General features: G+C 40.9%; 1 non-coding gene across 1 annotated transcript; it reads left to right on the top strand.

The window, feature by feature from the left end:
- The first annotated feature begins 38,236 nt into the window (after positions 1–38,236).
- TRNAE-CUC (transfer RNA glutamic acid (anticodon CUC)) lies at positions 38,237–38,309 on the top strand. Its single transcript has one exon. It is a non-coding gene; the product is annotated as a tRNA-Glu (tRNA).
- The last annotated feature ends 33,780 nt before the right edge of the window (positions 38,310–72,089 follow it).

The raw sequence follows: 72,089 nt of genomic DNA, 5'->3' as shown, positions 1-72,089 counted from the left end.
ACCTGTAGACCAATTATCACCACCCGAAGTGCCATTGGCTTTACTAGCACCACCACCAATGCAACCCAATGTGGCTACAGGGTATCCAAATGCATCCTATTTACCAAGAGGAATGTTCATGGTGCAAGATATGACACCATTGCCACCACAGCCACCACAGGCCAAGATCAACCAGGTTTTGATTGAAGAACCCTTGGAAGATGGTGAAGTTATGCATGAAGTAGAAGTGAACAATGACTACTACGAGGAACCACTTGAGATCCTACTTGCGTATTATGTCCTGCAAAAAATCATGAAGTAGAAGTGAACAATGACTACTACGAGGAACCACTTGAGATCCTACTTGAGTATTATGTCCTACAAAAAATCATGCCATTACCAGTGTTTCAAACCACAGTACAGTGGAAGGGAAAAGACATGAATTTGACTATGAGAAGGGGACCCATGCAGTGTTTCCATTGTGATGGACCTCATCGACTAGCGGAGTGTCCCTTGAAAAATGTGGCTAATGCCTCAGTCGATAGTAGCGACACAAACTCACACCATGCCAACTCCTTCCTATGTCAAGTGTGGTATGATCATTTGATCAAGGACTATGCCTATCACGCTAATGGTAATGCTTCTACATCTAACCATGCCACCATTAGGACTATAAGTGTGTAGCCCAGAAATATCATGCCAGTGAATGTACACATGCACGCATAGGCCAAGTAGGTGGACAAAGGGAAAAATCTAAGAGGTATTACAACCTCAAAAGCTGGGATAAGAAGAAGAGCAAAAAAGGTGGGCAAGGGTGACACCTTGGTTGTAATTCAAGATGGATATGAGGAAGATACCATTGACACCGGCTCCACCTAGTCAAAGGAAGGAAATGATCTATTGCCAAAACCAGATGAGCAGGCACAAGGAACCACAAAAGAGAGACCAGCAACCCTTAAAGGTGTTGGTGGGGAATATCTGAATGCGAAGGAAGAAATAAGGAAGTTTGAAGGAGCTAAGTGTTAACCACTCTGGTTAACATCATTTTTCAAGCGTGATCATGATTCTTGTAACTTATCCTTTTGTGACTGCACAAAGCACTTATTGATAAAAGATATATGGCATGACCGAGATTACGACTTGTGTAATTCTAGTCGTAGGAATGAGCTAGATGTACATAGAGATAGAAAGCCAATTTTGGGCCCCCAATTGTAAATGGGCAACCAGCCATTGTAAAAAGTAAGCTCATGTATATAAGTCATTTTATGGAATATGAAAGGGGACAATCCCATTTGTCTCAATTGATTCTTGCTCTCTCTCTCTCTCTCTCACTCACTATCTTGAGCTTATGGTTACATGCTTGTGTTGTAGATGCTTGCTTTCTTGATTGTTGTATGCATGAAAGGGATGATGTTAATCTAGCTTCTCTTCTCCTCTCCCTTCTATTGTCTTTCTACCAAGATCCCTCTTGCATGCATATTGGCATTGAATGAAGGTAGAGCTTTCCATAGCTCCCTTCTCCTTTTCTCTTCACCTAGCTTATGAATCTCCACTTGGGTGACACAGGTGGTGGTGGAGTGAGCCCCTAGCGACCTCACATAGGGGAGTTAACCCTCATTAGGGTTGGCGAAATGCTATTCTCCAAATTTACCCTTGCATGGTTTCATCCTCTTCTTCTCTCCCTCTTGTGCAAGGTAGTATTTTTAGGTTAACATCTTTAGCGTCGTTTTGCTGGGGAGAAGCATTTAGCTTAGGGTCCTCCATACATTTCATTTGCTAGAGTCTTCACATTGCCCGATTGGAGTGCAAATCCACCAGTTGTTGCATGTTATATGAGCTTATTGTTTGTTTGTTGATTTTGTTTACAAAGCTATGGAGATCAATGGAGCATTGGAGCATCTAAGTCTTCATCAAATGTGGGAGAAGTAGGTGCTTGATTTTACTCTTGAGATTCATGCAATTTCTGATTTTTGTTCAACATTTGTTAAGTTTGCATAAAGAGCTTAATCATTTAATTAATCTCAATTAATTAAGTTTCCTTAGGCATTCTAGGTATCATTAGGTAGCTAGGGACTATCTCTAGCCCCCCATAAAAATAAAAACTAAAAAAAAACATTTGGGAAACACCTGAATCAGCAGAAATCTGAGTAGTAGGCAAAATTTGCACTTTGGAAGGGGTTTCTGAGAAGCGTACGCTTGTAATATTCTTAGTGCCATGGCCATGGCAAATTTGCCACACCCATTCCCTTCTCCTGAATAGATCTTTTGATATCTCCAACATTCAATTTGGCAAAGGGCATTTAAAAGGGAATAAGTTACATTAATTGAGCATAAAGTGCATTAAACAAGGGGTGTAGCTGCACTGTCAGGGAATCTCCTTTAGGTGGCTATCAGCACCATTAAAAATCTTTGCAAACTAGAAGCGTACAACCATAGCATTCAAAGCGTACACCCGTACCATATGAAGCGCACGACCGTTCCTTTTAAAGCGTACACCCGTTTGGCAACCTCACCACGCCCATTTCCTCATCTTTGTCATGCCTGTTCCTTCTCTTTTGCCAACCCACAGAAAGCATACGCCCGTGGAAACTTTGCCATGCCCGTATCATTTGGAGCGTACACCCAGTCCTTCATCTTTCACAAGTGCAAGTCAGTTCCTTCCTATAGCCATGTTTATGTCTTTCGAAGTGTACGCCCTATCATCTCGCATTCCTTCCGAAGCGTACGCATGTGTCCTCAATGAAGCATATGTTTGTACCACCTTAAAAGCATATGGCCGTACCATTCCCAAAAAAACACACAGAAAAATAGACTATTCACAGGGGGGTCCAACACTGCAATTCCACACATTCATGCACCTACGCTTGGGAAAATTGGTGGGAAACAATCCTCTTTTTTATGATATAAACTCTCCTACCGCTCCCTCTCTCATAAGTTCATACCCATCGATCAACACATCTTGGAGCCAAACTGTGCTAGTCTTTGACAGCACCAGTGAGAGTGAAGATCATCCCAGCATAGGACGAGTTAATCCTGACTGAGAGACAGGAGGACTAGAGGCTCAGTGTATGGACAAACCACCTGTCCTAGAGCAAGACCCTTCCTCCCCTACCCATTCACAAAGAATCCTTACTTCGAAGCTCCAAAATTGTATCTTGGAAAATTCACAGTCAGATGAGCCACATCCTAGGGAGAGAGGTATGGAAAATCAACAGGAAAGAGAGCCCACACTGCCTTTATTAAACCCAAACTTCTCCACCAGTCTGGAAAGCCATGCCCACCTCAAGGGTGGCCAATTCATACCAAGCCCAGAGACCAATACTAAACCCAAGACCAGAACTAGCTCTCCAAAGACTCGAGACGTCCTATTAGAGAAAGGGCCTACCCAGTCTTGTCATATCAGCCTAGGGCACCAATATACCAACAATACCCACCTTGAGGAGCATATCCAAGGTACCATATGGGCCACATGATGCACATCCCAATACTCCCATGAGAAAAGGACTCTTGATGGTCTACTATCCACCTGGCCCATCTCCTCCACCTATTGTTCCCCAACAACCAGCACCCGCTCCAGCCATGGGCTAACCCCTGAAATGTTAAGGATAGCCATGTAAATAGGGAGGGGATAGCTTCTGGTATCACGCCACTAGCACCAACTTGTACAAGGACCCAGACAGATGGTGAAACCATCCGAGATTACATTAATAGTTTAAGAGTTACACAAAAGGATGGTGAAACCATCTGAGACTACATTAATAGGGTAAGATATCTCCACTCCCGTTGTAGTGCCAGAGACAAGTTCTCTGATGAAAGGCTAATTGGGAGATTTTTGGAAGGCCTAGATGATGTGCCCCTGCACAATTCTCTGTATGCCTTGGCCCGTGCCTTTTTTGAGCAATGATGTAGGAGTGCTATGGACTTCAAGGATGACTTCAAGGGAACGCGTTTTTGAGAACTCCACGATCTGAAGCCTCATTCAAAACCAATTCTGAAGAAAAAAGCAAGGAGTCTGTAAGATTCCTCCCCCCAGCTTTTGAGATGTACAGGTGTAAGAACCTCCCCTTCAGTCTCTTGTAGTCATCCCCTCCTCAGAAATGGAAAAAGATATTGTTTTACCCTGTTTTGGCCTAGAAAGAGAAAATGTCTAGAGAGAGGTAATTTAAAATTGAGATATCTTTGAATATAAAAATTCTCCTAATGTCTAAAATGGATTTCCCTAAAACATAAGTTCAAAATGAACTTCCAATGTGCATTAGGAATTAATTGAATACGTGTATAAGGGACCTTAGCCTAAGGGTCTACATTTTCAGAAATTTTTGGATTATGGTCCAATTAAGGTTCCAATGGGCCAATGGGATTAATCCAAGTGTTGAGATGAGATAAATACAATGAATAAAAGAAAATAGCCCAAAAATGAGTAAATGCTCACTTAAGATGAAGAGTTGGCTGAGTACAAGGTTTATTAGTTAAAAACTAAGGTATATTACTAAAAAAATGAGATATTTTAGAGAAATGATGTATTTTTGACACCTTGGTAAGGAGAGGGAGAATCTTGAGGTATGCGCCTTTTTCACATGTGTGCTTGGGTTTTTTAATTCAAAAAAATGTGATATTTTTATCTCTCCTCTCTCCTAGAACAAACTAGATCAAAAAGGGAGCCAAACTGATCCAAATCTTGTCCAAATTAGGTCAAACTAAAGCTGGAAAATTCTAGAACCCAATTGGACTTGGTTAGTGGCCTCCCTCACCTATAAATAGACCCTCATTCCTTTGTATTCTCATCTTTGAGCTATACCATGCCAGTATTATCTAAAATTAAGCATATTTTCTATTATCGCTTAATTTTCCTCTTCTCTGGAGCTTGGAGCTTCTCTCTCTCTCCAACAACTCTTGAAGTTTGCTCTTCTCCTCTTGGTGACCAACTGATTGGTTGGGGGCTTCACTGCTAATCAAGAATCAAGCCAAACTTAGAGGTAAGATTAATTTTATGGTTTTTTTCAATTATCTCAATGACTTTCTTCTTCTCAAGCCCTCTCAAGCTTGAGAAGCTTTCAAAATACTGGTTTTTATTCAAATCAAGGTTTCCCAAAGATTCTTAATGTCTAATTAGAATTAAGTTAATCTATGATTAATTGTAATGCTTTCCTTAAGAAAATCTCTCTCTTAAAAAGAGTAGTCATCTTTATGGCTAAATCTTTAGAAAAAGGATGCTGATAGTCTCTTATTTCAAATCTAAACTCTAGGATTGATGAGCTAGAGAATAACAATTGATATTTTCATGATTTTGAGTTAGTAAAAATATGGTCATTGGTTAATCCTTTTTAGATTGTTTATGAGTAGAAAAGAATTACTTTAACTCATTCAAAAAAGGAAGTGGATTATACTAGCAATTTTGGAAAGGAGGAATGTTTAATTTAGCTTAATCAAGGAGAATAATCATAATTATGCTTATAATTATGGTTAAAATTATGATATGTATACATGTGTCAACGTGCCATAAAACGATAGATGAGGAAAAGGATAGTGAGGAATGTGCACCTCTTCCAAAGCTAGAAGACTCTGAGAATTGGATGCATATTCTTGCTAGCTTAGACATACTTCCAAGGTGCACGGGAACCAGGTGTGTGACAGCCGACGAGAAGGAGATTACATCTCTCTGCATGCTTAGCACTGCATACTTGCCTGATGTCACCATTCATGAACCTAAAAAGGCCGATAAGGCAGAACTATCACGGGGAACATGCTCACATAGAACTTGCAAACTGGATGGATTCCCTAGCTAAGAACGTTATGTCTTCCCTACCGATTCAAACTCCAACTAGCTAAAATATGTATGGGTGGTTGAAGCACATGAACACTTCAACCAAATATGGCAAAAGGAGTTCACAAATAACTCCCTCCTGGTCCACACGACCACCCCCAAGCTGATAGAACCTATTGACCGCCCCACCCCCCAACCCGAACCCAAAAGCGTTACAGCTCTACGCACAAAGCACACAAAACAAGAAGTTAATGTTGGTGGAAAAAGAAGCCAAAAATTTGATAGAAGAGGAAAGTGCTAGGGCAAAAGAGACTAAACAAGTGCCCAAACACTTCAAAACCTTCTAGGAACCTCATATGATGGTCCAGCCAAGGTGAAGGAAATTAACCTGACAGGCCTGGGTGAAGACCCAAGGCCAATATACATTGGGGATGACTACTTGACTGAGGAAGAGACCAAACTCATTTCTCTACTCATTGAATTCTAGGATTACTTCACCTAGAAGTACATGGATATGAAGGGTGTACCTCCCGAAGTAGTCAAACACACCATTCCTATGGTCAATGGAGCGAGACTGGTCAAGCAAAGAGCTTACCCTATGAATCCAAAGTACTCCAAGATGGTATGGGAAGAAATCGATCAACTCATTAATGCCGGATTTATCTATGAAATTGAGCACATGGAATGGGTATCACCCATAGTGATAGTACCCAAAAAGAATGGAAAAGTACACGTACGTGTGCGTCAACCTCAAAAAGGTTAATGCCGGCACTATATGGGATCACTACCCCTTACCCTTCACAGAGCACGTGTTTGAACGAGTCACTGGAAAAAGCCGATAGCTTCCTAGATGGATTCTCTGGCTACAATCATGTATTAATTGACCCCAAGGATCAACACAAAATGGCCTTTGCTCTATAGAATAGGAAACTTATGCATACCACGTCATGCCTTTTGGGATGACCAATGCCCTCGACACCTTCTTCTAGCGTTTGATGTGCACGACCTACAATGAGTATCTTTGAAAATTCTTTTGAGGTCTTTATGGATGACCTTTGTGTCAATTCCACGTGGAAAGCACACCTTGAACGTTTATGGAAGATGCTAGAAAGATGCATGTTATACCGTATTTCATTAAACCCTCTCAAATGCAAATTTTGGGTTAAGGATGGAGTTATCTTGGGACACATTGTCTCCAAATAAGGAATCTCCACTGATGATAGAAAAGTGCGGCTCATTCTTGAGCTACCCCCACCAACCAACTTTAAGGGAGTTCGGCGCTTCATGGGACATGTTGGTCAGCGTTTCATTTTCATGTATGTTGATATAGCTTGCCTTCTTTAAGGAAACTTGAACCTCTTTGAGTGGATAGAGGAATGCCAACAAAAGAAATCCTTGGCAAGTGCTCCTATTCTGAGGTCCCCCAACTGGGACATCATCTTTCATGTTCACATCGACGCCTCCCTTTGCTGTTGGATGTGTGTTGGCCCAGCTCATTGAACACAAGATGGATTTCACCATCAGCTTTTCCAACCACCAAATAAATGAAGTAGAACAAAATTATACCACAACTTAGAGGGAAGGGTTGGCCATGCTCTACATGGTTAAGAAGTTTTGGCATTATCTTTTGATGACCAAATTTATCTTCATCATAGACCATCAAGCTCTTCTATATTTGATAAACAAGCCCTGCACAACAGGAAGAATCACCAGATGATTGCTGATCTTGCTTGAGTTTCACTTCACTGTCACAGTGCGGAAGGGCTCACAACATGTCTTGGCATATGTCACACATCCCCAACGGTGAGCCACCAGTAAGTTTTACCAAATGCCGCCCTGTTCCATTTAATTCCCAAATGGGGAGAGGAGGTTGCACACTTTCTAGCCAATGGCTTTCCAGTTGGCCCCTTCCACAACAAGGACCATGCACGATGCCTCATTAAATAGGTGCCCCTACCACTAAATTGCAGACCAACTCTAAGACAAGATTATCAGACACTGTGTCCAAGAAGATAAATATGTCTTCCTTTTAAAACAGGCTCACTTTGCCTATGCTGGACTTCGTGGCAAATATCGCTGCACACAAAGTCCTCATAGCCCGGTTATGGTGGCCCACTTTAATGGCCGATGTAGCAGCAAAATATGTCAAGCGATGCAATGAATGCCAACGAGTAGCAATTCCCCGCTTTAAGGACAGTATGCCCCTGAACCCTATTGTGTCTACAACCATTCAAAAGTGGGGCATTAATTTCATTGGACCCATTAGTCCCACGGCTAGATACACTCAAGCTCAATACATTATCGCATCCCATGGACTATTGCACAAAAAATGGGTCGAAGCAAGGGCTACTAGTAAGGCTGATGTGTAATTTACTGCAAAATTCATGTATGAATCAGTAATCACATGCTAGAGATGCCCCCCTTGAGATTGTGAGTGACAATGGAATGCACTTTATTAATGAGGTAATCCAATTCCTTCACAAGAATTCCTTGTCACTCATAGGAAATCTTCCCCATATTACCCCCAAGCGTTTTTGTAATTATGCATAATTAATTGATTATGAGAAAAGAGTAATTTTCGGTGGTAAATTTATTTTTATGCAAAAAGAGGAATTCCCATGATATTTGAGATCCAAGTAATTAAATGGAAAAAGAGAAATTTTTGGTAAATTTATTTTTATGCAAAAAGAGGAATTCCCATGATATTTGAGATCCAAGGAATTAAATAGTAAAAGAGGAATTTTTGGCATAATTCAAATTATGAGTATTTATCAAAAGTGGAATTTTGAGTATTATTATTTTTATTGGAAAATATGGGTAGAATTGATTTTTGTAAATCCCATGAATCTTTTACTCAAAAAGAAGAATATTGAATATATCCTACTTGAGAAATTTGAGAAAGAATGTGAAAATATCCATCGAGAAAACTTGGATAATTCTTATTCAGAAAAAGGGAATCTGGAATTCCTGGGAGGATCGAGGATCCAATGAGTAAACGGAAGTTTAGAATTAGTTCTCATTAATGAAGCTTAAGGAATGAAAATACAATATGTAATACTCTTTCTGAGTTTTTACTATTCAATTTTGATAAGGTTTATTTTTCCTTTTTAAACCTTCAACAACACTCTAATACGTAAATTCAATGGGATTGAGAAAAAAGTACCTTTAACTAGGCCAAGCAATTGGCAGAAACTTAGAAAAGTCCTATCAGTTATCAAAAGTAGAAAATGGTACTAAAAGTGGATGTGATAGGATGTGATGTGGATCTGAATGAATGTGATCGGATGTAAATGGATGCGATGTGATTAGATGAGATGTGAATGTGATGTGATAAGATGTGAATGTGATGTGATGAGATGTGAGTGGATGTGATGAGATTGGATGAGATGTGATGTGATGTAAATGGATGTGGATGTGAATGTGATGAGATGTGGATTAGATGTGATGTGATGTAAATGGATGTGGATGTGGATGTGGATGTGGATGTGATGAGATGTGATGATATGTGAAAGGATGTGATGTGATGTAAATGGATGTGGATGTGAATGTGATGAGATGTGAATGTGAATGTGATGTAAATGGATGTGGATGTGAATGTGATGAGATGTGATGATATGTGAAAGAATGTGATGTGATGTAAATGGATGAGAATGAGATGTGATGTAATAGACGTGCATGTGAATGAATGATTGGATGTGCATGAATGTGATGAGCTGTGAATGGATGTGGTGTGATATGGATAGATGTGAATGTGATGTAATGTGGATGGAATGAATGTGATGTGCTGTAGATGGATGTGAACAAGATGTGATAAGATGAGGATGGATGTGACGAGATGTGAATAAGTGTGGGATGCGAATGGGTGTGATGAGATGTGAATGGTTGTGATGAGATGTGAGTGGATGTGATGATATGTGAATGGATGCGATGAGATGTGAATGGATGTGAATGTGATGTGATGATATTTGAATGGATGTGGTGAGATGTGGTGAGATATGAATGTGAATTAATAAAATGTGAATGGATGTGATGTGATGTGGATCTGGTTAGATATAAATGGATGAGATATGATGTCGGTAGATGAGATGTGATGTGATGTGGACCTGGGTAGAGGTGAATGGATGTGATGTGATGTGGACCTGGTTAAAGATGAATGAATGAGATATGATGTGGATAGATGAGATGTGATGTGATGAGGATCTGGGTAGATGTGAATGGATGTGAAGTGATGTAAATAGATGTGAATGTGATGTGATGATATGTGGATGTGATGTGGATCTGAATGAATGTAGATGGATGTGATGCGATATGAATGGATGAGATGTGATGTGGATATATTGTGCGTGATGTGATGAGGATATATGTGATGAGATGTAATATGATGTGATTGGATGAGAATGGATGAAGGACGATGGGAATACATATGACTGGATGTGGAATAAGCAATGTGAATTGATGTAGAAGAATGTGGAATAACGAGAAATGATGTGGAACAATGTGGAAAGATGAGAGTTCGTTAGAAACTGTATTTATGAAACCTGTTTTTAAATGACTGTATTATGTCAAGAATGTTGGGGAAGCATTTTGACCATCTTATGAATGAGGTCGTAGAGACATGAGTGATAAAGTTGCAACAGCTGACGGAGAGTCAATGGAGGACGTCTCACGTAGCAAGGTGGTCTCGACCATCCTCGATTTAAATGGTGAGCTTTTGGTATGGTGGATGAGGGACCAAGGAAGCGGTCTATGAGTGAAGCGCTAGGTGACCTGCGAAGGGCCTAGAGGGTGTTGACCATACGGTGCTCGGGCTCTGGGTCATCGAAGATACCCACGCGTGCGTCGTGGAAGAAAAGGGAACAAGGAGTTAGAGTTGTTTTTTGAACTTGGGTATGGATCTAGTTGATTGGCCTTGCTGGTCCTCAAGAGTCCATGGCTCTTTTATATGGATCTGTTGGTTGATCTTTGTTGATCTTCAATAGAGAGTCCATCTAGATTTTTCTTATGTGATTATATTTCTGGGTACTATGAGCTAGGAACTATTGAAAAGGCCCCTGAGTGAATAGGTGGTGAGCGTTCTCGTTTATCAATGATGTCATAGGTACACCGATAAAGGAATGATTGTAAATTGGAATTCAAGCTAGATATTTTGGAGGATTATGATAAGTGATACTATGGTTTCATTAAAAGATTGTTTTAAAGACAGCTGAATCTGTGAAACAGGCAATTTCATATTGGGTGTATAAGTGGTGTGACTATCTTGAAGTTTGCTTGAAGCGCCAGCTAGGGGACCTGGGAACTCTTTTCCTCTGGTACCCGGGGCAAAACATAACCAAATTTCAAAATGAGGGAAGTTTTTTCGGGTTCCGGTTTTGGAAGAACCGAGGGATTAGTCTCTTGTCCAGATATCCATGGGCGAGGCCTCGAGTGAGAGACTCTGCCCTACGCAAGAAGTGCTACTTTCGTTGCTAGCACCCCGGATTTAGTTGCGCGGAGGGGGCAGGGATCTTTCACCTCCCACAGTCACAACAATGGCCTCTCAAGAAGTTCATTGTTTAGGCACAATCACAATCCTTTTCCACATTGGAAATAATCTCTTTGAAGGGAAGTTTTATGTGATGCCTGCAGTAACCATGCATGAAGAGATCCTTCACTAAAGACTTTGGATGGGACACAACTGGTGAAACATCGACTAGGATGCAAGGACGGACACCCTACAATCACAATCCTTTTCCACATTGGAAATAATCTCTTTGAAGGGAAGTTTTATGTGATGCCTGCAGTAACCATGCATGAAGAGATCCTTCTCTAAAGACTTTGGATGGGACACAACTGGTGAAACATCGACTAGGATGCAAGGACGGACACCCTACAAGTGGCCTCAGGCCCAAGTTACAGTCCTAATGAGACGGACAAAGAAACCATGTCCACTGCTCCCTCATGCTAAGAGGATACTCTTCCCCTCACCACCATTATTCCACCCTCTGATCTACACTGATCCATACCGCTCAAAAAGAGGCCGCTCCCCAATCTGGACACTCCACTACCTTGTGTATCCTCTCAATTATCCCACTTGGCCACAGCCCACCAATCCAAAATCTCAAAAGCCACCAACACTACTGCCCCCCCCACAAAACTAACAACACTAACCACCAACACACACATGGCAAGCACTCTCGATAGTGGGTACCTAAAAGGCTTCTCACAGTGTAAGGGCATTATCAAGGTACTTCCACTATGTGTGGAACCCCCGACGATCCACTTCCCATACTCATATACCCCATGACAACACAAGCTCCTCATCCCTCTCGCTCGCAGGCAACCAATTCAACAACCCCAAGCCCATAGGGTACAGGACAATCGTCGGCCCTAATGCTCCCCAAGGCCAAACCATCTTTGCCGAAACCCTAAGTCTTGCCCAATAACAAATTACCGGTTGATCCCAAAACCTCTGCAAGCTCAACGTTACTATGAGGTCAATTGCCAAATTTGGGTCCCCAAATCACCAAGGTACAAACTCCCTACTCTTGTCATTCCGTAGTTCCCAACCCTCCAATGGAAGTCCAAAGTGGCATCCACCACTAGTACTACACCGGAGAAAGGGAAGCAAAAACTTCACGAGACGACCCATTTCCCCCCCAACCGAAGCCCATGGTCCATAATAATAATATACCCTCGACTTCGGCTACTCCCCACACGTCATTATCAAGCTACCTCAGAGTATTCCCACTCAATCTCCATAACCTCTCCAATATCACCTACTCTCTCGTTCCAAGCCTCTGAACTCCCCACGGTGATACCAACCTTGCCCATCACCCAATTGGAAATGTCTCCTCCATTTGGCAAACTGGGCACAGAGTTTGTACAAAACCCACAATGGGGTATTGGCTACATAGCCCATGGGTACAAAACCTGTTTGCAGGGTGCCCCCTAAAAATAAAATATTGTCACGGCCGTACTAAAAGAAGCCACGGTCATACCATTCTTGTCCATCTAAGTCTCGACCTAGTCCGAGAAGCCCTCCACCTTCCAAGAATGGAATAGCCTTACGTGCGCCTCACCAACACCCCACGTTTGACTCGGGACACCTTCCAAGGAAGCACCACCAAGGATGTAGTAGAATGGGCCAACATAACCCAAAAGGGGCTTGTCATGCCAGCCAGGGCCCTCTCTTTTTTGCTCACAACCAGGTGGACGAATCGATTTAGCAGGTGTAGCCTCTCTGCACTGGCCAAGGTCCACCTAGGCATGCCCATTAACTGGGCGGCCGAGTAACTGCATAAGCGTTTGCACTCAATATGTACAAACCCCCAAGGAAATCTCGCAACATCATCCCTCCTCACCAAGGTACTATACCACACTATTGGATGGGAGGAGCTCCCCAGTGCAATACAGCTAATAGGGCCCGATGCCATGCAAATATCTCTCTCTCCCCATCAATACTCTCCCACCTCTCCACCCCCAAAGCACCATCATACAGAACCCAAGCAGCAAGAGAAACTTCCACCCAAATCCAAACCACAAAGGAGGTGGAAGCCCCTGAAGCCCACTGCGCCGCTGAGGAGAAGGTGCAGCGCCAGGCCTTTTATGATCAAAACTACTATGAAACCCCACAACTTGCAGGGTCTTCTCCATACCCTCCTCATCACGTAGATGTTGGCCCCTCATCTCCTGCCTCTTCACACAAAATAACTGTGGAAAACCCTCTGCTGGGCACACATTGGAAGTTTCAGATCACATGAAGCCTACTCTCAGAGCATCTGTGCATCACATGGGGAAGTGCCAAACTTCACCCAGGGCTTCTCCCACATGGCCCATGAACTTATCACTCAAGTGATGAACTGCATCTATCGCCAATAGGAGATAGCTATAGTGGCACAGCAATAGATGTTGCTTGTGAAGGCAGAGGAAATGAAAAATGCAGAGGATCTCTATATTGCCACCCTTAACAATGTAAGATCCCAGATCCCACTATGCAACGAATTTGGGGTGGCTAGCAGCGGAAGTAGCACTTCTTGCGTGGGGCAGGGTCCCACACTCGGGGCCTCGCCCACGGATATCCAGACAAAAGACTAATCCATTGGTTCTTCCAAAACCGAGCTCGGAAAAACTTCCCTTGCACAAAAAGCACAGGCGATTCCGTCAGGGTAACTTTTCTCTAACGTAGTCAAAAGCCTTAAATTGATGAGAATAACTCTTTTGAAATAAAAATAAATTCTTTATGTACCTATTTATGCATAAAATCAAAATTGATGAGAATAACTCTTTTGAAATAAAAATAAATTTCTTTATGCAGCATTCTATGCATAAAATCAAACTTGATGAGAATAACTCTTTTGAAATAAAAATAAATTCTTTATGCACCTTTCTATGCATAAAAACAAAATTGATGAGAATAACTCTTTTGAAATAAAAATAAATTTCTTTATGCATCTTTCTATGCATAAAATCAAAATTGATGAGAATAACTCTTTTGAAATAAAAATGAATTTCTTTATGCATCATTCTATGCATAAAATCAAAATAACACTTTTAGGATACACAATTGGTGGGGATTACTCTTTTTGAATAATAAAAGATAAAACTAACTTCACCAATTTTTAGAAAATTTTGCCATAACCTCCTTTGTATGGCTAACCATTTTTAAATTTTTCCTATCTTAAAATTATCCCCAATTGGTTTTAAGTACTCTAAACTAATAAAATTTCACTTTTAAAAGAGAAACAATATGAAAAGTTTAATTCCAAAAATTAGATTACTTATCTAGGATAAAGAAGGGCTGAATTTAAGAATGGGAGAGGGGGAAAGCCTTTCTAGCAAGGCATAGCATCAGATTATCATTTTAAAGATAACAAAAATTAGAAAACCATTAAAAGAATAAAGAAAAAGTAAGATTTCTAACTTACATAAATTTTTGAGAGCTTTCCTTTGGCTTGATGGTTTGAGGGATCTACTCTTGTTTGCAACAAGAGTGGCCACCAATTCTTTAGAAGAGGGAAAGGTCAAAAACTAATGAATTATTAAGAAATTCATAGTTCTTGGCTCTAGGGTGGAGTAGAGTAATAGTGTATAAAACACTATTAAGCTTCAACAAAGGGGAAGGCTTCTATTTAAAGGAAAAAGTGAGCTTCTAACCAAGCAAACCGATTCTAGAATTTTCCAGATCAGTTTGGTCAATTTTTGACCATTTTTAGGTCAGTTTAGCTTACTTTTTGGAACTAGACTTGAATTAGGAGAGAGGAGAGATAAAATATCTCAATTTTTTATAATTTTAAACTCCACCACACATGTGAAGTAGGCGCCTCCTTCATGAGGGAAGAATTCCCATTGTGAGGTGTCAAGATTCCATTTTTTTAGTAATTCCCTTGGTCCTTAGTCCACTCTTCATCTTATGTGAGTATTTACTCATTTTAGGGGGGATTTTCTTTATTTCTTCTATTTATCTTCTCGACACATTTGGATGAATCTGATTGGCCCCTCAAAACCTTAATTTAAAATTTTTCAAAAATCTGGACCCCTAGGATAAGGCCTCTTGAAGAGATTATACTTGACTTCTAATGCACCTTCTGAAAATCTTTTTAAACTTCTATTTTGGGGAAACTTTTTTTAATAAGAAGAGATATTTTTCCATCCAAAAATATTCAAAATCTGAATAACCTCTCTCTAGAATATTTTCTCTCTCTAGGCCAAAATAGGCAGAAACTTTTATATTTCTGAAGAGGGGATTGATTACAAGGGAAGATACTGGACATCCTGAGAGGTTGGGGAGGAATCTTACATTCTACCCCACTTAAAAAACGCGAGATGTTCTCATCTCGCAAAACTAGAGGAGAATTCTTTTCCTTAAGATCCAACTGATTCTAGGTTCCTTATAGTCTGGAGAACCCAACAGAATCTTGGGATAAAGATCCCTTATATAAAACTCATCATCAGATAATAATTCACTCAGATCATAACATTCAATCCTTATCACAATAATAGTCCATTAGACCAAGATTTCTATCTGAACAGTCCGCCATGGAAATTTTCAATTTTACATAGTTTTAATTTGACACCCCTTAACTTGATCCACTGGGTCAAGTGTTAACAGCAATAATCTACCAACACAATCCACTAATCTCATAGTAGTGATTTGCTAAAGTCATTACCGTCATTCCAGCTACTACGAGCATTATCACAGGGACTCGTCCCATTCATCCTTATTGTGGTTTTGCTTAGTTATTACAATTCAACCAAAATTCAGAAATCTTCATTTTTCAATCAGAATCCAAATCAACTCATCAGTTCTCAATCAGAATTTAAAATCATATCAACCACATTCGAATTCATCATCTAGATAGTATTAATGCTTACAATTTCAAGTCTTAGATTTACTCGTATATACTGCCAGTACAGAGATGCAGTTATACCCTCGATATATACGGGTAGTCTCACGGTCCTTGGAACTATAAGGTAAATACCATCATGTCTAGGCCGCCTCAAGACAATTGCGGTATTTCCATCTGAAGACCCAATTACCAATTTATAAATTTCAGTTTGAATATTAATTTATATGAATTTTATCACACAATTACAACCTTTTATTACTGCTTCTTCATAAATTTTTGACATTTTTGGCTTCTTAGTTGATCCTCATTAGCCAATTTGCTCTGATACCAGCTGTAAGATCCCAGACCCCACTACGCAACGAATTTGGGGGTGCTAGCAGCGAAAGTAGCACTTCTTGTGTGGGACAGGGTCCCACACACGAGGCCTCGCCCACGGATATCCAGACAAGAGACTAATCCATCGGTTCTTCCAAAATCGATCTCGAAAAAACTTCCCTTGCTCAGAAAGCACGGGCGATTCCTCCCCAGGGTCAGCCGACCTTGCTACGCGAGACATCCTCCGATGACTCTCCGTCAGCAGTTGCAACTTTAACAGATAGGTCTCCACGACCTCATTCACAAGACGGTCAAAATGCTTCCCCAGCATTCTTGACATAAAATAGTCATTTAAAAATAGATTTCACAAACAAATACAGTTCCAACAATATTTCCATCTTTTCTCATTACTCCGCATCCTTTCACATTAGACCCCATCTTTTTTTCATCTTACCACAATTTTATTTTCATCATCGATCCCTATCACATCACATCTTTCCTACATCAAATCACATCCAATTGCATCATCCACACATCATCCATACATCTATCCACATCAATCCACACGTTAATCCACATCATTCAAACATCCATGCACATCAATCCACATTATCCACACATCAATCCACCTCATCCATACATCCATCCACATCAATCCACATCATTCACTCATCCATGCACATCAATCCACATTATCCACACATCAATCCACCTCATCCATACATCCATCCACATCAATCCACATCATTCACTCATCATACACACACCAATCCACATCATCCACATCATTCACTCATCATACACACACCAATCCACATCATCCACATCAATCCACATTATCCACACATCCATCCATATCTTCCATACATCCATCCACATCAATCCACATCAATCCACACGTCAATCCACATCATCCAAGCATCCATGCACATCAATACACATTATCCACACATCAATCCACCTCATTTCATAAGCATTCCCATTCTCATCTAATCACATCTTTTTCTATCTCATCACTTATTTCCTCATTTATCCTCATCAGATCTCACCCACTTGCATCTACCCATATATCTCATCACTTCGCATACATTAACATCTATCTAGTTTACATCGTATCTTATCACATTCATTTCACATCATATCTCATTCATTCACATCCTGATTCACATGCTTACACATTCATTCATGTCCCTTATCATTCATTCACATCCCGATTCACATCACATCACATCCATTCACATCCCTTATCATTCATTCACATCCTGATTCACATCACGTCACATCCATTCACATCCCTTATCATTCATTCACATCCTATATCATTCATTCACATCCCTTATCATTTATTCACATCCCGATTCATATGCTATCACATTCATTCACATCCTATATCATTCATTCACATCACGATTCATATGCTATCACATTCATTCACATCCTATATCATTCATTCACATCCCTTATCATTCATTCACATCTCGATTCATATGCTATCACATTCATTCACATCCTATATCATTCATTCACATCCCTTATCATTCATATCTATCCAATTTACATCACATCTCATCGCTTCAATTCTCGTTCATATCTATCACATTTACATCCACATATATTCTCCCACATACATCCACATCCATACTTATCACATACACATCCACATCTATCCTTTCACATACATCCACATCTATCCTTTCACATACATCCACATCCATACCTATCACATACACATCCACATCTATCCTTTCACATACATCCACATCCATACTTATCACATACACATCCACATCCATTCTTTCACATACACACATTCACATCCATTCTTTCACATAAATCCACATCCATCCTTCACATACATCCACATCCATACTTATCACATACATCCACATCCATTCTTTAACATACATGCACTTCTATTCTTCAGATACATCCACATCCATCCATCCATTCACATACATCCACATCCATACTTATCACATACATCCACATCCATTCTTTAACATACATGCACTTCATTCTTCACATACATCCACATCCATCCATCCATTCATTTCCATCTATCAGATTCACATTACTTCTCATCACATCTATTCACCTCACATCTATCAGATTCACATTACTTCTCATCACATCTATTCACCTCACATCTATCATATTCACATTACTTCTCATCACATCTATTCATTCCCATCTATCAGATTCACATTACTTCTCATCACATCTATTCACCTCACATTCTCGTCACTCCTTTTCTCATCACATCCATCCATCCATTCATTCCCATCTATCAGATTCACATTACTTCTCATCACATCTATTCACCTCACATCTATCAGATTCACATTACTTCTCATCACATCTATTCATTCCCATCTCAGATTCACATTACTTCTCATCACATCTATTCACCTCACATTCTCGTCACTCCTATTCTCATCACATCCATCCATCCATTCATTCCCATCTATCTGATTCGCAAGGGGATTATCTTTAATCTTTGATTAAAGTTTTTAATTAAATAATACTTAATCACAATTAACATTAATTATGATTAATATTTAAAGAATCATTTTTAAGAGAATTTCTCACGGAAAAAAGAAGGAAAAAATCAGATTTGAGAGGCAAAGAGGACCCCACGCACACGACAGGAGAGCATTTCATGCATCAACACGCTGTCCCCTATTGAATTTCAGTAGAAAATCGATAGAAATTTGATCGCAAACCCGTGGAAAAACCCGCAAAAATGTATTAAAAATCACATTTTTAATCATAAAAATGCTCAAAAAATTCCTTAAAAATTAGGAAAAATTTCCTAAAAATTTTAAAAATTTAGGGAATCCATTCTACCAAAAATATCCACCATAAAATACGTTGTATTTCTGTAAAAAAATCCATTAATGCTTAATTAAACCATAAAAAATAGGAAAAAATAGCTTTAAACTCACGGACGACGTCGATTCATCCATTGAATTGAAGTAACACGCATTCCAATCGGCATATCAACGATCCACGTGCAATTCATCAACATAAGTCAACAAAATAATATTTTTATTAGTAAATATTAAAATTTACTTAAAAAAATCAACAACAATTAAATAGAGATTGCTCTGATACCACTGTTAAAACCCTAAGATCTCTCTAGATAATTGTTATGCATAAACATGCATAAATCAGGCATAAACTCAACCACCCAAGACCAAGGAAGTAGCCTATGAGTGAAGTTCTAGGTGACCTATGAAGGATCCTAGAGGGTGTTGACCATACGGTGCTGAGGCTCTGTGTCCCTGAAGATACCCACGCGTGCGTCGAGGAAGATAATGGAACAAGGAGTTAGAGTTGTTTTCTGAACTTGGGCATGGATCTGGTTGATTGACCTTGCTCGTCCTCGACAATGGATGAGTCCATGGCTCTTTTATATGGATCTGTTGGTTGATCTTGTTGATCTTCTATGGAGAGTCTATCTGGATTTTTATAAGTGAATATATTTCCGGGCACTATGAGCTAGGAACTATTGAAAAGGCCCCTGAGTGGATAGGTGGTGAGCGTTCTGGTTGCCAATGATGCCATAGGTACACTGATGAAGGATTGATTGGAAACTAGAATTCAACCGGATATTTTGGAGGATTATGATCAATGATACTATGATTTCATTAAAAGATTGTTTTAAAGTTAGTTGAATATGTGAAACAGGCAATTTCATATTGGGTGTGTAAGTGGTGTGACTATCTTATGAAGCGCCAGCTAGGGGGCCTGTGAGCTCTTTTCCCTGGTACCGGGACAAACATAACCAAACTCCTAAATAGATTCTATCACTACAGTGGTTGGGCGGTTGGCTAACCCATGGGACTGGGGTTATAGGCTGGATTGATGGATCCCTAAAATGAGACTTAATTCTGTTATGGTACGATAGATGAATTAAATCTCGGATAGTCTTTGTTCTATGGAAAAGAATCAACGGATGTGCCTCTCGATGAGGAAAAAAGCGTTGGTCTCTATGATCCAAGTGCAAGTCTTTTCCATGATCTGATCATGTGACTTTTTGGTTCGGTTGGATCAATTTGGTTAGTTAAGGCTCTTGACTACATTAGAATAAAAATATCTTGGAGAAATCGCCCATGCTTTTTGGGCGAGGGAAGTTTTTTCGGGTTCCTCAGTTTTGGAAGAACTGAGGGATTAGTCTCTTGTCCGGAGTGAGAGGCTCTATCCTCGCAAGAAGTGCTACTTCCACTACTAGCACCCCCAAATTTGTTGCGCAGAGGGGTAAGGGATCTTTCACCAACCACCCATTTAAAATTGGGGGCCCAAAATTGGCTTTCTAGTCTATGTACATCTAGCTCATTCCTACAACCAGCATTACACAAGCCATAAGCTTGGTCATCCCATATATCTTTTATCAATAAAGCGCTTTGCATGCTTATAAAAGGATAAGTTACAAGAAGTGTGACCACGCTTGAAAAACGATGTTAACCAGAGTGGTTAACATAACCCCCTCCCCTAATTCAGGTCCCCATCCTCGGAGAGCTAGCAAAGGATCTAACAGTAGTAGATCAAGTACGTTCGGACAAAGTTGCGGCACGAGGTAGGACTTAGGAAGGGGGGGCTCGATGGAAGACATGGTAACTCATCCATAAGGTTGTCTCCATCATATCCTCGAAGGTTTGGAGGCGTCAGGCAGGCATCCACTAGATGTGCTTGTAGCCAAATAGTTGCTTCAATGTAGGCCTCTTGTTGATGTCAAAGGCCAAGCCTTGAGTGCCTTCATGGTTGTTATGGCTCACCCTAACCCCCCTTGAAATACATCCAACAAGATATTACCTATTAGTGAACACCAACTATTATGAGAGGATCTTTCCAATGGCCAAGATCATAACCCTTGAGGTCTCCAAGCTCTACAACTTCTTGTGAGAAGCAATTCCACCACACCTCGCGAGCATTGTCACACCGCCACATTGCACTACACGTACTCGACCCTCCTCTCACCTCACACCACTCACACACACTCACTAGAATTCATTAGGGAGAGAGGTTAACAAGAGCAAGACTCAATTGCACAATGGGAGAGTATGTTGTATTATGAGAGATATTCACTTATATACATGGCCATAAGTGTTCTCACTCACTTAAACTATGGCCGGCCGGGCACTTTAGGCTCATAAGAGGCCTAATGCTATTACAATGACTAATCTCATAATATATCCATGAAGTACATCACTTAGGACTACATCCTCACTTGCTCTACAACACGCTCTTGAAGTGGGAATCGCCATAAATACTCTATCACACCATTACGAGCGCCCGTCCAAGTTGTAGCTTTGGACACCATTGCTTCATATCTTGAATGTATGACCCTTTGGTGTATCTATCGTGACTCCTTGATGTAAGATAATGGTGTTAGCTCTTGTTAACCCTAGGAATGAGTTAATAATATTAATAGCTCCAATCTAGGAAGTTCTCCAACAGTGTGATGATCAAATTGAAGATTATTGATGTAAGATAATGGTGGTAGCTCTTGTTAACCCTAGGAATGAGTTAATAATAGTAATAGCTCCAATCTAGGAAGTTCTCCAATAGTGTGATGATCAAATTGAAGATTATAATTATGGCGACCACAGTGGGATCTGATGCTTGCTCATATCTGCTAATGAACTTGTGTAGGTGCTTGAGCATGCTGGCTTTGGTGCACGGGTTCTGTGGCATTATCGGAGGAGTGAACCATAGAAAATTGTAGAGAGAAGTTTTGGGTTCTTGGCCTGCTCCTCAATGGAAAATATTCCATGCCCATCGGTGTCAATAGATACTCAGGGTTGATCTATGTTGAGATGTTAAGCTCAACATTAGTTGCTGCTGACACTCACGAGGCACCTGCGTGACCATTCGACATTTACATCACTCGCGGGTTTGGTAGCTAGCACCAACATATCTTTGCCAAAGATTTTACAACACTAGACTACACCACCTAGTTCACACCTATCCACTCCACTTAGTGTGTTCACATTATGGACTGCTTGTATATACTCTAGTATGTGTGTTAGTCAATTTTATCTCTTTGGTAGACCTCTTTTATTAAAGAAGAAGAAGAACAATTTTTAACCTCTCATCTTATGTGTTTTCTTCTAGGTTTTGTGTGAGTGTGTGTGTGCTTGCAAGAGCTCAAGCTCTCTTATCCCCTGCATCTTTTCATGGTATCAGAGCCTGGTTCATGCTAAGAGATGAGCGGCAAGCAAGAGAAGCACAAGAAGTAGTACGAGGGTAAGAGTTTCATCTACTCTTCCCCCTTTGTGTTCGCTACTACACCCTTCAAGAGCTCTTCGGGAGGCACTGGTAAACGAACTCTAATTGAGGAGCTTAAGGAAAACTATACTATACTTTGGATTACATTTTTTAGGCCGAAAATGCATTTCGAGCGCGTCTAGACCTCTGTTTTTTAGTTCGCAAAGCATTCACGGGCATAGTGGCATAAGTATCAATTCTTTGCAGAACTTTGTTTTTGAAACTACAAGAAGGGAGATTGGTTGTGTGTACTGCAAATAGGTCTTAAAGTTGACATTGGGTGTAGTTTGTGCAAGTCAAACAAGAGTGTTGTTTTTGGTGAGTTTATGTCATAAACAAGATGTCAAATGATGGAATTAACCAGATTGTTGCAGAGAATCTTGACAAGAACAACTTCCATGCTTGGAGGTTTAGATTTAAAAAAATTTGATGGGAAAAGGTTATTGGCATTACATATTGAAGGTGAACATGAGGAGGCACCAGAGATTAATCCAACTACTGTAGATTTAAAAGAATACAAGGATTGGAATCAAGGAGCAAGGAAAGTCATGTATTATCTTTTTGTTAGCATATAAGACTTCATGATTGGGCATATAGAGGGTGCCAAGTCACCTAAGGAGGAATGGGACACCTTGGTGAAGCTGTATGAAACTAACACCAAGGCACGAAAGATTCAATTGAAGAATGAGCTTCATACTGTGGAGAAGAAAAACATGTATGTGAATGATTATGCCTTGAAGATCAAGGGCATTGTGGAATCCCTTGCATCTATTGGTGTTTCTATTGATGATGATGATAAGGTGGAAGAATATACGTCTACATGGTCTCAAGCCAAAATACAAGGCATTCAAGTCGTCTATTCAGACTCGAGAGAACATTCCCAACTTTACAGATTTGGTGTTAATGCTGATCATTGAAGAGAAGAATTTGGGTGAAGATCAACAGTCTTCAAAAAAAAAACCAGTCCAGAGTAGTAGGCCTTCTACTCAAGTTCAGGTAAAGGATGAGGTAGAGGAGGTCATGGACATGGTCAAGGTAGTGGCGAACATGTAATCAGAATTATGGCCAGGAGCAGTAGCAACAGTCCTAAGATTCACAACAACAACACACAGGTGGAAGAGGCCAGTTTAGTGGCAAGGGGAGTCAAAGAGGTTGTGGTAATTGGCAAAGGCAGCATAATGATACACGAGGCTATTTTTACTATGTGGTAAGCCTGGACATGTGCAGGCAGATTGCTATAAGAAGCAGAATGACATGTAAAATGGAAAAGTGCACCAAAATAACTATGCGTCCTCTAGCAAAAATAATGAGGATAATGAGAGGTTATCTGTTATGCAACATGTAGTTAATGCTGTGTCTGGAAATGATGTAGCAGCATGCAAGGATGATGTATGGTATGTTGATTCAGGTGCTTCGAACACATGACAAGTCATGGTGAGTGGTTCAAGAAAATGAAGAGTTTTGAAAGACCAATTTTTGTTGAAACAGGGGATGACAATGCTCATCTGATTGCCCATGTTGGAGATGTGCCATGGTCTATGCATGATGGTAAGGTGAAGTACCTTGCAGATGTACTTCTTCATGTTCCAAACATTACAAAGAATTTGGTTTCTATTGGTCAGATGATTGAACGGGGTTTGTAGGTCCAATTTAACCATGATGATTGTTAAGTGGAAGACTTTAAAGATAAGTGCAGGTTGGTTCCAAAAGGGAACAAAGTGGGCTCAAGTGAGTGCTGCAATGTTTGAAAATGGTTCAAGAGTTATTGCAAATACAGACATTTGGCATAAGAGAATTGGGCATGTAAATGTGCAAAGAATGAAGTCTATGCAGACTAAGGAAATTGTGACAGGGCTGCCTATGTTTAAGGTTGAAGGTATACAGAAAGTATGTGAAGCAAGTAAATTTGGAAAGAAAACAAAGCATGTATTTCCACATGATAGAAATGTGAGATAGAAATGTACTAGATGTTGTGCATTCAGACGTATGGGGTCCTGTAATAAAGACTTTGTCTATGGGTGGCTACAGATATTATGTAACATTCATTGATTGTGGGTGTATTTCATGAAGGAGAAGAGTGAAGGTTTCACTCATTTTCTAAATTTAGAGTGATGGCTGAAAAGCAGATAGGGAAGCATGTGAAGTGCGTAAGGTTAGATGGGGGGGAGAGTACTTCTCCAATGAGCTGCTCTAATTTCTTGCAGAAGAATGGCATTGAGAGACAGCTTACATGTAAATACACTTCATAGAAAAATGTAGTTGCTGAGCAGAAAAACAGGGACATTGCAGCAGAAAGAGTTACAAACATTGATGGCAAAGTAGAATATGCCGCATAGCTATTGGGCTGAGGTTGTGTCTAGAGCAGTTTATATCATGAACAAGACTCCTACTGTAGCCATACTACATGATGTAATGCCATAAGAGAAGTATACTGGCAGGAAACCTAATTTGTCTCACTTGAAAGTTTTGGGATATATTGCATATGTGCATGTGCCAGATGAGTTGCATACTAAGCTAGATCCAAAGGCAAAAAAATTTGTGTTTATTAGATAATCCCTTGAGCAAAAGGGATATAGATGTTGTAATCTTGCTACACGTGAATTGAGGGTAAGCAAGATGTTGTATTTGATGATATGAGTAGCTAGTATGCTGCTAAAAAGGATATTATGGGCTGACGTAAGTGGAAACGTGGTTGCCTAGAATGCAAGTCAGTAATCACAGTCATTGAGTGGACCAGGAGAGTCCTCATGCAACGTTCTATTTTGATAGGCCATGGAGTGGCAGGCTTCATCATAATACCGGTCCTGCCTAGAAATGTAGTTGGTACATCACATAAAGGCAAAGAGAAAGTGGTTGAGCCCCTTAGTATGCCTAATATTTCTGTAGGTCATTCTCTTGTTTACAGAGAGTCTAGTGGCTTGGAGATGAGCCTTGATGAGGAGCTTGGGATTCCAGCAATGAGGACACCTTGTGTAAAGAAGACTTTGGAAGCCATGAATACAAAGTTACAAAGATCTGGAAGAGTCAAAAACCCTGTATAGAGGTTGACTTACGATTGTTATGTGGCACATCACTATGCTTATATGGCAAAAGTTGTGCAGGTTGAAGAGCCCACATGTTTTGATGAGGCTATTAGAAATGTGTATTGGGAGAAAGCTATGGATGAGGAGATGGATGCATTGTATGGAAATGAGACTTGGGATTTGGTGCCATTGCCTAAAGGCAAGAAATCTATTGGATGTAAGGGGGTGTATAAGGTGAAACATAATAGTCATGTTAGCATAAGCAGATACAAGGCTAGATTGGTAGCCAAAGGATATGAGCAGACACATGGGATTAATTATGAGGAGATATTTGCCCGGGTTGCAAAGATGGCAACTGTGAGAGCAATGATTGTGGTGGCTAAAGGCTAGTTTCTACATTAGATGGATGTAAAAAATGTGTTCTTACATGGTGACTTGCAAGAAGAAGTGTAAAAAGCTATGGATGGTGAGGAGATGGATGCATTGTATGGAAATGAGACTTGGGATTTTCTTGCCTAAAGGCAAGAAATTTATTGGATGTAAGTGGGTGTATAAGGCAAAACATAATAGTCATGTTAGCATAAGCAAATACAAGGCTAGATTGGTAGCCAAAGGATATGAGCAGACACATGGGATTAATTATGAGAAGATATTTGCCCGGGTTGCAAAGATGGCAACTGTGACAGCAATGATTGTGGTGGCTAAAGGCTAGTTTCTACATCAGATGGATGTAAAAAATGTGTTCTTGCATGGTGACTTGCAAGAAGAAGTGTATATGGATTAGCCACTTGGTTTTGAGGATACAGGTCACCGAGAGTATATGTATGTAAGCTTCATAAGGCCTTGTATGGGCTAAAGCAAGCTCCATGAGCATGGCATGACAAGATTGTTGAGTATCTTGTCACTATTGGTTTTCATATGGCAGATACAGATCACTCTTTGTATATGTGCACAAGTGATAAGGGTATTGTGATCATAACCATCTATGTAGATGATCTTATTGTTGGAGGTGACAACTTGGAAGAGATTGAGAATGTGAAAAGTCTTCTCTCAAAAAGAAGTTTGACATGAAGGATTTGGGAGATCTACGCTACTTTTTGGGCATTGAGATCATTCGCACACTTGATGGTATTTGGTTGTCATAGAGACAATATGTTTTAGACTTGTCTAAGTATGGGATGGCTAAGCCAATCTCGGTGCCATTAGATCAAAATGGCGAGCTTAGTGTGCGGATGCACGTTATGTGTTAGAGGACCCCACTATGTACAGGAAGATTGTGTGGGGAGCTTGATCTATGTCACAATCAGCAGGCCAGATTTCAATTACATTATTGGCTTAGAGAGCCAGTTTATGCAAGTTCCACGCTAACCACATCTTAGCAGTGTGCGACACACACTTTGGTATTTGAGGGCCACTATTGATTATGCATTATTTTATGCAGCAGATGTACCATTGGAGCTATATGCATACACAGATATGCAGATTGGGCTAGTAGCATCTCAGACAGGATATCTACCAATGGATTTATGTTTTCATTAGGGAGTGATGTTGTGACATAGAGCAGTAAGAAGTAGCCCATAGTTGCCTTGTCGAGTACAAAGGCAGAGTATAGAGGAGCTGCGGTGGCAGCATGTGAGGTAGCTTGGTTACACAAACTACTTTACTGATTTGGGATTGCATATGGAGAGAAAGGTTGTCATATATTGTGACAATCTTAGCAGCATACAGTTTTCCATGCACGAACAAAACACATTAAGGTAGTTTCCACTTCATCAAGGAGAGAGTCTTGGCAGGCGACATCGACTTGGCCTACGTCAGCACACAGGATTAGGTTGCCTAGTTTTCCATGCACGAACAAAACACATTAAGGTAGATTTCCACTTCATCAAGGAGAGAGTCTTGGCAGGAGACATCGACTTGGCCTACGTCAGCACACAGGATTAGGTTGTTGACATCTTCACGAAGGCCTTGGGAGATGAGAAGCTTTGTAGATTTCAAGATGTGCTTGGAGTTCACGAGATGGAGTTGAGCTTGAGGGGGAGTGTTGAGATGTGAAGCTCAACATGAGTTGACACTCACGAGAGGCACCTGCGTGATCATTTGACATTTACATCACTGGCAGGTTTGGTAGTTGGCACCGACATATCTTTGCTAGAGATTCTACATCTAGACTACACCGACTAGTCCACACCTATCCACTCCACTTAGTGTGTTCACATTATGGACTGCTTGTATATACTCTAGTAAATGTTTTAGTCATTTTATCTCTTTGGTAGACCTCTTTTGTTAAAGAAGAAGAAGAACAATTTTCAGCCTCTCATCTTGTGTATTCGCACATGATGGTGGTGGTGGTGGTAGGATTTCTCCTTCTTCTAAGGGTTGGGGGAGGGGATTTTGGGTGTGGAGGTGGTGATGAGGGTGGAGGGGTGGCTAATGTCAAGGCAATGGTGACAAGGCATGCGTTAAGTAATGGGGGAGGCCTTGCTAATTTGAGGGTAAATTGGTGATGGCATTGGGCAAGCCTAAGTTGAGGGTTAAAGTGGTAGGTGAGGGAGGTGGAGTGTGGATATGGGGGGGTGTAGAGGACTGTGTGAGGGGAAGAGAGTTAGTGTTGTGGTGCCAGGTGGGGGTGGGGGTGGCTACGTGCTTGTGCTAGGGTGAGAGGAGCTGGGAGGAGGAGGTTAATGTGGGGGAGATGAGGGTGGCAGCTATTGAGGGGGTTGGGCGGCTCATGTTGGAGATAGGGCCAAATGGTGTGGGTGGGGGTTGGGCGGCTCGTCCTTCAATAGGGCTTCTAGCTACGCTGCTTTGTGATGGAGAGCCTCCTCTATGACCTTGTGGTAGCGCTGGAAGTCAAGGGTGGTTTGGATGAGGGCTTCTTCAACTATTTATACTCTTTGTTGTTTGAAGTCGTGCCGCGGCTTGGGCGAGGGAGAGTTCATTGAGGGCCCGCTACTTTGCCTCTGTGTGCTACCTATAGCTAGCTTTGGATCTCAGAAAGGGAAGCTAGGGTACTTTTGAGTATTTGGTATTTTTCATCTAGGGCTTGTTGGAGTTGGATATTGTTGAGGGTGGTCGTATAGAGATCCTCCACGTTTTTCCTTTCCCATGCCTTTGCAAGCAACATCTCTTGCTGTGCCACTGTAGCTATCTCCTATCGTCTCGGCGACGACGATAGATGTAGTCCGTCATTTGAGCTATAAGTTTGCAAGACGTGGGAGAAGCCTTGGGCAAAGTTTGGCACTTCCCCGTGTGATACATGGATGCTCTCAGAGTCTTCACGTGATCTGAAACTTCTTGTGCATGACCAGCGGAGGATTTTCATAGTTTCTGTGTGAAGAGACAAGAGATGAGGGGCCAACATTTGAGTGATGAGGAGGGTATGGAGAAGATCCTATAAGAGGGGTGAAGTTTCATAGAGGTTTTGATCAAAAAAAGCTTGGCACCTTAACCTCCTCCTCAGCAGCCTTGCGGTGGGCTTTCTGTGGTTGTGGATTTGGGTGGAAGTTGCTCCTACTGCTTGGGTTCCGAGTGATGGCGCTTTTGGGGGTGGAGAGGGGGGAGAGTATTGGGGGGGAGGGAGAGATATTGGCACGGCATCGGGCCTTGTTAGTTATTTTTCCCTGGAGAGCTCCTCCCATCCAGCAGCATGGTATAGTACCTTGGTGAGGAGGGATGCTGCTGCAAGATTTCCTTAGGAGTTGGCACATACTAAGTGCAACTCCTTATGTAGGTACTTGGCCTAGTTGCCTTGGTGGACCTTGGCCAGTGTGGAGAGGTTGCACACCTGCTCAATCAATCCATCCACCTGGTTGTGAGCAAAAAGGAGAGGGTCATGCTCGGCATGACAAGCTCCTCTTGGGTTATGTTGGCCCACTCTACTCCGTCCTTGGTAGTGCGACCTTGGAAGCCGCGAGTCAAACATGGTGCATTGGTGAGGCACACGTAAGGATGTTCCATTCTTGGAAGGTGGAGGGCTTCTCAGACCAGGTTGAGACTTAGATGGATGGTGTGGACCTAGCCGTCATTATCTAGCACTTGACCTGTGGCCTCATTGTCATCATCTAGCACCTGACCTGTGGCCTCATTGTCATCATACGCCTTTGTTGTAAAGAGATAGTTGTAGAGGTCTGGGCCCCAAGGTTCCAAAGTTGGCATCCCGCCAAGCCCAAGCTGCTTTAGGCGAGCTACTATGATTGGATCTTTAGCAACAACTCGGTAGCAAGGCCCGGTGTAATAAAGGAGCTTGTGCTCCACCTTATGATTGTTCTTCACAAGGGAGTGGACTGTGTGTCCTGCTTCATCAGGTTCTCTCCGAGATGTGATAGTTGGCGGGATGGCGGCCATAATCTTTAAAGCGTCCCCCTACTGAGTGCTTCTTTCTCTATGTGGTGTGCTTGTGGACCTCTAGCGCGCGAGGAGTCAAAAATCTCTGCCATGGGGTGAAGGATAGGGGATAGGAAGTGAAAGCTCAAGAAAACATTTTTTTGCAAGAGTTTGGGTACACTAAGAGGAAAAAGTGAGGAAATGGGAGTTGTGGGCCCATATTTATAGCTTTTCAGAAGAACACGGGCATGGAAGAATTTGGTATGGGTGTGGCAACTCCAGAGTATGGGCGTACGCTTCTAAATTGGTACTCGCATACGCTTTAATTGGTATGGTCATGGCATTGGAGGTAGAGGTTGGTACAACTGTGGCTTTCTTTGGTATGAGTATGTCTTCTGTTTGGTATGGCCATGGCAGTTAAGGTAGAGGTTGGAATAGCTGTGACTTCAAGTTGGGGTTGGTACAACTGGCAAAGTTGAATGAGAATGGTTTGGACGTGGCAATTGAGGTAGAGGTTGAAACGGCATGGCAACGCTAGGGTACGGGTGTACATTTCTGTTTGGTACAGCCATGGCAAAGTTGAGGTGCAAAATAGTAAGGTCGTGGTGGCAAGTTGGATGAGAATGGTACGGCCTTGGATTCTTTTGCTATGGCCGTGTAAACTTTTTTTTGGGGGGGGTGGTCACCCTGCAAACAGGTTTTGTATCCCTGGGCTATGTAGCCAGCACCCCATTGCAGGTTTTGTACACTAACTCCGCCCAGTTCGCCAAATGGAGGCGATGGTTCCAATTGGGTGATCACGAGGTTGGTATCTCCCTAGGGAGTTTAGAGGCTTACAACGAGTGAGTAGCTGACATTGGAGAGGTTATGGGTTGAGTGGGAGTACTCTAAGGTAGCCTTATAATGACGGGTGGGGGAGTAGCCGAAGTCGAGGGTGTATCATTATTATGGACCATGGACTTTTCTTGGGGGAAGCAAGGGGTTATATTGAAGTTTTTGCTTCCCTTTCTCCTGTGCACTAGTGGCAGATGCCACTTTGGCCTTTCATTGAAGTGCTAGGAACTGCAAAGTGACAAGAGTAGGGAGTTTGTACCTCCTTTGAGCAATGTTGCAAGAGTGCTATGGACTTCGAGGACAACTTCAAGGGAATGTGTTTCTGAGAACTCAACGAGGGTACATCTGAAGCCTCATTCAAAACCACTAGCACCAGATATCTAAAGGAGAAAGCAACCTCAAGATAACAGGTTAAACAGCTAGCCACTACATTAATGCAGCAAATGGCCCATCATTAGAGAAGAGGCCAATGCCGGAATCAGAATGGTCAACCCCATCTCTATGCTAAGAGGGAGCTAGTATGGTGCCTGATTTGTCAAGTTAACCATACTAGCACAGAGTGTCCACATGCGACCCCATCCCACCCTCTACTGCACATACTACCAAAGATGGGGCAATCATGAAATCACAAACTACTATTAGCAAAGGGCTGCTCAAGCCCGACCCCTACCTCAAGCCTTGCAAGCAAACCTAAGGCATCCGGTGGCCTTGCCAGCACTTACACTTCACAATGTACCTCAGCCAGGCCAAGAAGTGGACGAAAGAGAAATCCTTAGGGCACCAAAGATGCCCTTAGATAACTCTGACAGAAATTTTTGAAAGCAGACAAGGGGGAAGTTGTTGAAGGTCCCACTTACGAGCCTCTAGAGCCAAACAGTCCACGCTCCCAGATTTTAAGCCACTACGTGATGGAGGGCAACCAAATGTTCTATGTATACTAAGCTGTACGGGGCTAAGACATGAACACTATAACTAAATGACCACCCATGCAAAGTTACCATTGTGCATGACCCCACCGAGTAGCTAAGTCTCTAATCAAAAAAGGGATGGCAAGTACCTCTGTAGGCGCTTCCGCATCGTTAACCCCTTTATGTGTTGGGTGTGGGATAGACCACATGTATAAGGATTGTCCGCTGAGATCAAGGACAATAGGAAAAGCTTGTGATGCTAATCCCAACACTAGAATTAACTTGTTGAGTGGTGTAAGAGATGGCTTCATCCATACATTCCATACAGTCCCCCTCTCAATGACATGACCACACTATAGAACAGTCAGAGGGCCGCAGAGCTCACTCTATAGAGTAAAGGCATCAACCTCACAAAACTAGGGACCCTCAAAGGTTTTATCTTCAAAGAATGTCCCAGAACAAGCGCGCGCAAGTAGATGCTCAAGAAAGAAAACCACGAAAATCGGTACAAAGGGGTTAGGTGGGTAGTTAAAAGTGGTTCGAAAGATGGCACAACCACCCCATGCATCAACGTCTTCATCAGAGGAGGAACATATACTACCTTTAGCCACCTGTGCTAGGGATCTAATTGACACTAACCAACTCCATAAAAAGCTAGTTGAATATCCTAATCCCATCGAGGAAAAGGAAAGACTCTTGGTAGCCCAAGAATTGGTCAGGGATTGCCAAGCTCAAATAGAAGATGCACCTCCAACTGCTTACCTACAGCCATGCCCCTTGGTCTCCAATATGCAACCTACCAAAGAGGCTCAAGTATATAATAGAGAGCTCCTAGAACAGTCACCCCCTAATAGTCTAACACAAGCAGCAGCACCCACTGCGACAGCTCTCCCCTACTACGAGGAAAACCGGGTAGCTGAATATCTCAAAAACTTAGGGGATGACCATCTCAAAAAAATAGACACAGAGGTCCCAATCCAAATACTCTATACAAATAAGAGCTTGAGGACAAGCCAAGGTGACCTTCCTCAAGGAATAGCCTCTGCTCCCAGAGAGATTGTAGGTCTCTCTTACTTCCTCTCTTCTCAAATCCAGATCCCTATTGGCACCTTGCTTCAAGGTAGCCCAAGCTTATGGAAGGATCTAAAAGATTGGATGGAGGGGTAGTCATGCAGGAATCCGGGGGGCTAGATAGCTCTAATGAGACTGAGGTAGATGAACTCATTGAACCCCACAAGATCACTAGCACCCCCATAGTTTGAGTCAATAAACTCAGATAATATTTTGAAGGTGATGAACTCAATGTTGCGTTGCCAATAACCTTCGATGGCCTCCAAGTCACTGCAATCCTAGATGGGAGGGCAGAAGTGAGCATTGTTACCAAACAATGCAGGGAAAAATGGGGGACACCAGCCAGCCATGGATGACATAACATTATTGGTAAAACTCACTGAGCCACTGCTAAACCCATTGGTATTTTGAGGGATTTAAAAATAAAGATCCTTGGAACCACCTTTTGCCACACCTTTGTGGTGACCGACCATATCTACATTCGGAGGAAAGATCAAACAGTTAAGATCAACCTACGCACGTGGAAGGTTCATCCCATGAGCAGCCAATCCTTTGCAAAGGACTCAGTAATAACTACCCAATCCCACTGCAATCCAACAAACGTGCCATAAAATGATAGATGAGGAAAAGGATAGTGAGGAATATGCACCTCTTTTGGAGCTAGAAGACTCTGAGAATTGGATGCATATCCTTGCTACCTTGGACATACTTCCAAGGTGTATGAGAATCAAGTTTGCAATAGACGGGAAAGAGATTACATCTCTCTACATGCTTTAGCACTGCATATTTGCCTGATGTCACCACTCATGAACCTGAAAAAGGTCGACAAGGCAGAACCATCAAGGGGAACATGCTCACATAGAACTCACAAATTGGATGGATTCCCTGGCCAAGAACGCTATCTCTTCCCTACCGATTCAGACACCCACTCGCTAAAATGCATAGGGGCGGTTGAAGAACATGAACACTTCACCCAAATATTTTAAAAGGAGTTCACAAATAACTCCCTCATGCTCCACATGACACCCCTAAGACGATAGAGCCCGTTGAGGCCCCCCCCCGGGACCCAAACTCCGAAAGCTTTGCCGCTCTACGTACAAAGCATTAAACAAGAAGTTAGCACTGGCAGAAAAAGAAGCCAAAAAACTGATAGAAGAGGAAAGTGCTAGGGCAGAAGAGACTAAACAAGTGTCCAAACACTTCAAAACGTTATAGATGGCTAAGAGATTTGTACAACATGACTTGGCCCAAAGGTGCCACAACGGAGGAGAGATAGGGACCTCATATGATGGTCCAACCAAGGTGAAGGAAATTAACCTCACAGGCCCAACCAAGGAAGAGATTGAACTCATCGATCCACTCACTGAATTTCATGATTTCTTTTCTTGGAAGTACACAAATATGAAGGGTGTACCTCCCCCGAAGTAGTCAAACACACCATTCCTACGGTCGATGGAGCGAGACCAGTCAAGAAAAGTGTGAGATTCCTCTGCCCCCTCCGCGCACCGGATTCCCGGTTGCTAGTAGCAGTGGAAGTAGCTTCATCTTGCACGGAGGCAGGGTTTCCCACTCGGGGCCTCACCCTTAAACGTCCAGACACGAGACTAATCTGGTGGTCATTTTGAAACCAAAACCGGGAAAATTTTTCTTGCCCGAAAAACGGGGACAATTCCACCTTTTTTATTTTCTTAACATATTTTTTAACGGGGTCAAGAGGCTAAACTATCCTTCACCTGATTAAACCAGATAGAAGGAAAACTATTACAGACTTAACTTGAAGAAATCAACGCTTTTTTCCTAACCAAAATCAAGCACATCCGTTGATCTAATCATTTGAGAAGTCTTCAGGTTTTTATTTAACTACTCGAGTTCTAAGCGTATTTGTAAGATTCCTCCCTAGCCCCTCAAGATGTCCAGTTTCTTCCCCTGTAATCAATCCCCTTTTCAGAGTAATAAAAGATCTTGTTTCTACTTGTTTTGACCTAGAGAGAGAAAATGTTCTAGAGAGAGATAATTCAATTTTTAGATATCTTTGGATGGAAAAATATCCCTTCTTATTAAAATAAATTCCCCCAAAACAAAAGTTTAAAAAGAAATTCCTAATAGAAATAAATTATAATGTGCACAAAAGACCTTAGCCTAAGGATCTAGATTTTTTAAAGTTTTTGGATTAAGGTACTTATGGACCAATAAGATTAATCCAAATGTAGGGAGGAGATAAATTGAAGAATAAAAGAACCCCCCCAAAAAAAAATGAGTAAATGCTCACATAAGATGAAGAGTGGACTAAGGACCAAAGAAAACAATTAAAAAACTAAATTTTGACACCTCAAAGTGGGGATCTCCCCTCATGAAGTAGGCGCCTTTTTTCTCATCATTACCCCTAATTTTAAATCAATAAAATGAGATATTTCATCTCTCCTCTCTCCTCTCTCCTATTTCAAAAATGGTCAAAATTGACCAAACTGATCTCTCCTCTCTCCTCTCTCCTCTCTCATATTTCAAAACTAGATTCAAAAAGTAAGTTGAACTGACCCAAAAATGGTCAAAATTGACCAAACTGATGTGGAAAATTCTAGAATTAGTTTGCTTGGTTAGAGGCTCACTTTTTCCTATAAATAGAAGCCTCCCTCTTCGTAAAAGCTTACATCATTTGATCTTGAACTTCTTGTGGGATGGAAGTGATGGGAGGCCAGCTAGAGCCAAGGTGGCATGGAGAGTGATCATCATTCAGCCACGTAGCAGAGGAGGGCTTGACCTCATCAATCCTGCTATACAGAGCCGTGCCCTGCTGGGCAAGTTGATTGTCAAAGGACTCCTACCCAGTGGTGAGCCTTGGAAGGATTTCCTCTTGGCCCAGATTTCAACGTGCATCCCGAGCCTTGGAGGCCCGTGGCCACAGAGTACTAGATGGATCTTCATAGAGATGCGAGCCCGTGGTTTTAGCCTTACCTTTGAGGATAGATTCACAGCCAGTCTACTTCGTGCCTGGGATCATCTCAGGCCAGTTCTCAAACAGATTGCTCTAGTGGCCTCAAAGGAGTAGCTCCGACAACCTTTGGTCTGGAACCCTCTAATCTATTTACCCAGTGGCCACATGCTAGGCGCGCCCGACTGCATATATCTTGGGGTGCCTTGAGCATGGGACGAGCCAGGTCTCTTGGAGATTGGATTGCACATAGGCAATTACCTTCGGAGGAGCAAGAGAGAGGCTTGACAAGGATCCGGGGTAGAGACATGCTCAACATTGACATTGACTTAGCTATTCCTAAGGAGTGGCTGACTCCTATTCCCGACCCGACCCCCCCCGCCCCCTGATTTGGCTAGGCGTGTTTACTAGACACGATATCCTTGTGGCGGTCCATGGAGCAAATGAGGACAATAGTCTGCTCGCTTTTTCTATTGGATCCCATGGCAGACTAGAGAGATCAAAGCACCCCTTGGAGGATTTCAGAGGCTGCACCTTGTGCAGAGGGTGAGGGTGCTTGGTTTTCGGGCACGAGAATGGCACATAGATCCAGCACCGGCCAAAGTCGCTAGGGAGAGACTATGGCGGCTATGGATTTAGGAGAGCCAACCTCTCACGCAGCTACAGTGGGACCCTGGAGAGTGGACTTCGCATGATCCTGCAGCTCGGGAGGAGACTCTGGATGCCCTCTTCTTTGCATATATAGCGCGGCTTGGCTAGATGCCTGAGATAGATGGCACATCGTTAGCAGCTGCACACTGGCAGTCTTAGGGCCTATCACAACGCTCCTTTCAAATTTCTGGAAGAGGCTTTGGGACATCTATCAGTCGAGGAAGATCACTCTCTTTCTTTGCATGATGGCACATAGAAGTTTGGCAGTCGGTACTTGGCTAGCAGTCGGAGGTCGGTCAACAGTTTGCCCGAGGCGCGGCCACCCCTAGGAGCCCCAGCGACATTGCCTTTAGGATTGCCTGAAGGCTCACCAAATTTGGCAATGGATTCTATGCATCTTCGCTATGGATAGAGCATCGACCCGGATCATCACTTGGGGTAGTGTCGCTTAGGCCACTGAGGCTAGAGTGGTAAGGACTTATGAGGAGGATGGGGGAGGACTAGCCCTTCAGGTCTCCCACCATCGTATTGCAGCAGTGCCAGTTACAGCCCCACTGACAAGTGAGTGGTGACCAGGCTCATGCCAGAGATGGGAGATTTAGCGTAACAGCATGTCACATCCGGCGTGCTAGATGCAGCGAGGCCATCGAGGGTACCCACACTCCGCCAACTAAGACCATCAGGTGCATATGGCTCAATATCATTCACACCCTCTGCAGTTAATGGGGAAAGCTGTAAGGAGTTTTTGACCGCAATGCGGAAGCGGTGGGAAGCCTTCTTGAGACTTTGGAGGCCTAGCCCTTTCCTCGCAGATAGAGGCGGTGACTCCATTTGGCATTACAGACCACTAGGATGGTTGTTCCCCCCCTTCCCCTTGTATGAGATAGCCTTCTCCTCACAGAGTGGCTAGCCGGAGGAAAAGCATCTTTTCCCCTTTGATCATTTGCTTCCCGCCCTTATATGAGGTGACATTTATAGCGGCTGGGATTGGCCCTTCCTTGATAAGATATGCCTTTGGAATACCCGCTCTGGGGGCTGAGATGAGCACTCTTGCTGTAGAGTAAATCCCAGCTGCAGCAAGGCTTGCCCATTCGAGGAAAGGTATGCACACGCGTGTGAGGGATTTCTATGGCTTTTTTGTGTATCATCTATTGTGTATGTTCCGTGATATGGACGACGGACCACCCATTTGCCTAAAATATATTTTGAGGTGATTTTGTAAAACACTCTTTACGCCTTGTCCTCTGTCATCGTGGTTAAAAAAGTTACAAAAGACTCATCTTCAAAGAAGCACCAGACCAGACCACCACTCTTCAACAACCCTAAACCAGGGTCTAAGCCAACTGGGTTAAAGAAGTCTGTGAGGCCAACATGCAGATGCTAATAGAACTGATCAACGTCTTCTGGGTTCGAGGTTATGTTGGGTGGTGGAGGACAAATGGGTGGCCCATTCAACATGTAGACCTCTACGATTGCTGCTGGTTGCTGTGAGGTTATTCCACTTCCTGGTGGCGGTTCATCCCTCACAGGTCCTTGGCGCTGGATCTGTGAGGACCCTTTCGGTGCCACAGCGCTCCGTCTGTCTAGCTACCTACTAAGCACGTGTAGCAAGGAAAGCCTAGTCAATTAGTGTGTACCCAAACAAGAACTTTTTGGTGTCTGGACTACCGATCTCTTTGCGCGCGCGGTTCAAGCCCCCCCTTTTTTTTACAAACCAGAACTAACGAAAGGCACTCGCGGAAAGCGCCAGGTATATGATAGTAGGTTCCCGCAAGATCCAGTTGGCCCGTCTAGTTTGGAATTTGTTAGAGAAAACGATCTTGGCCTTAAGTTTCCAACCCTCCGTTGTAGTCTAGTTGGTTAGGATACTCGGCTCTCACCCGAGCGACCCGGGTTCAAGTCCCGGCAACGGAAAGTTGCTCCCGAGTAACAATCTATCTACTACGGTCCCTTTTTAGTTATAGCGCAACTTGTAATCCAGTGTACGGACTGCTTGTATCTACCACTTACACTTGGTCTTGTCTATCACCTTCTCTTTCACTTTCCTCAGCATAATGCGGATAGCCAGAGAGAGAGAGAGAGAGAATTAATTTGTAAGTTATTGGAGAATTTGTTGTTGAGGGAGGGGGGGGGGGGGGAGAATTTGTAAAAGCCATTATATTGTAAAAGCCATTATATTGTAAAAGCGCCAACAAGTGTAAAGAGAGAGAGAGAGAGAGAGAGAGAAAATTTGTTGAGGGGTGTGTGGGAGTGGGAGAGAGAGAGAGAGAGAGAATTTGTTGAGGGGAAGTGCTAGACACCCATCTATGCGAGTCAGTTGTTAATCTGTGTAGTATGCTTGCATGAGTTGGCTTTTGAATATAGTATTAGATCTAGCACCTATCTATACGAGTCAGTTGTTAAACCGTGTAGTATCCTTGCATGAGTTGGCTTTTGAATATAGTATTAGATCTAGGCACTTGACTTGTCTCTGACATAGCACCATGTAGCAGCACCACTTGGAAGCTTGCGCATCCACAAGCTTCCACGTGCTACTACAAGGGTGCACCCTAGACTTTGGCACCATGTAAGCCTTCCAAGAGTGGCACCCTGGGGTCCCTTTGTTGACACAACAATGTTAAGCCTTCAAAGGATGCACTTTAAGGGTTCACTTTTGCCATTTTCCCAACTCTTAAATGAGCTAGACTTGTTGTTTTTGCATAAGATGGCTAATGTTTGTTTAATAAAATTGATATCTCATAAAATATTTTTCTTGCCACACGGTTGAGATTTTGCATGGAGAATGTCGCTTATAACGCGATTGAGATTTGGCATGACATTAGGGCTAAACTATTGCATAGGACATATGCTACATTGAATTTGTTTGAAGAAGCTCCACGTGAGGCCAAAGGGGGGCCAAAGGGTGCCACATGGAATTTGTTTGAAGAAGCTCCACATGAGGCCAAAAGGTGCCAAAGAGCACCCTTGCAGCAACCACTTGGAAGTATGCACATGCGTATGCTTCCAAATGGCTCTATAAGGATCTCTTTGGAGCACCCTTTGGCCCCCATGCCAACTAAATGAGCCAATATATGATGACCTTAGCTAGAGCATCAGAACTCTTAACAAGCTCTGAATAAATGATGGTTAAATAAACAGCTTTTTGCAAGGAGGAAAAAGTTTGAATTTTAAGTTCAAGCTCTTTTTACAATGTTCATACTTGAAGTTGGGCTCATGCTTCAGATTAGGCTCTGTTTTTACAATGTTCATACTTAAAGTTGGGACCATGCTTGTTCACACTTGAGGTGTGTTAGCATGTTTAATACAGAAAAGTGCCTACTTGATGACAGAAGAGATTTAAAAGTGAAGGCTACCCATGCATTTGCTTGGCTCTCAAGCTTGATGATGATGGAAAAGAAAAGGATATCAAAAACATTGGCAAGGTATGGTGTTCTCAGTACTCGACAAACAAGTCCTCTTGTATTGACTTCCACTGTATGTGTGACCACAAGGGGAGACCCATCTCGCTAGTGCTAGACACCCATCTGTGCAAGTATGGGTGGTGTCTCTTGGTGGCCGAATGTTGAACCGTGTAGCATGCTTGCATAAGTTAGATTTTGAATATAGTATTATTAGATCTAGGCACTCGAAATTGGGTACCATGCTCTCTCCTTGGTCTCTAACATCATCCAGATTCCATACTTTTAGAGTGGAGAGACTAGATCATGAGTGTGGGGACCCTATCAGCAGCAACACGAGCCTCCTTGGCTTACAAATATGGGCATCTCTTAGTGGCTACTAGCTATTAAGTTACTCATTAGTCTCCTTGGCTTACAGATATGGGCATGTCTTGGTGGCTATGAGCTATTAAGCTGCATAGTGCACGCCCATTGGCACGGGTTCGCTCTCTATCACATTCATTATTAAGCCTGCCAGACTCCATTTTTAAACCAAACAAATTTTATATTTATAATATTTATGAAAAAAACAATAGCACAAAAAAAATAGAGCAAGGGATGAAGATTATATGCAAAATCCTTTGATTAGAACATTCCTTGAGAGTACCTCATTGTTACATATGTGTGTGATATAGAGTAAGGGATCAAGATTATAATATTTATGAAAAAATAGTAGCACAAACAAAATAGAACAAGGGATCAAGATTATATGCAAAACTCTTTGATTAGAACATTCCTTGAGGGTACCTCATTGTTACATATGTGTGTGAACATATAAGGGCTTTGAGCTAGTGTGTTAAGATCAAAAGATCAAATTGTGTGCTTAATGACATTGAAGAAGGATGGACGATAAGAGCAAGCACGTAGGCTAGAAAATACATAGCGGTGTACCACCCCAGCCATGGCATGAGGGAGGGACATTAAGTGGAGAAATTTTCATTGGAGTTATACTTGGGCCAAGATTTGATCTTGTATACATGCATAAGATTTGGTCCAATTGTAGCATGCAATTTAGGCTAGGCATCTTCCCTTGATTGGACTCAACATTGTGCCAAAGGGGCCCTAGTGCTCCTTAGAGCACCTTGTTGCACCACTTGGAAGCATGTGTATCCACAAGCTTCCATGTTCTAGTACAAGGGTGCACCCTAGAGTCCCTTTTGGTGCACCATACTAAGACTTAAAGAGTACACCCTAGGGTGGCTCATCCTTGGTCTCTAACATAGCACCTTGTAGAACACAACACCACTTGGAAGCCTGTGCATCCACAAGAATCCACGTTCTACTACAAGGGTGCACCCTACGGACCCTTTGGCACCATGCTAAGCCTTCAAAGGGTGCTAAGCTGTCAAAGAGTGGCAGCATAGGGTCCCTTTGGCACAACAATGTTAAGCCTTCAAAGGGGTGCACTTTATGCCATTTTCCAAGCTCTTAAATGAGCTAGCCTTGTTTTTGTATAAGATGGTTAATGTTTGTTTCAGAAAATTGACATCTCATAAAATATTTTTTGCATGAAGAATTTCGCCTTAACACGATTAAGATTTGGCATGACATAGGGGCTAAACTATTGTGTGAGACATATGCTACATTGAATTTGTTTAAAGAAGCTCCACATGAAGCTAAAGGGGCCAAAGGGTACCACACTGAATTTGTTTGAAGAAGTTCCAGATGAGGCCAAAAAGGTGCCAAAGAGCACCTTTTTAGCAACCACGTGGAAGTATGCACATGCATATGCTTCCAAGTGGTGCTACAAGGATCTCTTTGGAGAACCCTTGTAGCAACCACATGGAAGCATGCACATGCATATGCTTCCAAGTGGTGATACAAGGATCTCTTCCGAAAACCCTTTGGCCCCCATGCCAACTAAATGAGCCAACATATGATGACCTTAGCTAGAACATCAAAACTCTTAACAAGCTCTAAACAAATGATGGTTAAATAAACAACTTGGGCAAGGAGGCAAAAGTTTGAATTTTAGATTCATACTTGAGATTTAGCTCTATTTACAATGTTCATACTTGAAGTATGCTTGAGATTGGGCTGTGTTTACAATGTTCATACTTAAAGTTGGGCTTATGCTTGAAATTGGGCTCTATTTACAATGTTCATACTTGAAGTTGGGACCAGATAATTGGAGCCAAAGGTTCTCTTAATATTACCCCTTAGCCTACACAAGGAAAGGTGTGCTAGCAAGTTTAATACGCAAAAGTGCCTACATGATGATAGAGATGTTGCACTACTGGCTCATGGCCACAACGCAAAGTAAGATATTTAAAAGTGAAGGTTACCCATGCATTTGTTTAGCTCTCAAGATTGATGAGATGATGGAAAAGAAAAGGATATCAAAAACATTAGTAAGTTTAGTACTTGTAGATTCTCAAACTAGTCCTCTTGTACTTACTTCCATTCAATGTGTGTACTCTACACATGGACCTTACAAAACAACTCCCTTCTCTATGTGTGGATGTTTCTTTGAGAGATTCCCTCAAGATTCACAAGGAGTGTCTAGACTTGTTGTGCTACCATCACCTACACTTGGTCTTGTCCATCACCTTCTCTTCCACTTTACATGCTTTCTCAGCTTATTTAGCATGCTCTAGCCCCTTGAGCTACAACTCCCCTGTTTTGCTTCTCCTCTAGGGCATAATGTAGATAGCCCTTATATCATAAAAGCTCTAGCATGCGCATGAATGTAGAGAGAGAGAGAGAGAGAGAGAGAGAGAGGGCCTCACTATTTCCATGAAGTTGGGCTCATGCTTTAGATTGGGCTTTGTTTACAATGTTCATACTTAAACTTGGGATTATGCTTGAAATTGGGCTCTATTTATAATGTTCACACTTGAAGTTGGGACCAGATAACTGAAGCCAAAGGTTCTCTTCATATTATCCTTTTACCTACACAAGGAAAGGTATGTTAGCATGTTTAATACACAAAAGTGCCTACTTGATGACAGAGATGTTGCACTACTAGCTCACGGCCACACCGTAAAGTAAGAGATTTAAAAGTGACTACTACCCATGCATTTGCTTGGTTCTCAAGCTTGATGATGATGGAAAAGAGAAGGATATCAAAAACATTTGTAAGGTCTGGTGTTCATTACTCGTAGTTTCTCAAACCAGTCCTCTTGTATTGACTTCCACCGTATCTGTGATCACAAGGGGGGTTGGATGATGGGGCCATGTGGGGACTCATCAACAACACTTGTCTCCCATGTATGCAGATTACATGCAACTCTAGGTCACACCAGGTGGTTGACGCTTGAGCCGTGCAATGTGCTGGCATGAGTTGGTTGTATCAGAGTTGGACACTCAAACTTGAGCCACACATTATAATAGGACCACTAGGATCATCCCCACTTTGAAATTTTAGAAGGGAGAATATGGTGAGGGGTGTGGAGACCCATTTTTCTAGTGATAGACACCCATCTATGAAAGTATGGGTGGTGTCTCTTGTTGGTGGCCCATCGCTAGTGTGCTAGACACCTGTCTCATGTTAGTATGGGTGGTGTCTCTTGGTGGCCCGATGTTGAACCATGTAACATGCTTGCATGAGTTGGCTTTTGAATATAGTATTAGATCTAGGCACTCAAAATTAGGTGCCATGCTCTCTCCTTGGTCTCTAACCATCCACTCCCCCTAATGATTCCATACTTTTAGAGTGGAGAGACTAGATCATGAGTGTGGGGACCCTCTTAACAACACTAGTCTCCCTAGCTTACATATATGCGCATCTCTTGGTGGCTACTAAATATTAAGCTGCATAGCGCACACCCATTGGCATGGGTTCACTTTCTAACACATTCATTATTAAACCTCCCACTGAAATGAGAAAATCGAGACCTCGAGAAGTGTACGCACAGAAAATATAAAAAACGAAGAGATAACACCGGCGGATTGGGTCCCAAGTGCCCCCAAGTGTGTGCCACAAAAGCATCCTCGCTTGAGTATTTTTATAGTATTTTATTCCATCAAAAATGGATTACATGGGTATTTTTAGCCCAAGCTTTCTCTACAAGCTTTCCTTTTACAAAAAATTGATAGTAAAATATTTCAAAAATCCCGCTCCTATGACAGTCCTCCCAATTTAAGAGACAACCATCCTCCGTTGTAACTATAAGCACATACGAGTGATCAAGCACATTAATCGTACTCACTTTGGATTCACTCTCATTAATTAATTGGATTCACTCCCAATGTCCTCACATGCATTGCATGTGCCTTAGAGTAGATCAGATTCACTCACAATCAAACTCACATAACCTTTACACGCGTCACACGTGTCTTGAGTTGATCGGATTCACTCACAATCAAACTTCCATAATCTTTACATGCTTCACACATGTCTTAGAGTTGATCGGATTCACTCACAATCAAACTCCTACATTGGATTCACTCACAATGTTTTCATATGCGTCACACGTATTCACAAAGTATACCACACGTCTCATACATGTCACAAAACTGGTTGGATTCACTCACACCAACTAGGGTCACCCTCTAAAGAATCAAATTCACTCTCAATTCTCATGCCACATTGGGTTATCCTCATCAAGAATTAATTCAGAAGAGTTGATTGGATTCACTCACAATTAAACTCATACATTCCTTATATGCATCACACATGTCACAGTTGATTGGATTCACCCACAATCAACACTCAATTTATGATAAGTTATCCTTCACCACAGATAAATATCACCAAGTATTCATCATAGACGTGTGAAAGAGACATTGTATCAAGGAATTCTATGTGTAATAAATTCTAGTATCCCATACCACCAAAAATTATCCCACACAAACTGATGATCTAGAGATAAGTATGCATCGGAATACTTCACACAGGATTAATCTCGTGTCCCATACCACAAGACTAATTCATAGTGAAAAAATCATAAAGTATAGTTCAAGATGGAAGGGCTAGTTCCTCCAAGAAGCTCTACTTTTGATGCATAAGAACTCTCCTTGAAATTTGCAAAAAGTCTTAAATAAATTTATTGTAAAGATAAACAAATGAATATGTTATCCTAAGAGTCGGAGTAGTTGTCATGGTAGTCTTGTTCTTCATCATCATTGAGTCCAAGTAAATTAACAAATATTAAATAAAATTTGATGACATAAAAATAAAATCCAAAAGTAAGAGAGTCTTACCTTGATGTATTGTTGGCTACAAAATCAAAAGGTTAAGAGAAATAGATAATTTAAAACAATTTGCGAATAACTAAAAACGTAATTATTGGGTAAAGATGAAGACTTATCGTGTGTAAGTCAAGATGAAAATTGTTGGAACCTCCATGGTAGAGATCATTGGTATAACGTGCATATCATGCTTACACCACACATAATAACATGCATACACTCATGCACAAATTCAAGACTATTATCTTTACGACATAAATTGCGTAAGAAATAATCACATAGCCTAGAATATCGTTGGCCTTGAGCTAGTAGGTGCATAACCAAAAAATTTACTCAAGTCTCAAATCCATGCATATATCTATTGGCACATATAAAGTCATTACGTCCAACATTTAAAGTATGAGAGTATAACATTAACGCTCGAATCGATCTTACCGTGATGCCACTAGAGCGATCCACATCTATAAATGAGGGGGGTGAAGTACGTAATCAAAGCTGATGAATCACTTTTTCTTTCTTTTATTTTATTTTCTTTAAAATAAATTTCTTTCTCTTCTTATTCGCCTTCTTTTCCTCCTCCTCCTCTTCTTCTTCTTCTTCTTTTCTTCTTTTCTTCTCTCTCCTCTTTTTCTTCTTCTTCTTCTTTTCCTTCTCTCTCCTCCTCTTCTTTTTCTTCTTTTCCTTCTCTCTCCTCCTCTTCTTCTTCTTCTCTTTCTCTTCTTCTTCTTCTTCTTCTTCATCTCTCTCCTCTTCTTCTTCTCCTTCTTCTTATTTTACAATTGAAGTTCTTTAATAAATTGTACTGATAAAACACATAAATTTCCATTTATGCTTAGATTAAATGTTTTTTAAAGCATGTCTCTCTCTCTCTCTCTCTCCCAAAGAATGGTCATTCCTATGACCTATTCTATATTCAAATGAAGCTTCTCATGAAGCAATTCTCTAATCTAAAAGTAATTTCTATGCTTGTCAAATTGAGGCCAAATAAGTGGATTTTTAATGCTTTTATGCTATTTAATTCATGGAAAAATTAGGAATCAAGTCCATAATTGGATATTGTTCTAATTAATGGTTATTCTATCATATGATATTACTAAACTTTATGTTTTCAAAATTATTGAGAATTATCAGTAATAATTGTTGATGAAGACTCCAAGGAAGATTGAAGAGAGAGAGAAACTCCAATCTCTCCAATTTGTAGAGGATTTCTAGAGGATAATAGAAAATATCATTATTTCAGTATAATACTAGCATGGTATAGTTCTCATATTTTTTTTACAAAAGAAGCTTCATTTGAATATAGAATAGGTCATAGGAATGACCATTCTTTGGGAGAGAGAGAGACATGCTTTTAAAAAAACATTTAATCTAAGCATAAATAGAAATTTATGTGTTTTATCACTACAATTTATTAAAGAACTTCAATTGTATATAAAAGCCATTCAATTGAATGCTTCTCAAGCTTGAGAGGGGTTGAGAAGAGAGAATCATTTGGAGATTTTTAAAAAAAAAGACCATAAACCACACTTTACCTCCTAGATTGCTTGATTCTTTAATCAATGTAGAGGCCCCCAACCAATCAATTGGTTTGGTATGTTGATGAAGACTCCAAGTTTCTTTTTCTCCTTCTCCTTGTCCTTGTCCTTCTACTCTTTCTTTTTCTTCTTCTTCTTCTTTTTCTTCTCCTTCTCTCTCCTCCTCTTATTCTTATTCTCCTTCTTCTTCTTTTATTTCTTTTTCTCCTTCTTCTTCTACTCTTTCTTTTTCTTCTTCTCTTCTTCTCTTCTTCTCCCCTAGCGCTTCTCATGCTGCCATGCAGTCAGCCTTCAATCCCATATAGTGTTTTTAATACTTTGCGCATGAGGTATACACGAGAAATGAGAAACTCTTTGTTATTGTCTCTTGTGGAGACATACATGACTCACTTCGGCGGCTCCAGTAGAATCGATGACGTCGGGGATTTTTGATGGTTTGGTAAGGCGCATCAGGGGTGTGGGGATGAGGGTGCTATCTGTGTGGTGGCCCTGCCACTTTGTGCCTTATCTAACTAGTGTCCAGCTCCATTGTGTGTCTTTTGGGTCACTGGCTAGTGTCTGACCCTTGGTCGAGACTTGCGCTCATGGTGGTTGATGTTTGATCGTTCATGCAGTGGATCCTCTGATGTCATGTCAACGCTGCTCTGAGTACTTGAACACATGGACCTCTTGTGGAGACATACACGACTCACTTCGGTGGCTCCACCAGTAGAATCGATGATGTCGTGGATTTTTGACGGCCTGGTAAGGTGCATCAACGGTGTGGGGATGAGGGCATCGTCTGTGTGGGGATGAGGGCATCGTCTGTGTGGTGGCCCCGCCGCCGCCGCTGTGTGCCTTAGCTAACTAGTGTCCAGCTCTGTTGTGTGCCTTTTGGGTCACTGACTAGTGTCTGACCCTTGGTCGAGACTTGCGCTCGTGGTGGGCTGATGCTTGATTGTTCACACGGTGGATCCTCTGATGTCGTGTCAACGCTGCTGTGAGTACTTGAACACATGGACCTCTGGTGGTCCCGGGCTATTTGAGTGCCCTAAACACACAACTTTTTGGCAGAGCATACGTTGGCTCTGATACCGCTGAAATGAGAAATCTGAGACCTCAAGAAGATAACGTCATAAAATACAGAAAACGAAGAGATAACACTAGATTAGGTCCCAACTACCCCCCAAGCATGTGCCAAAAGCATCCCACTTGAGTATTTTTATGGTATTTTATTAGCCCAAACTTGCTCTACAAGCTTTCCTTTTACAAAAATTTGATAATAAAATATTTCAAAAATCTTACTCTAGTGACACCCACACTCCATTTTTAACCCAAACAAATTATATATTTATGAAAAAACTAATAGAACAAATGAAATAGATCAAGGGATCAAGATTATATGCAAAAGCTCTTTCATTAGAATATTCCTTGAGGATACCACATTGTTACATATGTGTGTGAACATGAAAGAGCTTTGAGCTAGTATGTTAAGATCAAAAGACCAATTTGTCACCCACCCTTGTTGTTAAGATGAAGAAATCTATATAGAGAATAATGATCATGTACATTCATTGCTCAGTAAATACATATAAATTTGCATTTGAAAGGGCTATATAAAAAATAATCCTTTGATAGCATGCTTGTGAGGCATGTTTCATAAAGTGCCTTTTGTAACATGCAAACTTTACTTTTGGAATCCATATTTGAAAGGGCTATATAAAAAATTAATACTCACAAAATAAGCATCAATCCTTTGATAGCATGCTTGTGAGGCATGCTTCATAAAGTTCCTTTTGTAACATGCAAACTTTACTTTTGGAATCCACATATACCTCCTCCTTGAGGTTCCCCCATAATTGAGAAAATAAGATTTTACATCCATTCAGAGAACATGCCACTCCCTTACAAACTTTACTTTTGGAATCCACATATACCTCCTCCTCAAGGTTCTCATTGAGAAAAGAAGATTTTACATCCATTTGGAGAACATGCCACTCCCTTGTGCTGTTGTGAAAGACCTTTAACACACTAGCTATGCATTGTACTTTTCCAAAGTACCATTATACCTTACATTTGGGAGGACAATCTATAAGTTCCTAAGTGTGGTTTTTTGCGATGAGCCATATTTTGGTTGCATGGCTTCCATCCACTTTAAATCCCCTTGTGCTTCAACAAAGGGGATCTGAAGTGGATGGAAGCCTTCTTTTTCTCCTAAATCTTTAGTACCTCTATCATGAGAGCTAAAATCATAAGGTTGTCCTCTAGCCTTCTAGATCTACAAACATATTGAGGTGTATCCTCTATTGGCTAGAGGTTCTGCTCCATCCAAAAGTTACTTATACCACTTAAGGAATGGCTTATCCTTTTATCACACATCATGCTCTAGATCTTCAAACTCCATCTCCACATTGCGCTCCATAGTAAACACATTGCGCCCCATAGTAAACACATTGCGCTTCATCAGAATGCAAGGAAAAACAAGATGCCCCCTCCATCTCCATAGGAAACACATTGCACTCCATAGTAAACACATTGTGCTCCATGTCCAAAGGAAACACATTGCACTCCATAGTAAACACATTGTGCTCCATAGTAAACACATTGTGCTCCATCTCCATAGGAAACACATTGCACTCCATAGGAAACACATATTGCACTCCATAGTAAACACATTGTGCTCCATCTCCATAGTAAACACATTGCACTCCATAGTAAACACATTGTGCTCCATAGTAAACACATTGTGCTCCATCAAAATTCAAGGGAAAACACATTGCGCTCCATAGTAAACACATTGTGCTCCATCAGAATTCAAGGAAAAACAAGATGCCCCCTCCATCTCCATGGGAAACACATTGCCCTCCATCTTCATAGGAAACATGCTACCATCCATCTCTAGAGAAAAGATTATGCTGCCATCCATCTCCATGCTGCCGTCCATCTCCGTAGGAAACATGCTGCCTCCATCTCCCATAGGAAATAGGTTGCCCTCCATAAATAAGCTACCCTTAGGAACTACCCTCCATTTCCATAGGAAACAAGCTACTACCCTCCATCTCCATAGGAAACAGGGTACTGCCCTCCATCTCCATAGGAGACAAGATAATACCCTCCATTTCCATAGGAAGAAACAGGCTACTGCCCTCCATCTCCATAAGAGACAAACTAATACCCTCCATCTCCATAGGAAATAGGTTGTTGCCCTCCATCTAGGAAACCAGTTGCTACCCTCCATCTCCATGGGAAATAGATTGATCTTCTTCTCTCCGTAGGCTCTGCTTCTCTCCATAGGAAATAGGCTGCTCTTCTCATCTCTATAGGCTCCGCTTCTCTCCATAGGAAATAGGCTACTCTTCTTCTCTCCGAAGAAATTAGGCTGCTCTTCTTCTCTCCATAGGAAATAGGCTAGCCTCCATAGAAATACGCTGATCTTCTTCTCTCCATAGGAAATAGGCTGGCCTCCATAGGAAATACGGTGCTCTTCTTCTCTCCATATAGGAAATAGGCTGGCCTCCATAGGAAATACGGTGCTCTTCTTCTCTCCATAGGAAATAGACTGCCCTCCATAGGAAATACGGTGCTCTTCTTCTCTCCATAGGAAATAGGCTAGCCTCCATAGGAAATACGCTGCTCTTCTTCTCTCCATAGGAAATAGGCTGGCCTCCATAGGAAATACGCTGCTCTTCTTCTCTCCATAGGAAATATACTGCCCTCCATAGGAAATACGCTGCTCTTCTTCTCTCCATAGGAAATAGATTGCCTTCCATAGCAAATACACTACTCTTCTTCTCTCCATAGGAAATAGCCTACCCTCCATAGGAAAAATGCTGGTTATCCTCCAATCACTCAGTCTTCTAGCCATGATTCCTAAAAAGATTGCCTTCCATAGCAAATACACTGCTCTTCTTCTCTCCATAGGAAATAGACTACCCTCCATAGGAAAAATGTTGGTTATTCTCCAATCACTCAGTCTTCTAGCCATGATTCCTAAAAGATAACAATTTATATTCTTAACTTCATCATGCTCCTCTAAGTGGTATCATTATAACCATGGGTTTGCTCTAATACCACAAGTGAGGTCTTGGCCTGTATTCCCTTGGGTCCACAACCACTTGGCATGCATGGGTTGCCTCCACTTGGGTCCTAAAATTCTAGTACCAAGCCCATACCCAAGGGGGTAACATATAGCAAAAGAACCCTTATGGTAATATATATATCACCAAGCCTAAGGGGGGTAACATATGGCATAAGAACTTGCATGGTAACATATATGTTATATGTTACCAAGCCCAAGGGGAGTAACATATAGCATAAGATTTGAAATAGAAAACCACAATCGTTGAGAAGTGTGTAGAACAAAAACATACAGGTATGAGAGAGAAACACTAGATTGGGTACAAATTGCCTCCCAAGCATGTGCCAAAAACATATCCACTTGAGTATTTATAAATTTTATTACTTACAAAAATAGGTTCCAAGGTTATTTTTTCCCTTTCTTGCTCTAGAAGCTTTCTTTTACAAAAAATTGGATAAAATATCTGAAAAATCTCACTCCCGTGATAGTCTTCTAGGTTGAGAAGATAACCATCCTTGCTTGTAAATATTAGTGCACACAAGTTATTAAATACATTAATCGTTCCCGCATTGGATTCACTCACAATGTCTTTACACGTGTCGCGTCTTGTCATTCTCTAGCGACCTAAGTTTCCAAGCAAGTTTGGCAAAAGGGTGAGTTTTGAACGCTCTAATTTAATCAATACCATGGACGGTTACATATTGATATTTCTTTTTTAGTAGTGCAAACCGTGACTCCCATAAATAATTTTTTATTTTTTCTTTGAAAAATGTATGATCAAAATGCAAGAATCATACCACACACATCATTCTAACTAAATCCATTAAGCAAACTATCTATAAACTCATAGATAGAGCATGTCACATGTAGTACTTTATTGAATAAACAATGCTCCATGAATGTTTATCTTCTCTAAAGGCTATTATTTGTTTATACAATTTATTTCTATTATTTGTTTGTTTTTCGAACTTGCATGAGAGTAGCATACATGAAAGAGGAAATGGATTTCTCATGCATTCATTGTACAAAGCAAGAAAATCTCATGCATTCATCGATACACAATGTGTATGGACTGCCCCAATAGAGCAGCACAAACATTGTAATCATTAAGTCACCACATATGTGGACCGCCGAAGAGGATAGGCACAAACAACATGGTCATTAAGACACCACATATAATCACACAAGACAGTGTTACCCTAAATATACTATCAAGGATATGCATCTTCCACAAACCGGTCTTGCAACGTTAAATGAAAAAACTTCAAAACTAAAAAATATGGGAAAAAAACATGGAAGGCTATAGCTTAAATAAGGATTGCATGTAGTGTAGTAGCAATTCATGATGAGTCACATTTATCTCATTAACATAAAAGTTTCACATGTGATGACACTCTTTCCCTTCCATCTCGAATCATTTGTCTTCAGACACAGTCCTTGCCATTGCTTCCGCATACATGGGTAGTTGACTTTGCATGGAAGGAAAAAAAAGAACATCTTGTTAAGGGTTGAGCACTAGCTAGCACAGTTCAATCTGTGTATCATAAAACCATGCTTTCTCTTTTTAGATATTAAAACTTATATAAGCACCATAATCTTACCACCATTTTCTTCGGCTACAATTAGGTGTCCATAGCATGAGAGGACCAGCACAAGACAGCTTTCGACACAATGTGGGGGACATTTAATGATCGATGTGCACACTCTCGATGGGTAGACCATCCGTCTTGCTTAAGGAAAGTGTTCGAGCGATGTCGATTGATCGTATCACACTAAACTCCTTGAAGTGTCAGTTTTGGGTCAAGCATGGTGTGATATTGGGACACATTGTCTCTAAGAATGGTATATCTACTGACAATAGCAAGGTCAAACTGATATTGGAGCTGCCACCACCTACCAACTACAAAGGAGTGCAAAGGTTTATGGGTCATGTGGGGTATTATTGATGTTGGTTCGCCTGTGATTTGGGTTTCTCCTTGCTAATCCCCCCCCTCCCCCCCCCCTCCATCTAGGAAACCAGTTGCTACCCTCCATCTCCATGGGAAATAGATTGATCTTCTTCTCTCCGTAGGCTCTGCTTCTCTCCATAGGAAATAGGCTGCTCTTCTCATCTCTATAGGCTCCGCTTCTCTCCATAGGAAATAGGCTACTCTTCTTCTCTCCGAAGAAATTAGGCTGCTCTTCTTCTCTCCATAGGAAATAGGCTAGCCTCCATAGAAATACGCTGATCTTCTTCTCTCCATAGGAAATAAACTGGCCTCCATAGGAAATACGGTGCTCTTCTTCTCTCCATATAGGAAATAGGCTGGCCTCCATAGGAAATACGGTGCTCTTCTTCTCTCCATAGGAAATAGACTGCCCTCCATAGGAAATACGGTGCTCTTCTTCTCTCCATAGGAAATAGGCTAGCCTCCATAGGAAATACGCTGCTCTTCTTCTCTCCATAGGAAATAGGCTGGCCTCCATAGGAAATACGCTGCTCTTCTTCTCTCCATAGGAAATAGGCTGGCCTCCATAGGAAATACGCTGCTCTTCTTCTCTCCATAGGAAATATACTGCCCTCCATAGGAAATACGCTGCTCTTCTTCTCTCCATAGGAAATAGATTGCCTTCCATAGCAAATACACTACTCTTCTTCTCTCCATAGGAAATAGCCTACCCTCCATAGGAAAAATGCTGGTTATCCTCCAATCACTCAGTCTTCTAGCCATGATTCCTAAAAAGATTGCCTTCCATAGTAAATACACTGCTCTTCTTCTCTCCATAGGAAATAGACTACCCTCCATAGGAAAAATGTTGGTTATCCTCCAATCACTCAGTCTTCTAGCCATGATTCCTAAAAGATAACAATTTATATTCTTAACTTCATCATGCTCCTCTAAGTGGTATCATTATAACCATGGGTTTGCTCTAATACCACAAGTGAGGTCTTGGCCTGTATTCCCTTGGGTCCACAACCACTTGGCATGCCTGGGTTGCCTCCACTTGGGTCCTAAAATTCTAGTACCAAGCCCATACCCAAGGGGGTAACATATAGCAAAAGAACCCTTATGGTAATATATATATCACCAAGCCTAAGGGGGGTAACATATGGCATAAGAACTTGCATGGTAACATATATGTTATATGTTACCAAGCCCAAGGGGAGTAACATATAGCATAAGATTTGAAATAGAAAACCACAATCCTTGAGAAGTATGTAGAACAAAAACATACAGGTATGAGAGAGAAACACTAGATTGGGTACAAATTGCCTCCCAAGCATGTGCCAAAAACATATCCACTTGAGTATTTATAAATTTTATTACTTACAAAAATAGGTTCCAAGGTTATTTTTTCCCTTTCTTGCTCTAGAAGCTTTCTTTTACAAAAAATTGGATAAAATATCTGAAAAATCTCACTCCCGTGATAGTCTTCTAGGTTGAGAAGATAACCATCCTCGCTTGTAAATATTAGTGCACACAAGTTATTAAATACATTAATCGTTCCCGCATTGGATTCACTCACAATGTCTTTACACGTGTGGCGTCTTGTCATTCTCTAGCGACCTAAGTTTCCAAGCAAGTTTGGCAAAAGGGTGAGTTTTGAACGCTCTAATTTAATCAATACCATGGACGGTTACATATTGATATTTCTTTTTTAGTAGTGCAAACCGTGACTCCCATAAATAATTTTTTATTTTTTCTTTGAAAAATGTATGATCAAAATGCAAGAATCATACCACACACATCATTCTAACTAAATCCATTAAGCAAACTATCTATAAACTCATAGATAAAGCATGTCACATGTAGTACTTTATTGAATAAACAATGCTCCATGAATGTTTATCTTCTCTAAAGGCTATTATTTGTTTATACAATTTATTTCTATTATTTGTTTGTTTTTCGAACTTGCATGAGAGTAGCATACATGAAAGAGGAAATGGATTTCTCATGCATTCATTGTACAAAGCAAGAAAATCTCATGCATTCATCGATACACAATGTGTATGGACTGCCCCAATAGAGCAGCACAAACATTGTAATCATTAAGTCACCACATATGTGGACCGCCGAAGAGGATAGGCACAAACAACATGGTCATTAAGACACCACATATAATCACACAAGACAGTGTTACCCTAAACATACTATCAAGGATATGCATCTTCCACAAACCGGTCTTGCAACGTTAAATGAAAAAACTTCAAAACTAAAAAATATGGGAAAAAAACATGGAAGGCTATAGCTTAAATAAGGATTGCATGTAGTGTAGTAGCAATTCATGATGAGTCACATTTATCTCATTAACATAAAAGTTTCACATGTGATGACACTCTTTCCCTTCCATCTCGAATCATTTGTCTTCAGACACAGTCCTTGCCATTGCTTCCGCATACACGGGTAGTTGACTTTGCATTGAAGGAAAAAAAAGAACATCTTGTTAAGGCCTGAGCACTAGCTAGCACAGTTCAATCTGTGTATCATAAAACCATGCTTTCTCTTTTTAGATATTAAAACTTATATAAGCACCATAATCTTACCACCATTTTCTTCGGCTACAATTAGGTGTCCATAGCATGAGAGGACCAGCACAAGACAGCTTTCGACACAATGTGGGGGACATTTAATGATCGATGTGCACACTCTCGATGGGTAGACCATCCGTCTTGCTTACGGAAAGTGTTCGAGCGATGTCGATTGATCGTATCACACTAAACTCCTTGAAGTGTCAGTTTTGGGTCAAGCATGGTGTGATATTGGGACACATTGTCTCTAAGAATGGTATATCTACTGACAATAGCAAGGTCAAACTGATATTGGAGCTGCCACCACCTACCAACTACAAAGGAGTGCAAAGGTTTATGGGTCATGTACAAGCTTCTCATTGTCTTTGAGTGGACTGAGAAGTGTCAGGAAGCATATGATCGTTTGAAGCAAGCATTGGCAAGCACATCAATTCTATGACCCCCCAATTTGTATCTCATATTTCACGTGCACATTGATGCATCAAATTTTGCCATTGGTTGCATACTAGCCCAGCCTGGTGAGTTCAAATTGAACTATCCAGTTTGCTTTGCTAGTTGAATGATGTAGAGGTGACTTACACCACCACAGAGAGAGAAGAATTGGCCATGGTTTACGCCATCAAGAAATATCAACATTACCTCTTGGCCAACAAATTTGTATTTTTTGTGGACCATCAAGCCTTACTATACGTAGTAAATAAACCCTCACGATGGCTACTGTTGTTATTAGAATTTGACTTTACAGTCACGGTAAGGAAGGGAACACAATATGTGTTGGCCGACCACATGTCAAGAATTCCAAATGGGGAACCAACAATTGGTGTTGATGAGATGACCTTCTTGATGCTTATTTATTTAAGTTGGACATGGTACCCGAATGGAGCGAAGAAATCTCAGAGTATCTAGCTTATGTTTTTCCACAAGAAATACCTTTGAACAAAGATAAAATGTGAAGGCTTATCAAGCTGGCTGCACCTTATCAATGCGGGAGAACTATATAAGCTAGGAAAAGATAATGTGCTCAGACGGTGTGTCAAAGAGGATGAGTTCGTCACCATATTGGAAGAGGCTCATTCACTCACGGATAGCAGGCAAGCATTTTACTGGAGAGATCACAGCGCGAAAAGTTCTTCAAGTAGGACTATGGTGGCCTACGTTATTTGGAGACACCCTAGAATTTGTCAAAAGATGCAAAGAATGTCAACGTTTCGCTATCGCACAGCAAAAGGATAAGATGCCGCTCACCCCTATTATTGTAAGACCACCATTTCAGAAATGGGGGTTGCTTCTTCTTCTCCAAGCTTTGTGTGCTTTCCTGCAACCCTAATTCCAACAATTAGTATCAGAGCAGGCATCGGTTCCCAGGGCTACACTGCCAGCACCCTCCGACTCACGTTCTCCGATTGAGGTGAGTTTTCACGAGCACTTGCAGGTCCCTATACTCTGCAAATAAGCCCGTAGGGCATTGCGTTCTCAGAATTTGCATCTGAGGTCGTTTTGGGCTCCGTTTTTGCATTTCAAGTTCTGCACATGTGTTTTTGTCATTTTTTGCAAGTTTTTGACAGTGCAGTTTTCTACAAAACAAGCATACGTATTCTATTGTGGACCGTGCTACATAGCACGAGTTGTTTTCTATTTAGTCTTTGCTTCATTACAGGCAACTTTTGCATCAGTTTCAGTCAGTGGCTATGGCTGATAACAGCAATGATGTATTTTGCATGTTGTCTGCTGAAGATAAACTGGATGGAGACAGCACCTACCCACTTTGGGCATACATGATGCAGCATGTTTTGGTTGCAAAAGGAGTGTGGAACATTGTGCAGGGTATGGATGTACGTCCAGGTTCTGTGGATGTAGGATCTGTTGAGGATGTTGTAGGTTCTAGCAGCTCTACTGTTGCTGCTGTTTTACCCACTGCTGAACAAGCTCGTTGGGATGGTAAAGATGCGCAGGCTCATGCCTTGATTGCACTTTCTGTCAAACGTAACATCACCCCACATATTCGTTCAGCTAAAAAGGCTTGGGATATTCTAGCTGGTTTGTATGCAGATCGTAACGAGGCAAAAATCGCTTACCTGCGTAAAGAGCTAGAATTGAAGATTATGCAGGAAGATGATGACATGAATGTTTTTCTTGCTGAGATTAAAGATCTCAAAGAACAGTTGATTTCTGCAGGTGAGATTATTCCTGATCATTCTCTTGTGCAGACTATTCTTGATGCTTTACCTGAGACATATCAGACTTTTGCTTCCACGTGGAGACTTCTTAATGAGGACAGACCTGATGCTGTCAAGTATGATACTTTAGTCAATAAGCTCTGATAACTCTTTTATTAAAAAAAACCTTTTATGCATAAAATTAAATTTAATAGGAATAACACTTTTAAAATAAAAAGAATTTCTTTATGCATAACACTTAGTTAATCTTTCTAGGATTAAGAAAGGTTGGAATGTAAAGTAGAGAAGGGGATGGCCTTTTCATCAAAGGCATAGCATTTGAGTTTAATTCAATCATCTGCTGCAATTAAAAAAAACAAGAAAACCATAGATTTTTCATTAAAAATTATAAACCAAGCAAGAAAATTAGCTTACATGGAGCTTGTAAGCTCTCCTTTGGATTGAGAGATTGAGGGTTCTACTCTTGTTTGAAGCAAGAGTGGCCACCAATTCACTTTTGGAGAGGATTAGGCCAAAAACAATTGAATTATTAAAAAATTCAATGTAGATGGCTCATCATCAGGACAGGAGTAGAGTAATAGTGCATAAACATCATTAAGCTTTTACAAAGGGGGAGGCTTCTATTTATAGAAAAAAGTGAGCCTCTGACCAAGCAAACTGATTCTAGAATTTTCCAAATCATTTTGGTTAATTTTTGACCATTTTTGGGTCAGTTCAGCTTACTTTTTGAATCTAGTTTTGAAATAGGAGAGAGGATAGATGAAAATATCTCATTTTATTGATTAAAAATTGGGAGTAATGATGAGAAAAAGGCCTACTTCATGAGGGGAGATCCCCACTCTCTGAGGTGTCAAAATTTAGTTTTTTAATTCATTTCTTTGGTCCTTAGTCCACTCTTCATCTTATGTGAGCATTTACTCATTTTTGGGGGGTTTTTCATTTATTCTTCAATTTGTCTCCTCCCTACATTTGGATTAATCTTATTGGTCCATAGGAACCTTAATTGGACCATAATCTAAAAATTTCTAAAAACCTGGACCCTTAGGTTGGACCCTTAGGCTAAGGTCCTTTATACCTATTTTCAATTAATTCCAATTGCACAATGGAAAGTTCTTTTTGAATTTTTGTTTCAAGGGAAACCATTTTAGACACTAGGAGGATTTTTATATCAAAAAATATCTCAATTTTGAATTACCTCCCTCTAGACATTTTCTCTCTCAAGGCCAAAATAGGATAAACCAGGATCTTTCTTTTGATTCAGAGAGGGGAATAATTATAAGATGAGAAGGGAACGTTCTTACACTTGTACACCTCAAAAGCTGGAGGGAGGAGTCTTACATCCTACCCCACTTAAAAAACGTGAGATATCCTCATCTTGCAAACTAGCGGACAACTCTTTCCCTTAAGATCCAATTGATTCCGGGGTTCCTTATAGTCTGGTCAACCCAATAGAATTCTACGATAAAGATCCCTTATATAGAACTCATCATCATCAAATAACAATTCATTCAGATCATATCATTCATATCCGTAACGCAATAATGGTCCATTAGACCAAAATTTCCATCTGAACAGTCCTCCATGGGAATTTCAATTATACAGATTTTTAATTTGTGATCCACTAGGTCGTGTTAACATTATCTATCATTCAGCACTATCCACTAATCTCATAGTGATTTGTTGAAGTCATTATCGTCATTCCAGTTACAAACATCATCACAGGGACTCGTCTCATTCATCCTCATTGTGGTTTTGCTCAACTTATCACTTTTCAACCAAAATTCAAGAATCATCATTTTTCAATCAGAATCCAAATCAACTCATCAGTTCTCAACCAGAATTTTAAAATCATATCAGCCACATTCAAATTCATCATCTAGATAGCATTTTTGCTTATAATTTCAAGGTCTTAGATTTACTCGTATATATACTACCAGTAAAGAGCTATCGTTATACCCTCGGTATATACAAGTAGTCACGGTCCTTGAAATTTTAAGGTAAATACCATCATGTTTAGGCCTCAAGCAAGTCAGGGATTCCATACAATTGCGGTACTTCCATTTGAAGACCCAATTACCTATTTATGAATCTTCATTCTGAATATCAATTTGTATGAATTTCATCACACAATTACAACCTTTTACTGCTATATCATAAATTTTTGACATTCCTGGTTTCTCAGTTGATCCACTTTAGCCAATTCGCTCTGATACTAGCTAAAAGATCCTTGTCCCCATCGTGCAACAAATTCTGGGATGCTAGCAGCGGAAGTAGCACTTCTTGCACGAGGCAGGGTCCCTCACTTGAGGCCTCGCTCCCACGTATATCCGAACAAGAGACTAATCCCTCGGTTCTTCCAAAATCGAACCCAAAAAAACTTCCCTCGCCCGAAAAAGACGGGCGATTCCTCCAGGATATTTTTACTCTGACGTAGTCAAGAGTCTTAACTAACTGAACTGATCTGACCGAACCCATAAGTCCCATAGTCAAATCAACGAAAAGACTTGCACTTGGATCATAGAGACCAACGCTTTTTTCCTTATTAAGAGGCACAGCCGTTGATTCATTTCCATAGAATAATTTTTATCTGGGATTTACTTCATTTATAATACCATAACAGAATTGAGTCTCATTTTAGGGATCCATTAGTCATGCATAACCCCATCCAGCCCCATGGGTTAGCCAATCGCCCAACCACTGTGGTGATGGGATCCATTTAAGAATTTGGTTAGGTTTTGTCCCGGGTACTAGGAAAAAGAGTTCCCAGGCCCCCTAGCCAGGTATTCATAAAAACTTAAAACTAGTCACACCACTTACACATCCAATATGAAATTGCCTTTTTCACAAATTCAGCTGTCTTTAAAACAATCTTTTAATGAAACTATAGTATTTTTTATTATAATCCTCCAAAATATCCAATTGAATCCTAATTTTTAATTTTTCCTTCATCGGTGTACCTATGGCATCATTGGCAAACCAGAACGCTCACCACCTGTCCACTCAGGGGCCTTTTCGATAGTTCCTAGCTCAGTACCCGGTAATATATTCACTTATAAAAATAGATCCGTATAAAAGAGCCATGGACTCATCCGTTGAGGACCAACAAGGTCAATCAACCATATCTATGCCCGAATTCAGAAAACAACTCTTACTCCTTGATCCAAATATCTTCCTCGACGCACGTGTGGGTATCTTCGACGACCCCAGAGCCCGAGCACCGTATGGTCAGCACCCTCTAGGATCCTTCGTAGGTCACCTAACGCTTCACTCATAGGCCGCTTCCTTGGTCCCTCATCCACCATATCGGAAGCTCACCATTTAAATCGAACCGAGGTTGGTCACACAAGACCTCGGCTGACCTTGCTACGCAAGACATCCTCCATTGACTCTCCGTCAGCTGTTGCAGCTTTATCAATTGAGTCTCCACGACCTCATTCACAAGACGGTCAAAATGCTTCCCCAGCATTCTTGACATAATAAAATCATTTAAAAACAGGTCATAAATACAATTTCCCCCCGATTGTTAATAAATGATTTATGGAATATGAAAACACATAATCCCACTTGTCACAATTGAGTCTTTCCTTCTCTCCCTCTATCACTCTCTTGTGTTTATGGTTGTTGTAAGCTTGTGTTTGTAAATGCATGCTTGCTTGATTGTGGTGTATGCATGGAGTGGATGGTGTTAGTCTAAGCTTCTCTTATTTTCTCCCTTCTCTTGTCTCCCTTTTAGGGTCCCTCTTGCATGCACATTGGCATTGAATGGAGGTGGATCTTTCCATAGCTCCCTTCTTCCTTGTTCACTATCTAGTTTCTGGATCTCCATTTGAGTGACACAAGTGGAGGTGGAGTGAGTCCCTAGCGGCCTCACATAGGGGAATTAACCCTCATTAGGGTTGGCTAAATGCAAGTCTCTAAATCAACCATTGCATAGCATCATTCTCTTCTTCTCTCCCTCTCTTGTGCAAGGTAGTATGTTCTGGTTAGCATCTTTGGTGCCACTACTCGGGATGAGCATTTAGCTTAGGGTCCTCCATACATTTTCACTTGCTAGAGCCATCACATTGCTAGGTTGGAGTGCAAATCTACCGGTGGTTACATGTTGGATGTGTTTGTTTGCTTGTTGTTTGATTTTGTTTACTCTTGCCATGGAGGCATGGAGATCAGTGGAGCATGAGGAGTGTTGAAGTCTTGATCGAATGTGGGATACGCAAGTAGGTGCTTAAACTTTGCTCTTGAGATTCATGCAAATTTTGATTTTGTTCAACACTTGTTAAGTTTTGCATAATTATATTAATCCTCTAATTAATCTTAGGTAATTAGGTTTTCTTAGGCATTCTAGGCATCATTGGGTAGCTAGAGATTAGCTCTAGCCTTCTACAAAAAGGAAAACTCAAAAAATCACTCAAATCATCAGAAATCTAAGGAGGAGAAGAGGTAAAATTTTCACTCTCAACTATTTTTTGAGAAGCGTATAGTCGTACCCTAATCGGTGCCACACTCGTGTCTTCTTTGCCACACCTATGTCTTTCCCCAGAGCATATCTTCTGGAATTTGCTACATTAAATTGAGTAGAGGGCATTTAAAAAGGAATAAACTACATTAATTAAGCATAAAGGGCATTAAACAAGGGGTACAACTGGGAATAGCTGTACTATCAAGAAATATCAGTGGGTAGCTGTCAGCACCTGCACAATTAAAGATCTCTCTGAACTGATGAGCGTACAACCGTACCATCAGAAGTGTATGCCCATTCCATCCTTGAAGCCATGCTCGTTCCTTCTACCTCGCTACGGCTGCGTCTTCCTTTTCTACAAGCGCACGCCCATTTCTTTCCCTCAAGACATATCCCTATCCTCATCCTCAGTGCGTATGGCCGTTTCTTCATTTTCCACAAGCTCACATCCCCGTACCCTTCTCGTATAGTAGCCACGCCCCTGTCTTCTTGGAAGAAGCATACACTCATGTCTTCGGTCCTGCCATGCTCATTCCATTTCCTTGCCGGAAGGCGTACACCTGTGTCTTCATTTGAGTGTACACCCGTGCCTTCTTAAAAGTGTATGGTGGTACCTTCCCACAAAAAAAAAAAAAAACAACAACAACAAATAGAGAGACTATCCATAGGGGGGTCCAACACTACTATTCTACCCATTCATGCACTTACGCTCAAGAAAATTGGTGCGAAACAACCCTCTATTTGATGATATAAATTCTCATGATGCTCCCTCACTCATAAGATCAGACCTATCAATCAACATAGCTTGGAGCCAAACGGTGTGAGTCTTTGACAACACCAATGATAGTGAGGAGCATCCCAGCACGGGACGTGTTACTCCTAACCTAGAGATAGGAGGACCGGAGGCTTAGTGCATGGACAAACCACCTATCCTGGAGCATGACCCAACATCCCCTACCCATTCACAAAGAAGCCTTGCTTTGAGACTCTGGAGCTTTATCCTTGGAAGTGCATAGTCAGATAATCCAAATTCCAGGGATATAGGCATGGAAATCCAACCCAAAAGAGAGCCCATGCTGCCTCTAGATCATAGAATGGAGATAAGGCAAAGTGAAAGTTACCCAATCCATACTCATCTACCAGTCTCGTGAGCCATGTCGGCCACACAGGAATGGCCGATTCGTACCAAGTCCAGAGACCAGTGGTAAACCTAGGACAAGAATCAACTCTCCAAGAGCCCAAGACATCCTATGAGAGAGAGAGGGCCTACCTAGTCCCATCATATTGATGAAAAATAGGTAGAGGGAGAGGAGATATACACACAGGAGAAAACCCTAATGTATTAAGCAAACCCTAACCATAGAGGGAACCCATCTCCCTTCTCACACAATGCATAAAGCCATAATCCATAAGCTACAACACACTACATTTATTGTGTCCACACACAGCTAACCCTAGCTAATGTCCACACACTATGACCAGCTGGACGCGGTCATTTATGTCTCACACATGTTACTACCTAACATGCTAGCACATAGTGCAAAACAAAATTTTTCTTTGCTTTGGGCAACTCAAATCTGGTGTTGTTTGTGTTTTTGCAGCTACAATCTGCTCAAGGATATTTAGTAGTCCTTACCCAACAGGCCAAGCTCTTAGATTTGATGAAAATTGGTGTGCTCTAAGCTTCACGGCTCCAATGGCAAGCTTCATAGCTTCTTCTCCCTCTTCTCTCACTCACTCATAAACCCTAATAGAGAGCACCAGGCTCTGATACCATGATGAAAAATAGGTAGAGGGAGAGGAGACACACACACAGGAGCAAACCATAATGTAAGCAAACCCTAACCATAGAGGGAACCCATCTCCCTTCTCACACTCAGCTATTGCAACTTTATCACTTAGGTGTTCATGACCTCATTCACAAGATGATCAAAATGCTTCCCCAACATTCTTGATATAAAACAGTCATTTAAAAACAGGTCATAAGTACAGTTTCTATAACAAACTCCCGTCTTTCCACATTGTTTCACATCAATCTACATTTCTTAATCCACGTCCAATCATATGTATTCCCATCGTGAGTGAGGAAATGTAGATTACACTTATGGTCCTCTTGAAATGAAGGACATATACATGTATGACAGACCATGCTTTGCTCCCAATGAAAATTACAACTCCTCTCTCTCTCTCTCTCTGGTACTTTTTTTTCCCTCCAAAGTAAACCTATATGTACTGTAATCCAATTAGCATTTGCCTCATTTGCCATGAATCCTCAAAACTCAGGCTTTCCCAAGGGCCATTATCCTACACTATAGAATTAATCATCTTCCATAACTCAATCTGAGCAAACCTATCTTCCACTTTGAACTCACAGGTAGCAATAGTAAAAAGTGAATGCATGAAAGGATCATAAACATGGGCTAACATTATTGTAGGCCAACCAGACACTCTATGAACATGATCAAAATGCACCCACATATCTTGCAAATTTCCATCTCTCCTCATTCTATTCACCAAATCCAGTCCACTACCGAGACCCTTTGTAGACATTTTAAAAACGTGTCGTTGATGTTTATTGCTCTAGTGGCCAAGGAAGAGCACACTATATGAATGAAAGGGTATCTACAATGGTTCTTCAGGTCTAGCACGGCTTCAAGGCCCTTTGTAGTGATATGCTTATCTCTTTTGACATACTTCAGAAATCTACCAATCCTCTTTTTATCCAACAACGAAGTTACAAACTCAAGCATGCGTGTAAACTCATCCTCTCAAATTTATGATTTTCCATGTTGATTGTCACCCAAGCATGTCCAAAATAACATCTTGTGCAAAAGCATTCTCCAATTGCTTTGGAGTAGTGAAAGGATTCATTCTAGCACAAGACATTACCTTCTCCTCTATCTGCTATTTAATATCCCTGCTCACACCCTCTTCATAAAGGTGTTCATGATTACCCAAGCGTATAGCACATCTTGTAGTGTAGTAATGGTCTCTAGGTAGGCAGTAGTAAATGACAGCATGACACACTTTAACACACTCAGGCATCTATGAGTAGTGCTTGCAAGCAATATTACCATATTGAGGATCTACAAGACCCATAGGACAACTTTTTTTAACCTCCCTTTCCATTGTGTCTCATTTTGATAACGCAACCTAGAGTAGTAATAAGGACAATCAATATTGACACATCTCAATTGACTCGGACATTGACTCAAACACACAACACCATCAAAACAATCTGAACTACAAGTGACATACTCCATCCAAGAGTAACCATCACTCTTTTGTTCCATCCCTTTCATTGTAGACTTATCAGCACACAAGGTGGAAGCTCAAAAGTGATATACCCATCATAACATGTTGGCAGTTCCTTAACTTTTTGAATATTCAACACTATGCAAAGCAACATGCAAACTACTATTCAAAGGAGAACCTCTAATCAATTCCAACACATCGTGAATCTTTGTAGTTGATGTTTTCTTACACTTGTCCTCCAATCTGACTAGCAACTCATTCAAAGAGCAATGTCTATAAGTACCTTATAGAATTGATACATCTCTGCATCAAGAAAGAATCCTTCATCACCAATAGACAGATGTACTAACTCCATCTTAATCTACTCAATGACTTAGAGATAGTGGCTTGAGTGTCAAAGGCGATCCCTCTAGATCGAAGTACTCTTAAGGACTTACACTTTGAGCTCAAGCTCTCAATATTAAGGCTTAGTTTCTACCTTGGTAAAGGCCCATATAATTGTAATGTTTCTACCCATACTTAGTTGGAGATAAGCTTGCATAGACAAAAATAAAAAAAGAACGATATCAAACCCCTCAATAAAACGTAATGTTTCTAATAAAATGAAGTTTTTTTTCAAATTTTTAACACTTAAGATTCAACAAAAAAGTTTTTAAATGATGCTCTCTCTGAAATAGTAAAAAAATAATACTGCATAAATGTAAAAAATCAATTGTACAAATCTACAATGTAGTAAACGATTTCAAAAATATCTCACATGTAGAATGAGTACAACCTGCAATTAAATGAGGCTCTCATCATTTAAAAAAATGTATGCACAATATCTCACATTTAAAACTAATGAAGTCAATAAAACGTAATGTTTCTAATAAAATGAAGTTTTTTTTCAAATTTTTAACACTTAAGATTCAACAAAAAAGTTTTTAAATAATGCTCTCTCTGAAATAGTAAAAAAATAATACTACATAAATGCAAAAAATCAATTGTACAGATCTACAATGTAGTAAAGATTTTAAAAATATCTCACAATTAAAACACTTCAATGCAGAATGAGTAGAACCTGCAATCAAATGAGACTCTCATCATTTAAAAAAATGTATGCATAATATCTCACATTTAAAACCAATGAAGAATGAGTACATCATTATAATAAAAGAGGTATTCATCATAAAATGGCTCTCTCTCTCTCTCTCTCTCTCTCTCTCTCTCTCTCTCTCTCTCTCTCTCTCTCTCTCATACAAGATTATCTTTTTTTCCTTTACTCCTGTTTATACCCTCATACAAGATATTTTTTACCTAAACTTTGACAAAACAGATCTTTGCAAAAGAAGCTTTGCCTCACTCAAGATGAATCGACGCCGCATAACCAAACCCCCTCTCAGGTATGCATCGTTTTCTTACCTCACCACGTTCTTCCTCCTTTCGCCACATTTGCATGATGGATGCTTGAAGAGCTCAATATCTTTGTTATGTTTTCTCTAAATCACATTGAAGTGATTTGATCAATGATTTTGTCAAGGTATTTTTTCCCTTTGTGCTTCTTCTACTTAATAGCATTAAAAAAATCCCCATATGCAGGCCACGTTGGAAGCCCATATGTAAGCCGTACCAACACGGCTTGCATATGGGCTTTTTTTTATATGTTGTACATGCCCTTTGAATGGCATGGAGACCATGTAGGTCTTGCACAAGGGAAGGGGAAACTGAGGCTGTGTAGGGCCATGGTGGCTGAAGTGGGGGCAAGGGACATTGAGGGAGATTTGTTCACAGAGAACCTCAAACTACAACCAATGAACTTGCATATGTGAAGTTTTTTATCATAGTCATTTTGCAGGTGTGGCACATGGTTGGTTGCTTGGATTATGAAGTGTCAACTATGTGCATTGCATCCATGTCAACACCTATGTGCATTGCATCCAATCCCCTCACCAATGTAATGAAGAGCCACCTATGCATCACCGCATACAATGCTTTGTGTCATTGAGTTGGTAATGCACTGGCCTCAATGTCCCCTTCCCTTGTGCAAGCCCTACATGGCCTACATGGCCTCCATGCCATTCAAAGGGCATGTACAACATATTAAAAAAATTCCCATATGCAGGCCGCGCCAACGCGGCTTGTATATGGGCATTTTTTTTAAATGTTGTTATGAGTGGCTTGCATATGTGAAGTTTGCTATCATAGTCATTTTTGCAGGTGTGGATCCAAAGGTATGGCACATGGTGGGTTGCTTGGATTATGAAGTGGCATCCATGTCAACAGGTACCTATGTGCATTGCATCCAATCCCCTCACCAATGTACTGAAGAGCCACCTATGCATCATCGCATGCAATGCTTTGTGTCATTGAGTTGGTAATGCACCTATGCATCACCACATGACCATGGCATACATGGCCAACATGACCATGCCCTAAATGGTCTCCATTACCATGGCCTTCTATACCACAAGCCATAAAACAAAAATGGCCATATGCAGGCCACGCCGGGTTGGCCTGCATATGGCCATATTTGTTTTATGGCTTTTGGCCTAAATAGCCTACATGGCCAACTTGCCCTTCATGGCTTACATGCCCTATGGCCTCCATGCCCTTCATACACTCTATGCCAATAATGCCCTACATGACCATGGCATACATGGCCTACATAACCATGCCCTAAATGGCCTCCATTACCATGGCCTTCTATGCCACAAGCCATTTAAAAAAATATGGCCATATGCACGCCGTGCCAGGCGCGGCTGCATATGGCCATATTTGTTTTATGGCTTCTAGCCTAAATAGCCTACATGGCCAACTTGCCCTTCATGGCTTACATATATATATATATATATATATAATATGGCCATATGTAGGCCGTGCCGGCGTGGCCTGCATATGGCCATATTTTTTTAATGGATTCTAGCCTAAATAGCCTACATGGCCTCCATGCCCTTCATACACTCTATGCCAATAATGCCCTACATGACCATGGCATACCTGGCCTACATGACCATGCCCTAAATGGCCTCCATTACCATACCCTTCTATGCCATAAGCCATAAAAAACAAATGGCCATATGCAAGCCGCGGTGGCATGGCCTGCATACAACCATTTTGTTTATGGCTTATGGCCTAAATGGCCTACATGGCTTACTTTCCCTTCGTTGCTTACATTCCTACACGGCCTCCATGCAACAGGAATCTTATTCTAGGATTGATTGTGGAAGAGTAGAGAATTCACAAGAATTGATTCAACCATAAAAACCATTGCTTTGCAAGCTTCAACTAAATCAAATTAATTGAAATTCAAACACTTAACAAAATTAAAATACTTAGCTCAATAGACCCTGTTGGGTGCAATCTTCCCCCCTCTTGTGCGTGGCCTTCCCCCACACAAGAGTATTTCTTTATTAGCTTTCTTTCCACCAAAATTAGGCCATAGCCCCAAAATATACAAAAATGTGCTTTTTAGAGAGCACGGCACTCTTCTTTTACAAAAATAGAGTGTTAAATATTGGGACTAGGGTAAAGCCATAGGCTTTAATAAATTCCACATAATAAATGTATCTTTCCTAAAGTTCAAAATGGAAAAATCATTTGCTAAGGTTGCAAGCTACTATGCTTGCAAAAAAAATGTGATGAACCAAGACATTTCTTCCAAAGTAAACTCTCCAGTTCCCATAGTCTTCATCACCTGAAAATATAAGCCCAATTAATAATTAAATTAATCCCACAAATATTTAAGCAGGCACAAATCATAACCAACTCATGACTATCAGGCGTAAGTACTTCCAGGGATCACCCTTCCGATACAAACCTAACTGAAATAATCATAGACGGCCTCAAATATACGTCATATACCGCACGTATTAATATTTATAGTGGTGTCACCCACGATATTAACCTAGCCGGCATGACGCAAGAGTAACCTAGGCGTCCCCAAATTACTCAAGAGGGAAAAAAGAAATAATATTCTTCTAGAGGACTTAAAATATATTCTCATAACATCCCTCTTGCTTGAGTTTGCAATTGTCCTCAATTGCGGATTTGCTGGGTTTGAAAAGAATGAAGAATTTTAGGGTAAACTCGGAAGAATTTCTCAAGCATCCATTTAGCATCTTCTTGAGGATGATTCTTAAAAGTCAAAAGATACTTGAAGTATTGATTACCTGTTCTTGTTGTTGTTATCTCTTGATCAATGATAGCATCAGGAACTAGTACTTATTCCTCTCCTTCAATAAGAGGTGGTTCCTCATATGTTGGGTGAGTAGGAAGTATTCCTCTCGAAAAGGTTTCAAGAGATGGATATGAAAAGAATTGTGGATATTCCAATTAGATGGAAGCTCTAGTCTATAGGCCATATCATTAATCTTTTGAAGGATTTTAAATGGCCCATAATATCTAGGTGCTAGCTTAACTGCAGGGATTTTTTCCACACTCTTTAATCACTGTTTTTCAATTCTCAAAAGTACATAATCACCTTCTTGAAATGAAAAATCTTTACGCTTCCTATTTGCTTGAGATGTATACTTCTCTTGAGCTCTTGCAATACAATCACGCACTTTAGATAAAATGCGATCAAAGTCTCTAGCATATTGGTCTCAGCAGCTTCAATCTTATGGGAGAGTCTAGTAGCCAGAATAGGCAAAGCTCTACCATAGATAATCTCAAATGGTGCTCGACCAGTAGTAGCAGAATGAGGAGTATTATTATAAGCAAATTGGAGTAGGTGTATGTACTTATCCCATGCACTAGGTTGCTCGGAAACATAGGCTCTAAGCATATCTAGGATAGTGCTATTTGTGACTTCGGTCTGTCCATTCGATTCCGGATGGAAAGCCGTGGAAAAATCTAACTTAGTGCCCCTAAGTTTGAGAAAAGGGAAACCCAAAAGTGACTACAAAATTTAGAATCTCTATCAGAAACTATCACTTTGGGTAGTCCATGATGAACAAAGATTTGCTTAACAAATATGTTCACGGCTTGCTGAGAAGTTAGTATCTTTTTACGTGGAATGAAATAGGCTTGCTTACTAAACCTGTCCACTATTGTCCAAATCATGTCATGATGACTGGAAGTAGTAGGGAAGCTAGTAATGAAGTCCATAGACACTTGTTCCCATGGTCTATCTAGAATGGGTGGAGGCATAAGCAATCCTAAAGCTTTGCCTTTGTAGCTTTTAATTGTTTGGCAAATGTTACATTCAGCTATAAATTTAGCTACATCATTCTTCAAATGAGGCCAAAAGAATTCTCGAGAAACTACTTGAAGTGTTGCGGAAACTCCTCTATGTCCCACAAATGGTGGTTGGTGCATCTCTTCCAAGACAAGTTGTCTATAAGGTTGAGTAACACACAATCTTTTCTCAAAGAAAAGATAGCCATCATTATGAGAATAACTTTCTTGAGGTGTTCAATTGGTTTCACGCAATTTGATCCATATTTCAGAAAAATCTGGATCAACTTCATAAGTTTCTTTCATAAGGACAAATGGTTCACTTTCACAATAATGGAAATGTTGTTGATATGTGGTCTTCGACTCAAAGCATCGGCAACAACATTTTCTTTTCCAGGTTGATATTGAATCATAGGTTGGAAACTTTGAATGAAAGATGCCCATTTGATGTGCCTATCTGAAATAAGAGGTTACGTAAGCAAATGCCTAATGCTTTGTTGATCCGTCTTGATAAGAAATTCAGAACCCATTAGGTAATGCTTCCAGATTTTCAAAGCATGCACTACTGCTAATTCCTTGTCATATGTGCTATAATTTTGCTCCACAGGCTTAAGCTTTCTATTTTGATAAGCAATAGGATGGTTGTCTTGCATAAGAACAGCTCCAAATCCTTTGCCACTAGCATCAGTCACACTACTATAAAGAATGGTCTTTGAAAATCAGGTAGTGTAAGAACTGGTGCTTGTGTGTTAGAGCATTCTTGAGTATTGCAAAAGATTTATCTTGCTTTTCAGTCCAATTGAAATTTGTAGATTTCTTAAGGAGTTTAGTCAAAGGATGAGCAATACAAGCAAAATTCTTGACGAACTTCCTATAATAACTACATAAGCCAAGAAAAGATCTAAGATCATGTATGTTTCTAGGCGTAGGCTAAGAAGCTATACACTCAATTTTCTTAGGATCTACATGAATCCCTTCAGCAGACACTATATGACCTAAGTATTCAATCTCTTCTTTAAAGAAAGAACTCTTTTCAGGATTGACATACAATTCATTTTCTCTCAAAAGGTTGAACACTTGTTCCAAGTGTTGTTCATGCTCTTGTCGATCCTTGCTGAAAACAAGAATGTCATCAAAGAACACTATAACAAAACTTTGAAACTTAAGGAATATGCGATTCATCATACGGCTGAAAGTAGCTGGAGCATTGGTTAAACCAAATGGCATAACCAAAAACTCATAATGACCAGTTTGAGTTCTAAATGCAGTCTTGAATATGTCAGATTTAGTCATGCGAACTTGATGATACCCAGACTTTAGGTCAATCTTGCTAAAGACCTTTGATCCTCTAAGCTTGTCAAGAAGATCATCTACCCTAGGAATAGGATATCTGTTCTTAACAGTAATCTTATTCAATGCATGGTAGTCTACACACATTCGGTAAGTTCCTACTAGGTCGAATAAGGCCTCTCTCTAGCAAGTCTTTGATTTGGTTTTGGATTTCTTTTTGCTCTAAATTGTTGACCCTATAGGGAGCTTTACAAGGCGGAGAATTTCCAGGCAATAAGTCAATACTATGATCCTCAGGCCTAGACTTAGGTAATCCTGGAGGTAGATCTTCCATGAAACAGTCACTAAATTTGGAGATAAAAAGATCAAACTTTGGACTTTTGGATGTGTCAGACTCAGCATCAAGCTGGTTAACCCATACCATATAAGTCTTGTCTCTTTTTCTTAGAGCTCTCTTTGCTTGAGTGTGACTCAACAAAGGACTCATTTCTCCTTTGACTTGACACTGGTAATATTTCATTGTCCTTCCTTAGAGAAATGCTATGAGTGTCATAGTCTATAATAGGGTTATACATGTGTCTCCAAGGCATACCCAAAATTATATCTACCCCTTGTAAAGGTGCAACTAAGACATCCCTCTTTTCTGTTAAGGGCTTGATGCATAAATCCAAACCTTTCACCTCTTGCATC

Source organism: Cibotium barometz, chromosome 66 (genome assembly GCF_041138505.1).
Source record: "Cibotium barometz isolate CiBa-2024 chromosome 66, ASM4113850v1, whole genome shotgun sequence".
NCBI classification, from domain to species: domain Eukaryota; kingdom Viridiplantae; phylum Streptophyta; class Polypodiopsida; order Cyatheales; family Cibotiaceae; genus Cibotium; species Cibotium barometz.
Note: the sequence above shows the minus strand (reverse complement) of the source record. Positions and strands in the feature narration are given on the sequence as shown.